A 70,654-nucleotide genomic window follows, 5' to 3' on the forward strand; every position below is an offset into this window, starting at 1 on the left:
ATTGTGGCAGGTAGGAGACATTTGCAGAGTTTCAGCTTTCCCAGGATTCCAGATAGTAACTCCAAAATTGTAGGTGCAAAATGGTCATTGTAGAGATAAAAAACAACTCCTCAAACATGGAAGTTTAAACTCCTATTGAAAATGCAACTTTTGCAGGTTTATTTATTGCACCGGTGATCCACGTGTCTTCTAGGCACAACATCCGAGTCTGATCTCCGTAACTCCTTATCCACGTGTCTTCTAGGTGCTACATCCGAGTCTGATCTCCGTAACTCCTTATCCACGTGTCTTCTAGGTGCAACATCCGAGTCTGATCTCCTCAGCCAGTATTCATTTTCCCACAATAAGAAACCTAAAGTAGAAAGTGAAGATAATGTCACGAAGCTGAAGTCCCCCCGTCTGAGCGCCCTACAACCTTTAGATGATGCCGCAGGTAACGCAGAATCTCGCCCCAAGGCCAGGAATAAGTTTGCTGCGCTTTCCCAAAGGAAAAACGAAGCGTGCGGATCAATCTCTGTCCCTGGCACCAGAAGCCGGTACGTGGATCAGATTGTTTCTTTTAAATAGGGCATTATGGGGGTTTTCAACCTCTAATGAAAATGTGGAGACCCCGTAGAAAATGTAATATTTGCTGCTATTTATTTTTAAAGGACAATAAGCTATTACCTGCCAAAATGTATGTATGATGGCTGCCTATCGCGACAGCATCTCCTCGGGTGTGCGGATCATAACCCTGAGCGGCTCCAGGTGTCGAATGTTTCCTTTTTAAGTTGCCATAAACGCAGACCTCCTTTATAACATGCAGAACTAAAGCTTAAAGCGTGACTGCACTTTCACAGTAACATTTGTTGTGTGAATAGAGACATGTAAGAATTTTTTTATTTATGTGGTTGTGGGGCGAAAACCCCTCGCTGATCGGTAAAGCGAAGTGGTCAATTGAGCACAGTAATCCTCCAAGACCAAAGACGGACGCCATGGTCTTTTTTTTTATTGAGCCCATCTAATGTCTCGGAGGAACGCGGCAGTCTGCCCGCCTTTCCAGCCGCTTTGCTTTATCAAGCGTCATGGAGGCACCGTTAGGGCTCATTCACATGCCAGTTTTTCACGTACAAGTGCTATCTGTGCTTTTCATGGATAGCACTTGCACCTATGATAGTCTATGGGGCTGTTCACATGCCGAGTGGCCGAAGAAAAGATGCCACATTAAAAAGTAAAAACAACCAGAAAAAAAAAGTTTTTGGTAAAAAAAACAACTTAGAAAAATACTCGTAAAAAGAGAGATGTGCCTGATGATTGGGATGACCAGGACCAAATGACTCCACATGGAGGGTAGGGCAAAAAAAGACTAATTGTCCCTAGCAAGCCCTAATGAATACCTTCCTAACCATGGAGATTGGTGCCCTAGATAGGCGCGATGGCGCCCCCGCTGCTCCTGCACGATGACCTGCAGATCAGACGCCATGTCCAGAGTGACCGGTTTCCACCTCTTGTCTATTTGACCATTTGTTTTTCTTCCACTTAGGTTTTTTTGCAAACCTTCTGACCTGATGTCTGAATCTGTGGACGGCGTCAAAAAAGATGATCGTCAGAGAATCTCCGATGATTATGGGGCGTCTGGGGAAGGAACCTCGGCCATGGAAACGACCGAAGACGGCAATAAAAAGACTCCATCTCCTGAGCCTAAAACCAGCGACGTGACGTCCCTGTCTCCCTCTCCGCTCCACAACACAAGGAACTGTTTTAGTTGGTCGGGAAGCCTGACCAAAGGCGGCAGCAAACCGCAGCCGCTCTCTCCATCCCTGCTGTCCCTCGCTCGCTTCCAGAGGACAAAAAATGGCACTGCCGAGAATCACGGGGGCAGCGGTGACCAGACCAGCCCCGTCCTAACCTCCTCAGAGAATAAAAGTAAATCGGCCACCATCGAAATGGAAGACTCCGGCTCAGAGGTGAGAACAAATCTCCACATTTATTCCTCTCTTATATGTCTGATACACTCGGCATCTTGCGCTCGTCTTGGAGATCGGGGGGGGTGAAAATTCTTACTTTGATTTAGTTTTTAGTGGTTCTTATTTAGTTCTGCCGTCATCTTCCACACCTCCTACTGACTGTGGTATAGGGGGCTCCAGCAACCGGCCCCGATCAGCTCAGCAGTGGACATTGGAGGCTGAATTCTCCCTGTAACCGGGACTAATGTGCCATCCACAGCTACAGGGGAACCCGGCCATATAAAAATGTATTTAAATGTTAAAATGACCCGTAAAAGTTGTTATTTGACAATGTGTGAAATAAATAAAAACTAAGCAAAAGAGTGAAATAAAGACGATAAAGAAAGCCTTTGTCGATCTGAATCACACTTGTCCGATACATAAAAATAATTGCTGCAGAAAGAACACAATTTACCATGTATTTTCGTGGTCTTTTGTGGATAGGACGTATAAAATGTGAAAAACAGACACGTGCAAAAAAAAAAAAGACGTCAAGATTAAGTCCCACGTATCTGAAAATGGAGGCAAAAAATTATTTCAAAATCCCAGTAGGGAAATATTTTAAAACTCTTACAAAAACAACAAAAAAAAAACCCCGAAAGTACACCGGGTCATAAACTGGGTAAATGGCGCGGGCATGTGACGTGCAACCAGTTACTGAAACAGTCGGATCAGGAGACGTCTGCTTTAATTAAGACCTTGTTAAATGTAACCCTCAGTCTTTAAGAACAAAGTCTTTCCGTTTTGTGTCGTTTCACATATCTGATCCACAAGAAATTATGTTGCGCCTATTAATCAGACATGATTAGAGTATGTGAAAGCTTCTCTGGGATTAGGCAGACATTGCTCCTGTCTCCCAATCAGCTGCAGTACCAGACACAACCCACGGAGGGGGGGGGGGGGGGGGGCTTTTCTAAAAAAAATTTGATTATCCCTTTAATGATTCAAGGACAGCTCCAATTAGCAATATGGGTACAGTATTCGTGTGATATTGTGTCTCCGGGACTGACCGCTTTTGATGAATCCCCAGGAGCTGGACAAGACGGAGGAATATCCCTGTGAATTTAGATTAAAGATGTGTCCGGCACGTCGCACGGGTTTTCCTGAGGCAAAGCCCATCACCAAGATTAAGGTAACGCCGCGCCGATTCCACAAGCGACGTCCCGGCTCTGAGAAAAGGACTCACTGATTCACCCTCTAAACTTTTGGAGATTGTGGTGATTTTTGCATTATTTTTTTTCTCCTACTTTCAAGAGCCATAACTTTTTTTTTTTTTTCCCCCTACAAACATACGAGGGCTTATTTGTATGTTGTAGTTTTGATGGACTCCATTAATTTTAGCTTACAGCGTACTGAGAAACGGGGGGACAATTGCAAGTCGGTGGAGATGAATAAAAATATTCTGTATGCAAATAAGAGGGCTTTCGGCGCCCCCTTACACCACCCGATCCGATGAGCTGCGCTCACATAGTGTCGTTGCCGGTGTCATCGCTGGCTGCGGTCTGGGGCAGTGACACTTTGTGAGTGTGGCAGTAGTGTCGGTGCGCAGGTGCCGAGCCGCTGATTTGATCTTATTTTGACACTTCCTTAAAAAATAAAACCCCAACAGACCTGATTCTGATCCTCCTCTTAAACCGAGAAATCCTCACCTATAGTATATGATTTCTTTTTGTTCCCCCCGCACATTATACTTATTATTTTCAGCCGTACGGCGATTTCCTCATCAGTAAATGTGTTTTATATTCACTTCCAGGTGTCCGGACTGCTGAAACCCAGGAGTTTGGATTCACGTTCTGGTTCCAAATTGAAACCGATGGCCCCTGCAAGAGCGAGCGGTCTGAGCAGCAGAGCGAGACCTTCCCAAAACAACGAGAACCGGCCCGGGCTGCAGACCACCATCAACGACCTATGGAAGAACTTCAGCTTTCAGAAGTAAGATGACACACATGTAACCCCGGCTCCTCGGCCCGCGCCTCCTCGGCCCGCGCCTCCTCTGGGGTAACACGGCTGTTCTTTATTATTTCTAGGCGTTGAAGACTCGTAAGGAGATGGCTGCTCGGCTCTACGGCCGCTGGTTCAGAATTCTGCTCTCATCTTTAAAGTGGCCGTCGGCTCCTGGACGAACCCTTCCTCCAATGCTGAAGTGCCGCAAATAGAAAACGCATCTCCTGGAGCAGCGGTGACGACGCGGTGTCCCCCGGGGGTCCTGCTGTTACAAAAACCACCATCACTCTACATGTCCTGTAGGCTCATAAGCATTTCATAGGCCCGGATCATTAGATTTTACACCGTCACAATGTATTTGTTGGTTTTTTGGTCGGGCACAGGAAAGAAATGCAACTTACTTATTTTCTTGTTGAAATAAAAGTAGTGCACGAAGAAGTCCTGTAATAGGGGTGTCCAATTTTTTTTTTTTTTTCCCCCTTAAATTATCAATGGGAAGCCATTTTGATAATAGAAGAAAAGACAGCATAGCCGCCACTGTAATCTGCCGCCTGCCCCAGCATGGTTTCTTTGACAGTATCACACTGGTAAAAAAAAAAAAAAAAAAAGACTGGATAATTCCTTTAATTTGTTGCTGCTGACTTACAGAACATGTGAATATCTTTTCCTTATTTCCCCAAGGAGTTTACTTTGCAACTTGCATCCATGACACAGGTGTAGTAGTGCTGTGACCTCCTCGCCCTATATTTCCTAGTGGTCGGCCCTCCGTGCAGCAGTGCAGGTGGGGGGGACGCTCCTAATCATTGCTTCACCTTTTATCACTGTCACTTTAAGTGCAGAATGATGTGTAAATATCTTAAAGGGGTTGTTGCAGTACATTGATATCAAAGATCCTTCCTCAGGATAGGTAATTTGTATCTGATTGTGGTCCCACAATTGCCCCCCCTGCAGCGAGCAGCAGTTATCAGCTCCGGCGGTGGCCAAATGTGCGCAGCGTGCAGAGCCGGACACCACAGCGCCGCACATTGTGTAGTGGCCGTTCTCAGGTACTGCAGTTCCCAGCAGCATTCACCAAACAGCGTACATGTGGCTACTGCTGGAGCTGATAAAGCTGAATCGTGCAGGTGCCAAGTGTCGGACCACCACCAATCGGATACGGATGACCTGTTTTAAGTATAGATCATCAACATCAGCCCTGCACAACCCCTTTAATTTATTTTTAGGTTTAAAGGGAAACGGTTTCTAGCTTTGTGGTTCCCTTTAAAAGATAACATGGAGGCTGAAAAAAAGTCCCCCAAAGTCCATCCTTGAGGCTTTATAGGGCTGTTCACCATTTATAGTAATAGTTTTATGAATTGTACATATTTGTGGATTGTAAAATACGCCGAACTGCTTTTGTAGAAACCGCACGGACAATAAATTACTTTTTACTAAGACCCAGCGTCCGCCCTCATTTACAGAGACTAAAAAAAAAGTTATTTTGTTTGCAGAAAGTTTTACTCCTCTCTGGTCCCAAAGCCCTACCCCCCCCTGGTTTTTATTACTTGACAGCTTCCTCCTCCCCCCTCATGTGTCTGCATGTGACCTATGGAAGATAAAGGGGCCAAGACCCTCAAAAAAAAAAAAAAAATATGCGTCCAGCCTAAATCTGCCTCACTTCTAATGGCAATGCTCGTAGCTCAGGAGAGTACGGACGACCTTGTAATGGAGAATCTGCGCGGATCCACAAGTTTGTTCCTTCTGTGGATTTCTGCCACACAGAATTCTCACAATCCAGGTCTGATCGCTCGGGCAGATTCTCGCTGTGTGAACAAGGGTCCGTCGTGTAGGAGACGATGACTGATGTTGCCGAGGGCCGCAGTGCTGAGAGTACCACCACTAGGGATGGTCTTGCGGTGACAAGATACAGGGTCTCGTATGTTGGGCAGAAAGTGCCCGCTAGTTCCCGTGGGGTGAGCGTCAGCCTGTTTTATAGAGGGCCGATAGAAACGCTCATTCCTGACTACGGTCGTGGCAGTCATGAAGTTGGCAAGGCTTATATACAGTAGTGTTCAAAAATATGAGTTAAGCACGAAATCTTTCTACTAGTTTTTATTTCCAGCATTGGGAACATTGCATGCTGTTTTCTAATTCCAAACATGAAGAGAAATGTCTGTAATTCTAACTTTACAGAAAATAACAAATGAACATTCGGCTGTTCAAAAAAAAAAAAGTGTCTGCATTTGGCTTTACAAACTCACAATATGTACTTTTTTTTTTTTGGGGGGGGGGGGGGTATTTAGCATCCCTGTGAATCATTAATCTAATATTTAGTTGTATACCCACAGTTTTTTAGAACTGCTTCACATCTATGTTGCATAGAGTCAACCAACTTCTGGCACCTGTCACCTGTTATTCCGGCCTAGGATGCTTTGACTACATCCCACACTTTTTTGGCATTTGTTGGCTTTGCCTCAGAAACGTTATTTTTGATGTCACCCTATAAATGTTCTATCGTATTAAGGTCCGGGGATTGGGCTGGCCACTCCATAACCTCAATTTTGTTGCACTGGATCCAAGACTTTTCTCGTTCACTGATGTGTTTAGGGTCGCTGTCTTGTTGAAACTCCCATTTCAAGGGCATATCCTCTTCAGCGTAAGGCAACATGACCTCTTCAAGTATTTTAACATATACAAACTGGTCCATGATCACTGGTATGTGGTAAATAGGTCCCATAGGAACCATACTAAAAGAAGCATGCCCATATCATGATGCTTCCACCATGCTTCACTGTCTTCAGGGTGTACTGTGGCTGAATGCAGAGTTTGGGGGTCGTCTGACGAACTGTCTGCAGCGCTTAGACCCAAAAAGAACAATTTTACTTTCATCAGTCCACAAAATGTTTCTCCATTTCCCTTTAGGCCAGTTGATGTGTTCTTTGGCAAATTGTATCCACTTCAGTAAATGTCTTTTTTTTTTTTTTTTTTTTTTTAACAGTGGGGCTTTGCGGGGACTTCTTAAGAGATTAGCTTCACACAGGAGTCTTCTAACTGTCACAGTCCTCACTGGTAACTGAAGACTGTCTGTGATCATCCTGGAGCTGATCATTGGCTGAGCCGTTGCCATTCTGGCTATTCTTCCATCCATTTGTAAGGTAGTCTTCTGTTTTCTTCCGCGTCTCTGGTTTTGCTTTCCATTATAAAGCATTGGAGATTATTGTAGCTTTATCCTCTCCAATCAACTTTCTAATCAAAGTACGCTGTTCTTCTGAACAATGTCTCGAATGACCCATATTTCTCAGGCTTTCAAGGAGAAGAATGATTGACCTCCACACTGCTATTATTTTGAACACACCCTCGTACAATTCATTATTCACATACACAGACTCAAAAACCTGCAGATCATGAATGCGGAGTCTGGTGGTTTTCTTACAATCTACTGCACCAACTGGTAAATTGTTTGACGTGGTTATATATTATATACCGAAAACAGTGATTCATCTGGTTAGTCATATTGGACTGCTATTATTTTGAACACTACTGTAGTAATGTGTAAAGTGAGCGGCTTTCTCTAAGGGTAAGGGCACACAGAGTTTTTGAGGAGTCTTTTGGAATAGATCCGCTTCAAAACGATGACTATAAGTTTCTCCAACTCCTTGAAAGACTCTTCCTATTAATTTCTATTGTAAAACCAATTTACCGTTCAATCTTTTTACCTTTTATCTTCAGAATCAGATTTTAAAAGACATCTCATGGGGAAAAAAGACGTAGTTACTTACCGGTAGCGGGATTTCTCAGAGCCCATGACTGCACCATGGAGAGAATTACAGAGAAGTGTCTCATTAGGGGGGGACCACAGCTTCCAGAACCCTTCTCTCGAAAGTAAGGTCTGAAGAAGAGGTTAAGTCTAGCCGGTAGTGACTGAAGAAGGTAGAGGGGGAAGACCAGGTTGCCGCTCTACATATCTGCTCTATCGTAGCCCTGGCCTTCTCCGCCCAGGAGGCTGCCACCGCTCTTGTTGAGTGGGCCTTCAGTTTCTCCGGGGCAGCTTCCCCGCGTGAGGAGTACGATAGTATGATGGCCTCCCTTATCCATCTGGCCAGCGTGCCCTTAGCTTTTTTCCCTTTACGAGGGCCCTGAAAGCAAAGAGAGAACTATCCTCCCTACAGTCTTGTGTTGCCTCTAGATACTGGATTAGGCACCTTCTGAAGACTCGTATATGCAGGACCCTCTCTTTCGTGTTCCTAGGGTTGGGGCAGAAAGAAGGGAGGGTGATTTCCTGGGACCTGTGGAATCTTGACGTCACTTTTTGCACGTAGGCAGGGTCAGTTCTCAGAGTAACCCTATCCTCCAAGATTTGTGTGAAGGGGGGGCCTGCAGATAGGGCCTGAATATCACTAACCCTATGTGCGGATGTGAGAGCTACTAAGAGCGCTGTTTTGAGGGATAGAATTTTTAGAGACTCTTCGGACCGAGGTTCAAAAGGGGCCTCCGTTAAAGCTGAAAGGACCAAGTTTAAATCCCAAGGTGTAGTATTTCGGGAGGGGATCTGGATGATGCTTTAATGAACCTAGATACCCATCTATCCCTAGCCAGATCGAAATTGTAGAGGGCTCCCAGGGCCGCAACTTGGACTTTTAAGGTACTTGTGGCCGGACCCTGTTCCAAAACCCTCTGCAAAAATTCCAGGATAGCTGTCAATGGAACCTCCCCGCCCAGCCTGGAACCTGAGACGGAAAGGAATTTCCCCCAGGTTTTCCCGTAAAGTTTGGTGGTCACGGGTTTCCTACTTTGAAGTAGTGTGGTGATAAGATTTGGGGGAAAAACCTTTGTCCTTCAGAAGAGCCCTCTCAAATTCCAGGCTGTGTCAAGTGTAAGTTTGATGCCTGAGGATGGAGAACCGGACCCTGAGAGAGAAGGTCCGGAGGAACCCATGGGGTCGGAGATTGACAACATCCTCAGCCAAGAAAATCACGCCCTCTTTGGCCAGAAGTGGGCTATCAAGATTACGCTCGCTTTCTCTTCCCTGATTTTCCTCAGAACAGCTGGAATCAGGGCGGTTGGAGGAAAAGCATGGGATCATGAAGGCATCTAAAGATATGGGGTTTCCTTTGGGGTCTAGAGAGCAGAAAGAGTGCGTTTTCTTGTTGGCGAACAGATCTATGGAAGGACGTCCCCACATTCGTACAATCTGACGAAAAACTGACTGATTTAACTCCCATTCGCTCTGCTTCAGCTGTGTCTGACTCAGGAAGTCTGCGGTGCTATTTTCTATCCCTTTTATGTGTAGGGCTGATAGGGATTGTAAGTTTTCCTCGGCTAAATGAAAGATGACCTCTGTCGCCTGCATCAGAGAATGGGACCGTGTACCCCCCCCTGGTGGATCAGGTACGCCACTACTACTCTGTTGTCTGAGAACACCCTCACGTGGTGCCCTTGTAGTGTGTGCATGAATTCCCAGAGTGCCCACTCTACTGCTAGAAGTTCCTTCATGTTTGAGGAAACTAGCTTTAGACGTTCTGTCCAGACCCCCTGGGCTACAAGGACCCCTGGGACTTGCGTCTGTGGTCCGGATTGGAGGTGTAGGGATTATCCAAGGAATACCCCGGGTTAGATTGTCTATGTTCCCCCACCACTCTAGGGAAAGTGTGGTTTCTGCAGATAGCGTTAGCTGCCCTTTTAGGGATTTTTCTGCCTCTAGGATTTCCCTCTGCAGGATCTTGGTGTGTATTTGGGCCCATTGGACGGCCGGAAAACATGCTGTCAGGGAGCCTAGAAGGGACATGGCTTTCCGTAGGGACATAGACGGGTGGGACTTTGCCCGCGATATTTGGTCTATGATTTTGAGAATTTTCCTTGTGGGGAGACGACACTCTTTGTCTTTTTGAATCCAGCACGATGCCTAGGTATTCCTGTATCTGGCATGGTTCTGTTTTGGATTTTTCCAGATTCAAAAGTTATCCTAAGCGAGTCAAGGAATCCATGACCTTTCCCAGATGGGTTTTGCAGTTTAGGAAGGAGCAGCCTATTACCAGAAAGTCATCCAGGTATGTGACGACTGGGTGTTCTGTTCCCTTAGATGAGCCATCACCTCCACAATAACTTTGGTGAAAACCCTTGGGGCTATGGTGATGCCGAATGGGAGGGCCGTATATTGATAGTGTTTGATCACTCCACATATGGGAACTGCTATTCTGAGGAACTTCTGGTAGTCTTTGTGTATTGGGACGTGATAATAGACGTCTTTTAAACCCAGGACGGCCATAAAACAATCGGGAAACAGCATTTTTACTGATGATTTTATTGTCTCCATTTTGAAGGCTTCCACCTTCAAAACTCTGTTCAGCTTTTTTAGGTTTATAATCGTCCTGTAAGTCCCATTGGGTTTTTTATATAGGAATAATTGAGAATAGAAGCCCTTGCCTTCCTCCCCCCTCGGGACCTCCTGAAGGACCACCTTCCCTACCAGTCCCCGGATTTCCTGCTCCAACGCCAGCTGCTCCTCGTTTGAGGACCTTTTGGGGGTTAAGACAAAGTTTGGCTGAGGATATGGAAGGAACTGGAGTTTCAGGCCTGATTGTATTAGGCTCAGAATCCAGGAGCTGTCGGATATTAATTCACAGGCCGGGAGAAAGTCTGATAGCCCCCCCCCCCCTACCCGGGGCAAATCCTCATTGGGAGGGCTTTCTATCGGGGGGGTTTGTTGAATAGGAACCCTTTGGTCTTCCTTCTCCTGTCCTCCCACCTATCCTGCTCTTTAGGGGGCTTTCTGCGGATAAACCTTTTGCTTCGAAAAGGTTTCCTGTAAGCAGTGTTAGACAGGATAGGGAACCGCTTCTTATTGTCCCCCGCTTTCTCTAAGATGTCATCAAGGGTGGGCCTAAATAGAAATTTGCCCTCACAGGGAATGGAGCACAATCTCGATTTTGTCTGTAGATCCCCGGGCCAACATTTGAGCCAGAGGGCTCGTCTGGCCGCGTTAGCGAGCCCTGTCGCCCTAGCTCCTAATCTGACAGAGTCTGCCGAGGAGTCAGCTAGGAAGGCCGCTGCTCCTTTCATTACCGGGATGGTTTCTAGTATTGTGTCTCTAGATGTTTTCTGCCGCAGTTGTGTTTCAAGCTGGTCTAACCCGACCATTAATGACCTGGCCATACATGTGGCATCTACCGCAGGTTTTAACCCCCCCAGCGGCTTCCCAGGAACCCTTTAGGAAGGTGTCTGCTTTTTTATTCATGGGGTCTTTTAAGACGCCCATGTCCTCAAATGGAAGGGAGAACTTCTTTGAGGCTTTGGCAATGGCGACGTCCAGTTTTGGCGCTTTCTCCCAAAAAGGAACATGCAGGGTCATCAAATGGGTACTTCCGCTTTGGGGAAAGGAGGCCCTTCCTCTCCGGTCTTTTCCACTCTTTTTTAATTAAAGAGTGAACTTGCTCATTTAGTGGAAAAGATCTTTTTTTTTTGTTCTAGACCGCTAAACATTACGTCCTGGATAGACTTCTTGGGCCGGGGATCTGCTAACCCCATGGTGGACCTGACGGCGTTAATGAGGTTATCAGTTTCCTCGATAGGGAAAAAGCTCTGTTCTCCTATCTGTAGACGAGGATCCGCCATCCTAAGAGCTGCTAGACCTGGACTCGGGGGATATGTTTTTAGTTTTTTTAAGCTTTTTACAGGTTTCCTGTCCTTGAAGGGCGGATCTCCTCTCTCCGTGGTGCCGTCATGGGGGAAGGAGAAGGTTTCTTTTATGAAGCGGCTTCTGATGGAAAAACGCGCTGACTATGCACCGTCCGAGCAAAAGTCTGCAAAAAAGTGTTCAGGAAAAAAATTGCTTCACTAGCTCTTCCTGACTGCAATTACTGGCGTCCTCACTTACTAGCCGCAAGTTTCTGGCATTTTCTACACAAATACTATAGTTTCAGACAGGAGATGGCAGAACAGCATTACGCTGTCACACTGCCTCCTACTGGCCAGAATCGCAAAAGGTTTACAAATATGTTGAACTTTCTGGCAATGGTCAAAGTCGCACAAGGTTCACTTGTCCAGCCCTAAAATACTACTGAATGCTACCGTAAATGGCAGAAAGGTTTTTGGTCCTTTTTATGTCGCACCAGCCTGAAAGGGTTGTCTAGTCGCAATATGTTGATATCCTGGTTGTAGCATAGGCCAACTCGGTGGGGGTCCGACACCAATCAGCAGTTACAAGCTCCGGCTGGATGTCCTTGTGTGGCTCTGTACAATATGTAGGGTCCGCAGAGGGCAGAGATCCGCATATTGCAACAGATGATCAGGGTGTCGGAGCCGCACCAGTCTGATATTACTTAACAATCCCTTTAAAAATGTGCCCAATAAAAGGGATTGTACATCAGACCTACAGGGGGAGCGGTGACTCCTGCACATCATAATTTAGGCCCCAGATTATGATGCGGATCCTACTCCATATAGTTTTCCTGAAAGTTCACGACTAATCCTTTTAACTATCTTTTCCCAAAAGGAACAGCTTGCTGCACGTGGGGGTCTACGAGCCTTTATAGGGGTATTTAACGTTTATCTACTGGATAGGTGACAATGGAGATCACCGTTTTGCCCCCTATAACACCCTTCTGACCCCTTACCCACTGACAACTCATCGACTTAACAGAACAAAAAAACACATTTATTTGTCGGTGACTGCACTGTGACGTCAGGGGAACGATCTAATCTTCTCTTTGATCTAGTCCTTCTTCCATCGGCTCCTCGGGTGGTGGAGAAAGTGTTGCGACGTCCAGTGCGGCCTCACCTTCTTTTTGAGGAGACGCTTTCCCTGGATTTTTCTGAGGACAAGAACAAATCCAATTTAATTTAAGCTCAGTCAGTGACTAAATGAACAGATGACGTTAAAAAAAAACCCACACAAACCACCTCCTCATCCTCATCTTCATCATCGAGCAGAAGGATGGGGAAATCCATCTCTGCTTCCTCCTCCAGGACTTGGACACTTTGTGCTTTCTGCTCCTCTAGAACGTGCCGCTTCAAGGATTTTTCTTGCGCTAAACGATGGGCAATGAGGTTGTGAGATGGAACCTCTGTCGCCTTAATTGAGCCAAGAGAAAAAAAAAAAAAGAAAGAATGAGTCGGGTCTGGCATCGAGCCCTCACCAACAACAGGGAGGCTCCAACTACCGACCTCTTCTGTTTGGGCGATCTCATCCGGTTCAGTGTCCGTTCTGGATTCAGCCTCCAGAATGGTCATGATGGTATGAGGGACGTGGGCCAGCTGAAAGGCAGGAGAATCAATACCTCCATCAGGCTTCACATCGGGCCGTGCGCTGGCTGATGGGTTTCTCATCACTCACCTGGTTTGCTGAAAAAGTCCGAACATGGCCCAGCAGAGGATCGCGGAGATCGGGGGACGTCTGGAGGACGGACTGCAGCTGTGGAGGGGGGAGCTGGAGGAGGACACTGAACGACTGCGGTTTGGTTCTTTGGCAGCATTTTATGAAACCCTCCCAAACCTTCGGATACTTCCAGACCTGGAACCAAGAGAACGAAGCACGAAGGTTAATGGCTTCACGACTGGTTATCTCTCAGATGCCACCTCCTTGGGCTGCCACCCAGCCAGGATTGTAGGGAGCTCGAAGGGCCAAATAGGACGCCAGCCAGGACCAGCGACCTATCCGTGCTGGAGAGTATCTACTTCGCAGGCACAATCCTAGTGCCCCTGCAGGGGGATTAAAAGGTGAAAGCCAAATGTGACCCTTAAAAGCCCAACAGTGAAAACACACATTGAGCTTACGGACTATTACACCTGCCAACCACGGCCATCAACCAAAACTCTACATGCACAGAACGATGGTTAATTCACATGCACATAGTATAGCATCGTTACCAGCAGCACATTCGTGTTGACACAGGACAATGTGCTGCCGAGAACTATTCAGTCACCCAATGAATGAATATTTCACTTGTTTGTCGGGGGGGGGGGGCTGCCACTAATCTGCTTGTGTAAACTTACCAGTAAATGCTCATTCCCGATTATTGGCTTCTCTAAAATGTCCAATCCAACCGTCCGGGCAGCTCTTACCTGCTTGTAGATGAGACGGGTGAGGATGTTCATAATGAAGCCCCCTAATCTGGGGTACATGCCCAGAGCCTGGATAACCGTCCTCATGAGAAGCATGGGCAGCGGGGTGGTGTCCATCAGCTGCTGCAGCACCACGGCCAGCACTTCAGACGTGTACACCGAGCGCGCAGAGAAACACAGGTTAATGGCTGCAGGAGAACAAGATGGAGACTTATACACAGAAGGAAAATGAAGAAATGCCGCAGAGTTCAGGGAAAATGAAGAAGCATTAACCTTTAATGACGGATTTCATGTCACATTTACTGGAATCGATGTTATGAAGAGCGACCAGCAGGTCTCCAGGAGTCAGAGGAGAAATGGAGCTGCTGCCATCTCCTAGAAAAGGCCCAAAGAAGCAGATTGTTTCACGTTCTCGTGCACAAGTGGATTTGGCTTAAAATACAGAAAAGTCAGAACGTGCACCATCCCTGCCCCTCCCCCCTTTGACCCCATCCCTGCCCCCCCCTCCATGTCGCACAGGACGTCTAACCTTTCTGACCCCATCCCTGCCCTCGCGCAGGACGTCTAACCTTTCTCACCCCATCCCTGCCCTCGCGCAAGACGTCTAACCTTTCTCACCCCATCCCTGCCCTCGCGCAGAACGTCTAACCTTTCTCACCCCATCCTTGCCCTCGCGCAGGACGTCTAACCTTTCTCACCCCATCCTTGCCCTCGCGCAGGACGTCTAACCTTTCTTACCCCATCCCTGCCCTCGCGCAGGACGTCTAACCTTTCTCACCCCATCCCTGCCCTCGCGCAGGACGTCTAACCTTTCTCACCCCATCCCTGCCCTCGCGCAGGACGTCTAACCTTTCTCACCCCATCCCTGTCCCAGTGTTACACAGGACGTCTAACCTTTCTGACACCATCCCTGCCCCCCTGCATGACGTCTAACCTTTCCCACCCCATCCCTGCCCTCGCGCAGGACGTCTAACCTTTCTGGCCCATCCCCCGCTTACCGTGCTGAGTTCCCAGCAGTCGATTGAACACCTCTTTCACAACAATTGGGTTGAGCTTGATGAGTTTAGGTAAAGCCTGAATGACCTCTTTCTGTAAGACAGAATATGCACAGTAAAGAGGTCTTCATCCCCCCACATACAGACCATGCACTCCACCAGTGGTCCACAGAGGGGCCACACCCCACCTTACCTTGTCCAGGCCGTTCAGCACCGGGATCAGGAATCGGACATCTGGGAGACGCTTCTGATACAGATCCCTGACGCGTTTCACAAGCTCGGGGGAAGGCGGAACTAAAACGAGGATGGACGAGATTACTGAAATTATCACTACAAAGTCAAGACGGATGAGACCCCGGTCTAAATGTTGCAACATAAGGGGGCGACGTGGCCGTGGATCCAAGAGCTGACAAAGGACTCTTTGGATGATGTGTTTCCTGTAATTTTAGGCAGTTTATGTAGGTGCAGGGTACATGCTATACACAGACATGTCCCCTCCAGCATCCAGCATCTCTCGGGACCTCTGGGACATACCTTTATCAGTCAGGATGTGCAGGCAACGAGTTACCAGGGTTTCTGCCCCCTTGGGGCAATTCTCCACCAGCAGGAGCAGTTCGGGGGAGTTCATGCCCATGCCACGGATCTGCAGGAAAGCACCAGAGTCAGGAGCAATGCTCGGTCGCCCGCCGCTCTCAGGTTCATGCATTTATGGTTTGTAATGTCTCACCGGGGTCTCGATGACGCGCAGCACAGTCCGCTTTATGTCTGCGGTGGCCTCGGTGTAGACTGATGCCAGCTCATGGATCAGCTTGTGGTTCTGCGGTAGTAAAGCCAGGTACAAGTACAGACAGTGCTTCACCGTGTCCTCTGTCCAGGGCGCAGCCACCTCTAAACACAACCGAAGTGCCAGGTTTACATTTCATGGTCCGTAGAATCTGGGGTCCCTGCAAATCCCCTCGACCCACCCAGATCAGCATGTGACTGTCACATTGACTCTTCCATACCTGTGTCCTTATCTGCCCCGAAGAGCACGGATGGGGGGTTCGGGTGGACGAGCAGCTGCAGGTAATTCAGCGCAAACTTCTCTATGTATTGGCGGAGACTCTCCTTTTCATACATGCGCTTGATGAGGAGCAGCGCCTGCTGCCGGACCTGGGAAACACAGCAATGAGGAAAACGTCAGGGCAGAGGAGCCCAGAGGAAGAGCGCAGCGGCCCAAAAGAGGGAGAGCGCAGCGGCCCAAAAGAGGAAGAGCGCAGCGGCCCAAAAGAGGAAGAGCGCAGCGGCCCAAAAGAGGAAGAGCGCAGCGGCCCAAAAGAGGAAGAGCGCAGCGGCCCAAAAGAGGAAGAGCGCAGCGGCCCAAAAGAGGAAGAGCGCAGCGGCCCAAAAGAGGAAGAGCGCAGCGGCCCAAAAGAGGAAGAGCGCAGCGGCCCAAAAGAGGAAGAGCGCAGCGGCCCAAAAGAGGAAGAGCGCAGCGGCCCAAAAGAGGAAGAGCGCAGCGGCCCAAAAGAGGAAGAGCGCAGCGGCCCAAAAGAGGAAGAGCGCAGCGGCCCAAAAGAGGAAGAGCGCAGCGGCCCAAAAGAGGAAGAGCGCAGCGGCCCAAAAGAGGAAGAGCGCAGCGGCCCAAAAGAGGAAGAGCGCAGCGGCCCAAAAGAGGAAGAGCGCAGCGGCCCAAAAGAGGAAGAGCGCAGCGGCCCAAAAGAGGAAGAGCGCAGCGGCCCAAAAGAGGAAGAGCGCAGCGGCCCAAAAGAGGAAGAGCGCAGCGGCCCAGAAGAGGAAGAGCGCAGCGGCCCAGAAGAGGAAGAGAGCAGCGGCCCAGAAGAGGAAGAGAGCAGCGGCCCAGAAGAGGAAGAGAGCAGCGGCCCAAAAGAGGAAGAGAGCAGCGGCCCAAAAGAGGAAGAGAGCAGCGGCCCAAAAGAGGAAGAGAGCAGCGGCCCAGAAGAGGAAGAGAGCAGCGGCCCAGAAGAGGAAGAGAGCAGCGGCCCAGAAGAGGAAGAGAGCAGCGGCCCAGAAGAGGAAGAGAGCAGCGGCCCAGAAGAGGAAGAGAGCAGCGGCCCAAAAGAGGAAGAGAGCAGCGGCCCAGAAGAGGAAGAGAGCAGCGGCCCAGAAGAGGAAGAGAGCAGCGGCCCAAAAGAGGAAGAGAGCAGCGGCCCAAAAGAGGAAGAGAGCAGCGGCCCAGAAGAGGAAGAGAGCAGCGGCCCAGAAGAGGAAGAGAGCAGCGGCCCAGAAGAGGAAGAGAGCAGCGGCCCATAAGAGGAAGAGCGCAGCAACAGAGAAAAGGAAATCACACCTTGTCCTTCTCGTTAGAGCTCAGGTCCAGAAGTAAATGCAAATACTGGAACTGCCGAGCCGGGCGAGTGAGGATGAGATCTCTCAGCGTGGACATCCCCAGGTAACTGCGGCCCTGAAAATGAAGCAAAGGATCAAGACCTGCCGAGGAAATCCTCCTACAGGACGATACCACTGAAGCCGATACTGGCTGCACAGGGATTATTTATTTCAGGGGCTGTATAATATGATCGGGTTATACAGAGAGATTATACTTCCTGATAATAATCCCACTCATTGTAGTATAAATACGCTTTATGACCCCATCATATTTCACACATCGCCCGACTCCATCAATCACATTCACTCCATAGATTAAATCAATGGTTAGGGGTTAATGTGGCCCCGGCTGGACAGTACCTCGTCCTCGCAGTATTTACGGATGACGTCCAGCGCAGAGTCTGTGAGCAGCGGAGCCTCAAGGACAACTTTTGTGAAAACCCTAAAAGCAAGGAAATCCACCACAATGTCAGAATGGCAACACGAGAACATTGTGTCCTGAGCCGGCACCACCCGGCACTGACCCGTCCCTCTGGTCCGGACGCTCCTGCAGTCCTGTCAGAATCCCAATCAGACACTCCTCATATCCGTCTTCTCCTGCCCCGGACTGATATTCACAATACTCCTGGAACAGCCAGGCCAGAGCCAGGTCCAGACGTCCACGAGGGTCAATGAGAAAGTGATTCAAGACCTCAGCCTTCAGTGAAGTGTCGAACAGCGTCACCAATCGCGCCAGAACCTTCACCCGCATCTGTAAAGAAGAGAGATTAAAGGCCATGGACACTCTGGCATGGAAACAATGGCAGCCTGATGTCAGAGGTAAACTAAGGTTCAATCTTCATTCCTCAATCATTCTCAAAACTGATATAGGGCATCCGGCAGTTTTACACTTATCTTCTGTGGAGCCGTCCATGTTCTCTCTAGTGTACCCATCCCTCCCAGAAATACATGCTGCATGTGTTCTCCAATTGATCTGTTCCTCCTAGTAATACATGCAGGACGTGATTTCCCATTAATCTGTCTCTCCCAATAATACATGCTGGACGTGAGCTCCCATTAATCTGTCCCTCCCAATAATACATGCTGCATGTGATCTCCAATTGATCTGTCCCTTCTAGTAATACATGCTGGACGTGATGTGCCATTGATCTGTCCCTCCCAGTAATACATGCTGGACGTGAGCTTCCATGGATCTCACCCTCTCAGTAATACATGCTGGACGTGATCTCCCATTCATCTGTCCCTCCCAATAATACATGCTGCATGTGATCTCCAATTGATCTGTCCCTTCTAGTAATACATGCTGGATGTGATCTCCAATTGATCGGTCCCTTCCAGTAATACATGCTAGATGTGATCTCCAACTGATCGGTCCCTTCCAGTAATACATGCTGGATGTGATCTTCAATTGATCTGTCCCTTCCAGTAATACATGCTAGATATGATCTCCTTTGGACTTTTCCCTCTCAGTAATACAGGCTGGATGTGAACAAGGCAGGCAGTCCTAAGCAGTGTGCTGCTAAATCAGTTTCAGAAGCAGCAGCTACTGTACCAACCCTACAGCATCAATTTTATGGACAAAATTGTTTTGTAAATGTAAAATTAAACTAAGGCACAATAACACCGCTTCAGTCTGAACATGTTTACAGCCAAAAAGACTTAGCAAAAAAATTAAAAAAAAGGACAGTGGAATAAGAAGAATAGGAAAAGTTGTGTACCTGAGCGGCCCCGCTGCCCCCCACACTGCGCTCCGCCTGTAATATCCTCTGCACAGCAGTTAGCTTTAGGTCTTTGACCTGAGACTCCGTCAATGGCTCCAAGACTTCCTTCAGTTTGAAGATCTTCTTACGTCCTATGGCTCCAGCCGCCCTGCAAGGAAATAAGCAGTTAATACTGCTCATACAATGCGGCAAGGTGCGCAATCTCCGACCAGTGTCTTCTCACTTGAGCTGCGCCCCCGGCAGGATGGGCTCAGGTCTTTTTTTGGCAAGTGGGGCTCCTAAGGCACCCTTCATATCCTTAGACTGGTAGCCCACCACAGAGATGGCCTGGCCCTGGATGAGCAGGGAGGAGACTCTTCTTTTGATAATTAACCCTTCTGGTTTCATACTTTCCTCCTCCACCAATTCCAGAGGAGATTCCTTTTCCACCTTTTCCACACCTGCAGAAAGACAAAGCAAGAATGAGGCCGGCAGATGGATCCGCTGCTAGTCGGGACGGGACGGGACGGGACGGGACGTCTACAAAATGTAACCTGTATACAAGTGATGAGAAGAAGCAACGGAGGCGCCGGGCGGTCACCAGACACTGATGGCGGAGGCGCCGGGCGGTCACCAGACACTGATGGCGGAGGCGCCGGGCGGTCACCAGACACTGATGGCGGAGGCGCCGGGCGGTCACCAGACACTGATGGCGGAGGCGCCGGGCGGTCACCAGACACTGATGGCGGAGGCGCCGGGCGGTCACCAGACACTGATGGCGGAGGCGCCGGGCGGTCACCAGACACTGATGGCGGAGGCGCCGGGCGGTCACCAGACACTGATGGCGGAGGCGCCGGGCGGTCACCAGACACTGATGGCGGAGGCGCCGGGCGGTCACCAGACACTGATGGCGGAGGCGCCGGGCGGTCACCAGACACTGATGGCGGAGGCGCCGGGCGGTCACCAGACACTGATGGCGGAGGCGCCGGGCGGTCACCAGACACTGATGATGGAGGCGACGGGCGGTCACCAGACACTGATGGCGGAGGCGACGGGCGGTCACCAGACACTGATGGCGGAGGCGCCGGGCGGTCACCAGACACTGATGGCGGAGGCGCCGGGCGGTCACCAGATACTGATTATGGAGGTGACGGGCGGTCACCAGATACTGATAGGATTTACATTTCTCTTTTCTTTATTCACTTTACATTTTGATAATTGATAATAATCGGTTATCGCTCCTATGTATGCAGCAGCTTACTGTGCAGCATTTATTACACACCTGCCTAACACTTTTGCACAGTACTGTGACACTCGATGTATAAGCGAGGAGTGTCGGGTTGTCCCTGTATGTTGGCATATTGTTAACTTCCCCCCATAACATCAGCCAGTTTCCCCCGCTATCAGTTCCCGCCAGTTTACCAGGCCCAATTCCAGCGGCTGTCATCTGTGTAGCCATGAGACGTGCAAGGTGCCGTATCTGAGAGTCCGTTCCGGCAGACTCCACCGGGGTGTAAGTGGACTGGAAGGAGGCGGGCATCGTATCTGGCAGGTAGACCATGCTGATGAGGACCTGAGGGCAAGATGGAGATTCCTGGATTAGCTCAGGACAGGGTAAGTGACAGACAGGGCAGGTGGTGGCCGGGACGTAATGAACAATAAAGACAACCGCAACGTCGGAGTATTCAGACAATAAAAGCTATCAGCAGGATATAAAAAAGCAAAACAAAGACAAAAAATGCTCACTCACCAGATTGGCCACACTCTCTGGAGTGAGTAACGGACGCAGGAAATCGGCAGTGATGTCAGTGGCCGACATTGTGCTGGGGGCAGCGGGGGGCAATGCAGTGAGCGGGATGGTGTCCTTCTCATCATCATCATCTGCCAAAGGGGCGTCTGCAAGAGACCGGCGCCATTATGTCACATTACATTCATCTGGTGGGAAAATAAAACTACACAAAGCACAGAAGTGAGAAAAGGGAAAGCGCAAGTCCTGTATGATAACAATATATCTACTCTAACATAGGGGCAGTATTATAGCAGTTATATTCTTGTACATAGGGTAGTATTATAGCAGTTATATTCTTGTACATAGGGAGCAGTATTATAGTAGTTATATTCTTGTACATAGGAGCAGTATTATAGTAGTTATATCCTTGTACATAGGGGCAGTATTATAGTAGTTATATTCTTGTACATAGGGGTAGTATTATAGTAGTTATATTCTTGTACATAGAGGCAGTATTATAGTAGTTATATTCTTGTACATAGGGAGCAGTATTATAGTAGTTATATTCTTGTACATAGGAGCAGTATTATAGTAGTTATATTCTTGTACATAGGGGTAGTATTATAGTAGTTATATTCTTGTACATAGAGGCAGTATTATAGTAGTTATATTCTTGTACATAGAGGGCAGTATTATAGTAGTTATATTCTTGTACATAGGGGGCAGTATTATAGCAGTTATATTCTTGTACATAGGGGGCAGTATTATAGTAGTTATATTCTTGTACATAGGGGGCAGTATTATAGTAGTTATATTCTTGTACATAGGGGGCAGTATTATAGTAGTTATATTCTTGTACATAGGGGGCAGTATTATAGTAGTTATATTCTTGTATATAGGGGGCAGTATTATAGCAGTTATATTCTTGTACATAGGGGCAGGATTAGGCTATGTGCCCACGATGCAGAAATGCTCAGGATTTTTCCTGAGCGTTTCTGCATGTCCCTGGCAGAAAAAAACGCATGCGGATTGTACATGCGGATTGCACATGCGTTTTTCCCGCCAGGTAGAAGCGTTTGTGAAGCGTTCTTCACTTGCATTTCCGCATGCGGGTTGACAAGCGCTTTCCAAGCGATTTTAGCATCACTTGGAAAGTGCTTGACAACTTGGTCACACTATATAAATCCATGCAACTGGCATGGATTTATATAGTGTGACCGTAAAAGAATGGTAAAAAATAAATATATACTTTCCTTCTGATGGCCCCCGGTGTCTTGTTTCCCTCCGTCCAGGCTGCCGGCAGCGTTACACTTAAGGACCTGCCGACGTCAGCGTCGCGTGACCCGTCACATGACTATGACGTCAGCGCAGGTCCTTGAGTCCACAGCGCGCTGCCGGCAAGCACAGACAAGGAGAGCGGGGGCCGCCAGAAGGTAAATATAATCTTTATTTTTTATTTTATTCTTTTTTTTTTTTTTTTTTTTTTTTTACAGTTTCTATGGTACCCGGGTCCGGAGGAGAGTCTCCTGTCCTCCACACCCGGGTACCATCCGCACATTGGAACGCATGGATTCCGCATGTACAGATGCAGTGATGCGTAATCCATGCGTTCTAATGCAAGTCAATGGTGTCGAAAACGCAGCGCTTCCGCTAGATAATTGGTAGTGCTGTGTTTTTTTCCGCAAGGATAATCCGCAGCGGAAATTTTCGCAGCATGTACACAGCATATGCGGATCATTGGGGAACATAGCAGACCTTCAACCAAGCGTTTTTTAAGCGTTTCTGCAGCGTTTTTGTCGCTGCGGAAACGCTTAAAAAACGCATCGTGGGCACACAGCCTTATAGCAGTTATATTCTTGTACATAGGGGTAGTATTATAGTAGTTAAATTCTTGTACATAGAGGCAGTATTATAGTAGTTATATTCTTGTACATAGGGGCAGTATTATAGTAGTTATATTCTTGTACATAGGGGTAGTATTATAGTAGTTATATTCTTGTACATAGAGGCAGTATTATAGTAGTTATATTCTTGTACATAGGGAGCAGTATTATAGTAGTTATATTCTTGTACATAGGAGCAGTATTATAGTAGTTATATTCTTGTACATAGGGGGCAGTATTATAGTAGTTATATTCTTGTATATAGGAGTATTATAGTAGTTATATTCTTGTACATAGGAGCAGTATTATAGTAGTTATATTCTTGTACATAGAGGGCAGTATTATAGTAGTTATATTCTTGTACATAGGGGGCAGTATTATAGTAGTTATATTCTTGTACATAGGGGCAGTATTATAGCAGTTATATTCTTGTATATAGGAGCAGTATTATAGTAGTTATATTCTTGTACATAGGGGCAGTATTATAGCAGTTATATTCTTGTACATAGGGGCAGTATTATAGTAGTTATATTCTTGTACATAGGAGCAGTATTATAGTAGTTATATTGTTGTATATAGGGGGCAGTATCAGTAGTTATATTCTTGTACATAGGAGCAGTATTATAGTAGTTATATTCTTGTACATAGGAGCAGTATTATAGTAGTTATATTCTTGTATATAGAGACAGTATTATAGTAGTTATATTCTTGTACATAGGAGCAGTATTATAGTAGTTATATCCTTGTACATAGGGGCAGTATTATAGTAGTTATATTCTTGTACATAGGGGCAGTATTATAGTAGTTATATCCTTGTACATAGGAGCAGTATTATAGTAGTTATATTCTTGTACATAGGAGCAGTATTATAGTAGTTATATTCTTGTATATAGAGACAGTATTATAGCGGTTATATTCTTGTACATAGGGACAGTATTATAGTAGTTATATTATTGTACATAGGGAGAAGTATTATACAACCACAGGTCAGTTTTGGAGATCTAGTTCTCATTTGGTCTTTGTCAGACGCTCATATTCCTTTACTTGCCCATTTATTCTGCTACCAACATACCAAACTCAAGAACGACCTGCTCGCTTACAACCTGCTGTATCTCGCCCTTCACAAGCACTGCTACCACCAGATAATCAGTCATTCACCTCACTTGTTGGTGTTTTTTATGTGACGGTTGATCATCACTGGAATCACATACTTATTGTTATCCTCCATCCAATCCCTTTTATTAGTCTTCCTAGAGAATAATATACCGTATTTTTCGGATTATAAGGCGCACCTTTTGTCCCCAAAAAATTGGGGGCAAAATGGTGGTGCGTTTTATAATCCGAATGTAGCTTACCGGGGGGTACGGCTGAGGTGGAGCGGGATCCCCAGGAGGCAGGGTCTCTGCTGCAGGAGTGGGACGATGCTGGGGGCACCGGGCGGAGAAGAGGTGGTGTTCGGAGGTGTGGGGCTGCAGTGGGCTCCGTGCTTTCAGAAAATGTCAAGAGTCCAGACACTTCCCATCCTTTTCACTGTGGTGGACTTTGGGAAAATGGTCACCAGAGGCGGCGCATCTCAATCTGTGTATGTGCCGCCTCTGGTGGCCATTTTCCCAAAGTCCATCGCAGTGAAAAGGATGGGGAAGTGCAGGGACTCCTGACATCTTCTGAAAACGCGGAGCCCACTGCGGCCTCGCACCGCCAAACACCACCTCCTCTCCACCCGGGGCCCGCAGCATCTCCCCAGTCCAGCCGCCGTCAGCTTCCTGCAGCAGCGACCCTGCCTCCTGGGACCCCGCTCCACCGCAGCCACCCTTTCCCTGCTAAGCTACCATGAAGGCAGATTATAAGACGCACCACCATTTTATTAAAAACATTTTTTCCTATTTCCCTTCCCAAAATTTAGGGTGCGTCTTATAATCCACAAAATATGGTAACTGAGCCACAAGTTTTCCGCCCCTAACATTTGCCTTCTCAGCTGTTGCCCAACAATCAGTGCTGCTACTGATCCCTCGAGTAACCACAATTCCCAGGTACTTCTGTTCCTCTTACGTTATACAACGGCACCAACCATAGGACTGGTACCAGTGGTTTCCAGCAGTATAATGTACTGTCACTGAGCTGGTAACCCATTACCTGCCATCACCTCACCTGTCCGGCTCTTCTTCTGGCCGCCTTCTCCGCCCTCTCTGGTCCTCTTGCGGCTAAGTTCCCTGGGTGGTGGGAGGTGGCGAGTGATCTCTGCCTGTCCGGTCCCCAGGTCCATTAGGAGGGTGCTTATTGGCCCCTGATATTCACAAGACGACGGGTGCCGGAGAACACTGAGCAGCTGCAACTTCAGGTTTTTCCTAACACTGCTCACTTGAGATTTGGCGAGAGTTGGAGGTAAGTTTGCTGCAAGAGGGAAAAAAGTCAGAGGAAAAAGAAACGACAAAAAGGCAAGAAAATGTCACATTTACTGGGCTGAGACAAGGTAAACTGCAGGGCGAGCCGCCACCGCCCGCCTGCGCTTACCTGACCCTCCAAACTGCCTTCATATACAGTTTACCCCCGCCAGCCTGTACTGGTACTGCACCAGCCTCTACCGGTACTGCATGTACTGCGCCAGCCTCTACCGGTACGTCACGCTCAGTATCTTACCATGTAGGGTTTCATAGGCCTGAATGACTTCTGCCATGAACATGGGTCTCTGACGAGCGATTGATGCCAAAGAGCCGAGTGCAGCAGTGAGGTTGATGCTGGAGATTGCGGGGTGAGCCATGAATTTCAGGAGTTCTTTGAGGGCTAGTTTCCCAACATCCCGTAAGAAATCTACAGAGAACAAAAGACTATCAGATATCGAGGAGCCAAACGTCCTTACATTACCCACCATGGCCAGAAGAGACGTCACCTTCTTCCATCCCACCCGGGAACAGTAAGCCCCCGATACCCAACAGTGAAGGGCCCCGCCAGTACTTACTGTACTTCAGGTAGTGGTGATCTGTAGGAATTTGCTCCAGGCTGATGTCGCCCTCCTGCCTCTTGGGGATTTCACTGTCTTGAGTACGAGGGGACAAAGTCACAATCAAACTCTCCACAAACTTCACGGCATGTGTGCGGATCCCATCATTGTCAGACTCCAGGAGTTGAAGGATGTCGGTGGCCATTTCAGTTACTAGATCCCAGCATGACTCTTGGCGATCCGATGTAGGGCGAGACCGGGCGACCCACTGTGCGGAACAACAGAAAATGGAAAAAACGAGAAGCGCTGCAGACAATTAATAGATGGAAGCGAAAAGTCGTTCCTGAAACAGCAGTCCTATGTACAATCATTGCATGAGGCAAAAACCCTGCAACGCTTCCAGCTCAGGTCAGGAACGGACGCATCATGTGTGAGACACCACCCAAGAGAAAAGGTGGTAGGAGACCGCTCAGCCACCAACATGAGTGACAAGTGCCGGCTGTGCTGTACAGGGAGTCCATCACCCCCCAAACTCAAATTCATCATTTATACATGCGTGTTTAGCCCCTATAACATCGGACTTGTGGTACTTATTTCGCCTTATATATGATATTGGATGAGTGTCCTCGGTGGTCGTGGGTACAGCTCGGGTTCCATTAAATCTGCACGGAGCCGTATTCATGTATCTAATACACGATCACTGGCTCAATTATGAGCCGGTTATGTGCCGTCACTAAGAGATAAGCGGACGAGTCTACAAAAGCAACGACGGCTCTAAACTAGAATGTCAGATCTAACCAACCAGAATTATACTGGAAGCTGATCCAAAAAATGGAGTCGATGCCCAAAATTAACAAGACAAGCCTGGAAATAGACGGGCGCCACCTCAGTATGTTATCTTATGGGAGGAGTAAGACTGGTTCCAGGGGCACTGAGTGGATGACTGATGCAGCAGGTTTGGAGAAGAGCAGGTCTCCAGGTAGTGTTATTCCCCACCAGGGTCCACTGCAAAACCCTGTGATGATGCCGGCACCGGGATATGATCATTGCGAGGAGGCTCCAACCTGCCCCATCCCCTCAGAAGGCGGCGATCACCGACCTGTAGGGCCACTTTGTAGAGATGGGTCATGGTTAGGATGGACTTCTTCACCACATTCACGTTCTCGTCCTTCAGCAGCATGTGCAGATTAGCGATCAGCTTCACAAGAAGCTCGTTATCCAGTTTACTGCCGGGCGAGAAGACAAGAGTCACCCAAACTGACAGAAACCCCCCCGAAGTGTGGACCCCCCAGGAGACCCCGCACAACTCCCATCAAAAGCCACACCTGTCCCCCCCACCACACAGAGCAGGGAATCCCACCACTTGTGTCCGACTCACCAGGCTTCTTCTATGAAATTCACCACAAACTTGCGAACGTCCACAGATCTGTCGGCCTGGAAAGCGATGATCTCCTGCAGGAGGGGAAGAGGCTGGGTCAGGACCTGCGCCGCATACACCCACGCCGCGCAGCGGGCAGACACACACACATACACCCGCACAGTCCCCGCTGCCCCAGACCACCACTTACATCCAGGAAGTTATCCAGCAGCGTCGGCTCCTTGTTTATGATCAGCTCTTGGACCTGGAAATAAATGAGACACATAAGCTCCGAGGACCAGCGCCAGCATCATGGCGCAGCCACTTCGGGTGGAGGGTGGACCCACCTGCTTCAGCATTGTGATCTTGGAGTCGTTCGTGGCCAGGGCGGCCATGTTTAGTAGTTCCACCACCTGAAAACAAGATCACATCAAAACACATGAAGCCTGAAAAGCTGAGCAGGAACAAGACGCTCATCTCCAAATAACCCCCCAGAAAGAGTAGAGGAATAGGAGAGGGGTCTACAACACTGCACCAGCTAGGGACCCATGCTCCATGTGGATGGCAAGATTGCTCCCCCCGCTGGCTGTGTCAGGAAGGGCTCCGCTTGGGTCTAATCTGAAGAAGCAGCAGCTCCGACAAATCATCACAAAGTACAGGATACAAGAACTGAACAAGTCTACAGCTGTGTCACCGATGCGGCACCCACACCCTGCGCCATGGGAAAGCAGACCACGAGATCCCATAATGCTCCTCTCCGCACACCATTACCTTCTCTGAGGTGCAGAGGCTGTCGTCTGCTTCATCCTGGGTGAAGAACTGGGAGGCCACGCTGAGCGCCATGATGGAGAGGAGGCCACACAGGTCTAGAATACAGATAATGTAGTAGATGTCACCAGCAGTCCTATGTAACACTACAGATAACACAGTGATAACTCTCTGAGTGCAGATAATGTAGATGTCACCAGCAGTCCTATGTAACACCACAGATAACAGTGATAACTGAGTACAGATAATGTAGTAGATGTCACCTGCAGTCCTATGTAACACCACAGATAACACAGTGATAAGTCTGAGTACAGATAATGTAGTAGGTGTCACCTGCAGTCCTATGTAACACCACAGATAATACAGTGATATCTCTCTAAGTACAGATAATGTAGATGTCGTCTGCAGTCCTATGTAACACCACAGATAACACAGTGATAACTCTCTGAGTACAGATAATGTAGATGTCACCTGCAGTCCTATGTAACACCACAGATAGCACAGTGATAACTCTCTGAGTACAGAAAATGTAGTAGATGTCACCTGCAGTCCTATGTAACACCACAGATAGCACAGTGATAACTCTCTGAGTACAGAAAATGTAGTAGATGTCACCTGCAGTCCTATGTAACACCACAGATAACACAGTGATCACTCTCTGAGTACAGATAATGTAGTAGATGTCACCTGCAGTCCTATGTAACACCACAGATAACACAGTGATAACTCTCTGAGTACAGATAATGTAGTAGATGTCACCTGCAGTCCTATGTAACACCACAGATAACAGTGATAACTCTCTGAGTACAGATAATGTAGTAGATGCCACCTGCAGTCCTATGTAACACCACAGATAACACAGTGATAACTCTCTGAGTACAGATAATGTAGTAGATGTCGCCTGCAGTCCTATGTAACACCACAGACAACAAAGTGATCACTCTCTGAGTACAGATAATGTAGTAGATGTCGCCTGCAGTCCTATGTAACACCACAGATAACACAGTGATAACTCTCTGAGTACAGATAATGTAGTAGATGTCACCTACAGTCCTATGTAACACCACAGATAGCACAGTGATATCTCTCTGAGTACAGATAATGTAGTAGATGTCACCTGCAGTCCTATGTAACACCACAGATAACACAGTGATAACTCTCTGAGTACAGATAATGTAGTAGATGTCACCTGCAGTCCTATGTAACACCACAGATAACAGTGATAACTCTCTGAGTACAGATAATGTAGTAGATGCCACCTGCAGTCCTATGTAACACCACAGATAACACAGTGATAACTCCCTGAGTACAGATAATGTAGTAGATGTCACCTGCAGTCCTATGTAACACCACAGATAACACAGTGATATCTCTCCGAGTACAGATAATGTAGTAGATGTCACCTGCAGTCCTATGTAACACCACAGATAACAGTGATAACTCTCTGAGTACAGATAATGTAGTAGATGTCGCCTGCAGTCCTATGTAACACCACAGATAACACAGTGATAACTCTCTGTGTACAGATAATGTAGTAGATGTCACCTGCAGTCCTATGTAACTCCACAGATAACACAGTGATAACTCTCTGAGTACAGATAATGTAGTAGATGTCGCCTGCAGTCCTATGTAACACCACAGATAACACAGTGATAACTCTCTGAGTACAGATAATGTAGTAGATGTCACCTGCAGTCCTATGTAACACCACAGATAACACAGTGATAACTCCCTGAGTACAGATAATGTAGTAGATGTCACCTGCAGTCCTATGTAACACCACAGATAACACAGTGATATCTCTCCGAGTACAGATAATGTAGTAGATGTCACCTGCAGTCCTATGTAACACCACAGATAACACAGTGATAACTCCCTGAGTACAGATAATGTAGTAGATGTCACCTGCAGTCCTATGTAACACCACAGATAACACAGTGATAACTCCCTGAGTACAGATAATGTAGTAGATGTCACCTGCAGTCCTATGTAACACCACAGATAACACAGTGATATCTCTCCGAGTACAGATAATGTAGTAGATGTCACCTGCAGTCCTATGTAACACCACAGATAACACAGTGATAACTCTGAGTACAGATAATGTAGTAGATGCCACCTGCAGTCCTATGTAACACCACAGATAACACAGTGATAACTCTCTGAGTACAGATAATGTAGTAGATGTCGCCTGCAGTCCTATGTAACACCACAGATAACACAGTGATATCTCTCCGAGTACAGATAATGTAGTAGATGTCACCTGCAGTCCTATGTAACACCACAGATAACACAGTGATAACTCTCTGTGTACAGATAATGTAGTAGATGTCACCTGCAGTCCTATGTAACACCACAGATAACAGTGATAACTCTCTGAGTACAGATAATGTAGTAGATGTCGCCTGCAGTCCTATGTAACACCACAGATATGCAGCAGTGTCGCCCCGGTATCTCCCGCTATCATATTATCGGACAGGCCCCTCCATTACTATTCCACAATGGTTTATTACCGGTTGTGCTCACGTTTCGTCTCCCCCTCGTCGGTCTCCGGCCCCGGTTATGTCCCGGTGCTTCTCACTTCTCCTCCACCCGACAATACCCTGCCGGCGCGGCCATGTTTCACTGCCCTGTGACGTATTTCCGCTTCCGGCGCGCACGGCCAGTCAGTGTGGTGCGCGGCGGTCGTTGCGCTGTTCGGATATCGGGCTCCAGGGGGCGATGTCAGAGGGGAAGGAAGATGGCAGCGGCCGAGGGGTTAATAGCAGAAAGAGGAGAGGAAATGGGTCACTAAAAAGAGAACATGAGGCATTGTGTCATCTACATCCCCGGTGACGTCATCAGTAGCGTCATCTACATCCCCGGTGACGTCATCAGTAGCGTCATCTACATCCCCGGTGACGTCATCAGTAGCGTCATCTACATCCCCAGTAATGTCATCAGTAGCATCATCTACATCCCCGGTGATGTCATCAGTAGTGTCATCTACATCCCCAGTGATGTCATCTGTAGCATCATCTACATCCCCGGTGATGTCATCAGTAGTGTCATCTACATCCCCAGTAATTTCATGAGTAGCATCACCTACATCCCCAGTGATGTCATCAGTAGTGTTATCTACATCCCCAGTGATGTCATCTGTAGCATCATCTACATCCCCAGTGATGTCATCTACATCCCCGGTGATGTCATCAGTAGTGTCATCTACATCCCCAGTGATGTCATCTGTAGCATCATCTACATCCCCAGTGATGTCATCTACTTCCTCAGTGATGTCATCAGTAGTGTCACCTACATCCCCAGTGATTTCATGAGTAGCATCACCTACATCCCCAGTGATGTCATCAGTAGTGTTATCTACATCCCCGGTGATGTCATCAGTAGTGTCAACTACATCCCCAGTAATTTCATCAGTAGTGTCACCTACATCCCCGGTGATGTCATCAGTCGTGTCACCTACATCCCCAGTGATTTCATGAGTAGCATCACCTACATCCCGTGATGTCATCAGTAGCGTTATCTACATCCCCAGTAATGTCATCTGTAGCATCATCTACATCCACAGTGATGTCATCAGTAGTGTCACATACATCCCCAGTGATGTCATCAGTAGTGTCATCTACATCCCCGGTGATGACATCAGTAGTGTCATCTACTTCCCCAGTGATGTCATCAGTAGTGTCACCTACATCCCCAGTGATGTCATCAGTAGTGTCATCTACATCCCCAGTGATGTCATCTACATCCCCAGTGATGTCATCTGTAGCATCATCTACATCCCCAGTGATGTCATCTACATCCCCAGTGATGTCATCAGTAGCGTCATCTACATCCCCAGTAATGTCATCTGTAGCATCATCTACATCCCCAGTGATGTCATCTACTTCCCCAGTGATGTCATCAGTAGTGTCATCTACATCCCCAGTAATGTCATCTGTAGCATCATCTACATCCCCAGTGGTCATGTACATCCCCAGTGATGTCATCAGTAGTGTCATCTACATCCCCGATGATGTCATCAGTAGTGTCACCTACATCCCCAGTGATGTCATCAGTAGCGTCATCTACATCTCCGGTGATGTCATCAGTAGTGTCATCTACATCCCCAGTGATGTCATCAGTAGTGTCACCTACATCCCCGGTGATGTCATCAGTAGCGTCACCTACATCTCCGGTGATGTCATCAGTAGTGTCACCTACATCCCCAGTGATTTCATGAGTAGCATCACCTACATCCCCAGTGATGTCATCAGTAGCGTCACCTACATCCCCAGTGATGTCATCAGTAGTGTCACCTACATCCCCGGTGATGTCATCAGTAGCAGTACCAGCGTCTGCGGTGACTTCTTATTAGCTGCAGCTTTGACCCATCTACACCTGGTGATATCCAGATCTAGGAGCGTTAATTCTCCTACTTGACTTTTTTCTCACTTCTAAACAGATTGTTATTACGGAGTACAGTGACTTTTTTTATACTCGCTTGTACCACTTTTTTTTGGTACTAACCACTGTATATCAGGAACACTGCACAAGACCCACCGTATACGGAACACCCCAGAGGACCTGCTGTATACCGGAAACACCCCACAAGACCTGCCGTATACCGTGAACATCCCACAAGACCTATCGTATACAGAGCACCCCACAAGACCCGCCGTATACCGGGAACATCCCACAAGACCTGCCGTATACCAGGAACACCCCACAAGACCTATCGTATACAGAGCACCCCACAAGACCCGCCGTATACCGGGAACATCCCACAAGACCTGCCGTATACCAGGAACACCCCACAAGACCTATCGTATACAGAGCACCCCACAAGACCCGCCGTATACCGGGAACACCCCACAAGACCCACCGTATACCACAATAAAGCCAAAAGACCCGACGTATACCGGGACCATCCCACAAGACCCGCCGTATACCGGGAACATCCCACAAGACCCGCCGTATACCGCAATAAAGCCAAAAGACCCGACGTATACCGGGAACATCCCACAAGATCCGCCGTATACCGGGAACATCCCACAAGACCCACCGTTTACCGCAATAAAGCCAAAAGACCTGACGTATACCGGGAACATCCCACAAGATCCGCCGTATACCGGGAACATCCCACAAGACCCACCGTTTACCGGGAACATCCCACAAGACCCGCCGTATACCGGCTACATCCCACAAGACCCGCCGTATACCGGGTACACCCAAGACCCGCCGTATACCAGGAACACCCCACAAGACCTGCCATATATCGGGATCAAGCCACAAGTCCTGCCGTATATCGGGAACACCCCACAAGACCTGCTGTATACCGGGAAAACCCCACAAGATCCGCTGTATACCGGGATGAAGCCACAAGACTTGACGCATACTGGGAACACACAAGACCTGCCGCATACCGGGAACACCCTACAAGACCTGCCGTATACCGGGGACACCCCACAAGACCTGCCGTATACCGGGAACATCCCACAAGACCTGCCGTATACCAGGAACACCCCACAAGACCTATCGTATACAGAGCACCCCACAAGACCCGCTGTATACCGGGAACATCCCACAAGACCCGCCGTATACCGGGAACACCCCACAAGACCCACCGTATACCACAATAAAGCCAAAAGACCCGACGTATACCGGGACCATCCCACAAGACCCGCCGTATACCGGGAACATCCCACAAGACGCACCGTATACCGCAATAAAGCCAAAAGACCCGACGTATACCGGGAACATCCTACAAGATCCGCCGTATACCGGGAACATCCCACAAGACCCACCGTTTACCGCAATAAAGCCAAAAACCCGACGTATACCGGGAACATCCCACAAGATCCGCCGTATACCGGGAAAATCCCACAAGACCCACCGTTTACCGCAATAAAGCCAAAAGACCCGACGTATACCGGGAACATCCCACAAGACCCGCCGTATACCGGGTACATCCCACAAGACCCGCCGTATACCGGGTACACCCAAGACCCGCCGTATACCAGGAACACCCCACAAGACCTGCCATATATCGGGATCAAGCCACAAGTCCTGCCGTATATCGGGAACACCCCACAAGACCTGCTGTATACCGGGAAAAACCCACAAGATCCGCTGTATACTGGGATCAAGCCACAAGACTTGACGCATACTGGGAACACACCACAAGACCTGCCGCATACCGGGAACACCCTACAAGACCTGCCGTATACCGGGGACACCCCACAAGACCTGCCGTATACCGGGGACACCCCACAAGACCCGCCGTATACCGGGTACACCCAAGACCCGCGTATACCAGGAACACCCCACAAGACCTGCCATATATCGGGATCAAGCCACAAGTCCTGCTGTATACCGGGAAAACCCCACAAGATCCGCTGTATACCGGGATCAAGCCACAAGACTTGACGCATACTGGGAACACCCCACAAGACCTGACGTATACCGGGGACACCCCACAAGACCTACCGTATACCGTGATCAAGCCACAAGACCTGACGCATACCGGGAACCCCCCACAAGACAAGACCTACCGTATACCGGGAACCCCCCACAAGACAAGACCTACCGTATACCGGGAACACCCTACAAGACCTGCGGTATACTGGGAACACCCTACAAGACCTGCCGTATACTGGGAACACCCCACAAGACCTGCCGTATAATTGGAACACCCCCAAGACCTGCTGTATACTGGGAACACTCCACAAGACCTGCCGTATACTGGGAACACTCCACAAGACCTGCCGTATACTGGGAACACTCCACAAGACCTGCCGTATACTGGGAACACCCCACAAGACCCGCTGTATACTGGGAACACCCCACAAGACCTGCCGTATACCCGGAACACTCCAGACTTGATGTTTTCAAGTGGCTTTGATCCAGCCATTTAAACATTACAATCTGTCCCTTATTTCTGCGTTTTTCTCCGTCCTTCCAACACAAATGTGAAGAACTTGTTGCCTATTATGTCTGTACCGCACCTGTGGGTATTTTACTTCTCATACACGCATACGAGGTGATTTGGATGCCCCCCATTGTAGTCCTGGTTATAAATGACCAGTGGTTTATATGTAAAGTCATTAGGACGCCCCCTAGGTATAGACTGGGGTATAACCATGACACACGTCCACTTATAGTACTTAGGTTCTGTTCTCCCCACTGTCACCTTCAGCTGGGGTATTCCCAATATGTCTTCAGCCTATGAAATGCCAAATTTTTTATTCACACGGCTCTACCGAAATATGGACGGTGGAGGAAATGTATTAGGCTTGAGTTTTCACGTGGCAGGGGCAGGGCGGCAGTGTGCTGCCACGTGAAAACTGCAAGCTTTGATGGATCTGCTGCCAGCCCAGTTGCAGATTCTCCGCACTTTTCCTGGTCTCGCTACACTACTGCTTGCACCATAAACCCCCGGCTTACCATGTTCTTTTCTGAAATCCATCAGAATTTAATAAACAAAATTATCGTTTTGTATCAGTTTCTGAAAAGCAAATTTAACATTGACAACCGATATGGTTCTTCCTCCTAGGACATGCCAAAATGTCTGCCAAGAAGGAACAAACAAAAACATGCCATCAGATGCCCTAATGAGTGACCAATGGGCACATGTGCACCCATATTAGGTAGGATAGACCGCAGGGCTAAATACCTACACTGCAAGAGCCGGTCCTGCCATCTCCTCTCTAGTACGCGTGTGAGGGAATTGTCCTCTGATATCAACCATTTCAGGCCGCAGGTAGTCAGTATGTTGGGAAAATGCAACCTACTGTCTTCTGATAGCAGCTATTTCTGGGGATAGGGGGCGGACTAGTGACTACATGTCACGATGCCGTCCGGCTCTTTCTTCCGCTCTCTCGTCCTCTCTTTGTCGGGCGCTGCACCGTATCCTCGGGTGCACTCACCTATCTCCCGGGTAGATTACTCACCGCGCAGTTTTCTGTCCTCTCTTTAAGGATGATGCCATGTTAAGAATCAGAAGCTTTTAATATGTTATTTACATACAGAATCAATGCGCCCATCCGTCTACTTAACGAGGCGGGGAAACCATCTAGTGAGGATGCGGATTTCTATACATATATATTGCTTTCTGGGCTAGCCACGTGGGTGTCGAGAGGAGGACAAGACCGGAGACGTCCGTCACAACACTGAACGTTTCCATATGAAAACCTGAGAGCAGCAGGAAACGAACACTGGACGGGCGGCCCCCGTACTCTACCCAGCGGCCCCCCATCAGTCGAGCAGTACAAGACCTGAAATCTACTGAAGCTTCGTCATGGCACGAGGATCTTTTCGTGCGCTCAGCCCCTGCTTCTAACCCTCAAACCTGTGTGCTCTATCGGGAGGCTTCCTCCGGGAGACATCTCGAATTAGAACGGAGGGACGAGGTGTATAAGGGAGGACATAAGGGTGCAAAGCCGCAAATACTTTCATCACCCATTGAGTAGGAGCAGAGGAGCATGAGATTCAGGCCGAGGTCCTTGTCAGCTGCGCTTGTACTACACTATTCCCAACAATTCCTACTACAAGAGGATTGTGGAAGTCGCATTTCAAACACAGAAACAAACGTAAGGAGCCGTCTGGAAGATTTCAGCGTTTTCTGTCTGAAGTTCTGCGGCTCCTCGTACAGTTCGCCAACACCTATAGGTTTTTCCATCTGCCTCTGCGTTTACGTGACGTCAAGTATGAAAATCTCTTCCTCTTGTTTGGGGGCGGCGGGGAGGACGGAGGCTGCGGCTGCACTTCTGTCGTCTCCTGCGCTCCGTCTTCATGTGCATCGTGACTCTCTAGCTCATAACTTACAGAACAAGGCTCAGAATCGGGCTCTGTCTTTGTGGGGAAGTAAACAGGTTCAATAATGGCCGAGGGGGCCGGAGACGCTGGCTGGGGGGGTATAAGAGGCAACAGGGTGGCCAGGACGTTGGTCAAACGGTCCATACTCTGCCGCAGCGTGTAGGTAAGGTGCCTTATAGCTTCTGCAGTTTCTTGCTGGGCTCTCAGCATGGCAACTGTCGGGTCGTAGTGCTGACTGACACCACCGGGGGCAAGTAACGGAGAACAGGGGGGCAGCTGTTCTGGAGAGTCCCCATCTGAGGGATCTGGCGAGGGGCTCAGCTGGGGCAACTGAACGATGTGAAGTTGAGGTGTTGGGGAAGCAGATTCCTTAGGATGAAGCAGCATTGGTGGCTCCGGGGGGAAGCAGGGACCACTCAGAGAGTTCTCAGCACTAGATGAGCCAGGGCCGGCTAAATGTAAATCTGCGGATGAGAAGAGACATTGTGTTAGCTGTGTGCAGTGTCCTCACACCACCATGCGAGGTCATAACTACAGGCGGAAACACTGACACCAAAATAACTAATACGGAGAGCTCCCAGAAAGGGGGAATAAATAAGGTGCAGGGTCCTCGTAATAATTCTTACAGTCTGTTCTATGGGCGATACCACACGCTGCCGCTGGCACTCTGCCCACCGTGATGCCCACTGGCTGCCGCTTAGCTTTCAAAATCTTGTGGCCATTGGGCGTCAGGGTGATGGAGGTTCAGACCCGTGCAGCAGATACTCTAGGTCCTATCGAGGCCGTGCTAATGAGGGAACATCTGCAAGTTTAAAACACAGTCATAGAGAAAAGTAAGTGCCCCCACAAAGTATTTTTTCCCTACAGACGAACACCTCAGAGTCCTCTCCAGAGAGTGAACGAAAACTGAAGATAAAGCATGGAAGTGACAGAAATGCACTCTTCTATTATTTACTACACGGCATCGTCTCCTGTGGGACGGGACATTCGGGAAACCTCAGTTTCTTTAGTGAATGATAAAGGTTATTGTCAAGTTACAAGATTCACTTTCGGTTGAGCTAAATGGTGAACAGCCTGAAGAAGAAATGAATGGTTCTCACATTCCTTCCAAGTCTGTGGCCACAGAACCATCTTCACCGCCATGCTTTACACTGTGTCTTGTGTCTTTGCTGACTCTGATCATAGCACATGATCCCAGAAGGCCTGCGGTGACGGAAGCTCTCGGTTTCTCAGATACGTCTTCTGGGACTGATCTTCCTAGACGGTGATGGTCTCCTCTTAGCACCTCCCAAGTAGATGTCCGGTGTGCCCCTTCTCTCCCCTCCAGTACTGGTGGCCGCTTCTTGTAGGTCCTGAAATAAAGTTTTGGACTTAAGAGAAGTCACCAGCTCTTTGCGTGCAGCGTGTGATCTTGCTGTTCGGGGCAGAAGGACTAATGCCGCTTGTTTTGCTTTATCTTTGGCATCTGGGACCTTCTTAGTCAAGTGTCCCAGAGCTGTGTGCCTCCAGACATGGAGATCTTGTCTCGCTGCAAAGGGTTTGGATGATACATAACGGCACAACAAAAAATAAGCCCAGAAGTTCCTGATGCCCGCCGTGCCCTATATCACTGGGCTTCAATCAAAACTACGACTCCCAGCATCCCCCGACAGTCCGCACAGGTTGGAGACCACGGTCCTATATGCTGCTTGTGCATTCCCAGCTGCCAAAACAAACTCATCACTTCTTTTACTATAATCACAGCAAAAAAACTGTCAAGTGTGAAGACGCCTTGGACACAGATGGTTCCTGCAAGATCCTCTCATTGCTACACCTGTGCCTGTTAACAGTCGCAAAATCAAGGTGGGGGGGTTCACTTACTTTCTCTATGAAGTTCGGTGAAACTTATATTAATTCACAAAATTGTGATTTGTTCTTTTCATTTAGTTCTGTCCCTTTATTTTCTGTAACTGAGGAGTAGACACCAATGTACACGCGGATGGGAAAATAAACACTTTCCATGGATGGGGGTACTTACTTTTTCCCCATCACTGTGTTTTATCTGTTGGGAGCATTTTCTGCAAAACTCTGTGGCTGAATATTGTGTCCTGACTGCAAAGTCTCTCCTGCAAACAGGCTCAGTAGACAACATCATTTTTCAGCATTTTTTCACATTACAACAACCAGAAGGGGATTGAAAATGGGGCCCCGTCTCTCGTGCACGATTTGGGTCATCGATATCATACCGGTGGAGGTTTGACACCCAGTCACCACCCCCCCTCCAGTGATCATCTGTTTGCAGCTCCCATGGCGCCGGATGTGCACAGTGTACGGAGCCAGAACAGCACATCTACTGGCCATTCTGGGTTCTGCAGCTAAATTTCGATTGCTGTAAATGGCATCTGGGTTGCAGTACCGAGAACTGCCACCTCACAACGCATGGCGCTGTGTTCTTCCAGCTCTGTACTGTGCAGCATTGGTGGTGGTCAGATGTGCAAACAGCTGATCGGAGGGGGCGCTGCAGATCCGATATGGAAGATAGGTCAGCAATAGAGAAGTGCTGGACAACCCCTTGAAGGTCCGTGAAGATGACGATCACTGGGGTAACCATTACACCTTTCCTTCAACATTGACTTGCTCTTTGTATCTGGAGTCGGTGAGGACAGGAGGACGTCAGCACGATGAGGAGGCTGAGGAGAAGATTAAGGTTATAAAGTACAGCAGACCATAATAACATCACTGACCTGAGTCTCTCTAACTACAGCGGTCCGGAGAGCGGGCACCTGAAATCCTCAGATCTGAAACACAGACTGGAGTCCTACAAAACACCGAGAACTGGAAGTATCTGCAGTTTATGCTCACCCATAGCTCCCAGCCGCGTCCCATGGAGATAGGAATCCCTCCCAGGCACCACCCCCGGCCCCAGGATGGCAAAGATGGTTTCCTCCTCCGCCGTGAGAACGTCCTCTGCTGTGCCATTCTGCGTGGAGTGAGGGATACGAGCCAACTTCTCCTTGGTCCGTCTCTTAAAGTCATTCCAGCGTTTCTGCACCTCCTGGGCGGTTCTCTTCCAGTTGGTGATGGCGTTGATCTTCGCGGCGATGCCCTCCCACACACGGCGTCGCTCCGCCACGCTGAGACGTCGGCTCTGTGCACCGTACAGCATAGAATAATGGGCTCGCACTTCCCGGATCAAGATCTGGTTCTCCTCATAAGAAAACCTGGGCTTACGGAGGCGAGTCACCTCCTCCGTGTCGCCAGACATGGCGAGGGCATTCACGATGGCCTCCAGTGTTTTGGCTAAATGAGAATGGAGAAAAAAGATTTAACTGATTATACCGGTCGGTCCAACAAAAAACAGCACTCAGCCAAGAGACCCGAAATCCCACCGGACCCCTGTGCGTGTCACACAGCTCAAAACTAAGCAGACCCAGGGCCACAAAAGCCTGTGGTATCAAGGATAACGTACTTGATGAGTAGGGACACTTGGGGGTGCACAGTAATACATGCCAGATGTGAGGTCTGAATGCATCTCCCGGTAATATAGGCTGGATGTGAGGTATGTGTGTCTCTCCCAGTAATATAGGCTGGATGTGAGGTCTGAATGCATCTCCCAGTAATATAGGCCGGATGTGAGGTCTGTGTGTCTCTCCCAGTAATATAGGCCGGATGTGAGGTCTGTGTGTCTCTTCCAGTAACATAGGCTGGATGTGAGGTCTGTGTGTCTCTCCCAGTAACATAGGCTGGATGTGAGGTCTGTGTGTCTCTCCCGGTAATATAGGCTGGATGTGAGGTCTGTGTGTCTCTCCCAGTAATACATGCCGGATGTGAGGTCTGTGTCTCTCTCCCAGTAATATAGGCCGGATGTGAGGTCTGTGTGTCTCTCCCAGTAATACATGCCGGATGTGAGGTCTGTGTGTCTCTCCCAGTAATACATGCCGGATGTGAGGTCTGAATGCATCTCCCGGTAATATAGGCAGGATGTGAGGTCTGTGTGTCTCTTACAGTAATATAGGCTGGATGTGAGGTCTGTGTGTCTCTTACAGTAATATAGGCTGGATGTGAGGTCTGTGTGTCTCTTACAGTAATATAGGCTGGATGTGAGGTCTGTGTGTCTCTTACAGTAATATAGGCTGGATGTGAGGTCTGTGTGTCTCTCCCAGTAATATAGGCTGGATGTGAGGTCTGTGTGTCTCTCCCAGTAATATAGGCTGGATGTGAGGTCTGTGTGTCTCTCCCAGTAATACAGGCTGGATGTGAGGTCTGTGTGTCTCTCCCAATAATAAAGGCCGGATGTGATATCTGTGTGCCTCTTCCAGTAATACAGGCTGGATGTGAGCTCTGTGTGTCTCTCCCAGTAATATAGGCCGGATGTGAGGTCTGTGTGTCTCTCCCAGTAATATAGGCTGGATGTGAGGTCTGTGTGTCTCTCCCAGTAATATAGGCTGGATGTGAGGTCTGTGTGTCTCTCCCAGTAATATAGGCTGGATGTGAGGTCTGTGTGTCTCTCCCAGTAATATAGGCTGGATGTCAGGTCTGTGTGTCTCTCCCAGCAATACAGGCTGGATGTGAGGTCTGTGTGTCTCTCCCAGTAATACATGCCGGATGTGAGGTCTGTGTGTCTCTTCCAGTAATACATGCCGGATGTGAGGTCTGTGTGTCTCTCCCAGTAATATAGGCCGGATGTGAGGTCTGTGTGTCTCTCCCGGTAATATAGGCCGGATGTGAGGTCTGTGTGTCTCTCCCGGGAATATAGGCCGGATGTGAGGTCTGTGTGTCTCCCAGTAATACAGGCTGGATGTGAGATCTGTGTGTCTCTCCCGGTAATATAGGCTGGATGTGAGATCTGTGTGTCTCTCCCGGTAATATAGGCTGAATATGATGTCTGTAAGTATACAGGGTGCTTTTGTCTTCACTAGCTATCCTGCATCAGCACAGCTGCATTATTACTGCAGTGATTTTACCTCCTCCTCTTGTGCCCCCCTCCCTATCTACAGGCTAAGTTTTGTACCTACTCCCTTCAGTCTGATATGAAGTATACACCTGCTCCATGCTGCTATCTCTAACACTGAGAGGAGTCAGACCCAGGAGCACTGATGGAGGTCTATCCGATTTTGTATAGGTGAAAGGCTTGCAGACTCTGCAGCAGTCAAAAATGTTTTTCGGTCCCCAATTTTGCATTGTCATAAGGGTAACAGGAGATATTGCACCAAGCAGTTTGTTGTGCAATTTCTCCTGAGTAAGCAGATATCCCATATGTGGGGGGAAAACACTGTTTGGGCGCACGCCAGAGTTCAGAAGGGAAGGAGCACTGTGTTTTGAACCCAAAATTGGCTGGAATCAAGAGCAGATGCCATGTCGCGTTTGGAGAGCCCCTGACGCGCCTAAACAGTGGAAACCACCCACAAGTGACCCCATTTTGGAAACTAGACCCCTCAAGGACCCATCAACGATTTTATCAAGGGGTATAGGGAACATTTTGAACCCAGAGGTACGACACAGAATTTGATAACATTAGGTCATTATATTGAATAAGTTGTCATTAGTCTTCAGCACAAGTGCTCGCTACTTGAGTCTGCATCGGGTACTTGGGTATGCACCATGTATCATGGGTGCTCGAGTGACATGCTCGAGTCCCCGACCGCATGTATCACTGTTGTTATACACCCCAAAAAAAAACATGCAGGAATTTCCCATGTATGGCAGGCAATCCCTGCGTGTTTTTTTTTTTTAGCTGTATAACAGCCGCAAAATATATGACTCGAGCACCCGCGATACTCAGTGCATAACCGAGCACCCGATGCAAACTCAAGTAGTGAGCACCTGCGCTCAACACTAGTCGCCATATTGTCATCATTTTTTTTTTAACCAACACCAACCCTAATACAACCCCAACCCTAACCCTAATACAACCCCAACTATAATACAACCTCAACCCTAATACAACCCCAACCCTAATACAACCCCCAACCCTAATACAACCCCCAACCCTAATACAGCCCTAAGCCTAATACAGCCCCAACCCTAATACAACCCCAACCCTAATACAACCCCAACCCTAATACAATCCCCAACCCTAATACAATCCCCAACCCTAATACAATCCCCAACCCTAATACAGCCCTAAGCCTAATACAGCCCTAACCCTAATACAACCCCAACCCTAATGCAACCCCAACCTCAACCCTAATACAACCCCAACCCTAATACAACCCCAACCCTAATACAACCCCCAACCCTAATACAACCCCCAACCCTAATACAACCCCCAACCCTAATACAACCCCAACCCTAATACAGCCCTAAGCCTAATACAGCCCTAACCCTAATACAACCCCAACCCTAATACAACCCCAACATTTTATTTTTTACGCCGTTCCTCGTGTGGTATAAGTGATTAGACGACTTTATTCTTCGGGTCGGTGTGATTACAGTGATACCAGATTTATATCAGGTTTTTATGATTGACAGCTGTCACACACTAAAAAAAAACTTTTTTTTTGCAAAACCACATTTTGAGCTTGTTTTTTGCGGGACAAGTTGACGTTTTTCTTGATGCCATTTTCGAACACGTAACATTTTTTGATCGCTTTCTATTCTGATTTTTGGGAGGCAGAATGAACAAAAAACAACAATTCAGGAATTGTTTTTTGTTTTTTATGCCGTTCCGCGTGTGGTAAAATTAATATGGTAGCTTTATTCTTCGGGTCAGTACGTTTACAGCGGTACCACATTTATATAGTTTTTTTAATCAACATAGAAAAAATAATTTTTTTTTGCATCGCTTTATTCTGTCAACTATAACTTTTTTATTTTTCGGCTGTTGGAGCCATATGGCGGCTTGTTTTTTGCGGGACAAGATGAGGATTTCAGCGGTACCATTTTTATTTACATTTGTCTTTTTGACTGCATTTTATTCCATTTTTTGTTTGGTGGTATGATGATAAAACATCGTTTTTTGCTTCGTTTTTTTATTTCTTTTTTTTACTGTGTTCACTAAAGGGGTTAACTAGTGGGAAAGTTTTATAGGTCAGGTCGTTACAGATGCTACGATACCAAATGTGTTTTTTTTTTTCATAATAATATTTATTTATGGGTACAGTATATTTATTTTTTTGGATTATTTTTTCATTTTTTTTAAATATTTTTTTTAAAAAAATGTCTTCACTGTCTGACACTTTTTTGCACTGTTACACTTTGTCCCACTATGGGACTTTCATTTTTTGCATGCTGATCGCTTGCACAGCATAAGGATGCAGCAGCAGCATCCCTGTGCTATACAGCCTGTCAGCGCTGCAGACACAAGTTACCGTATTTTTCGGACGATAAGAAGCACTTTTTTCCTCCAAAATTTTGGAGGAAAATGGGGGGTGCGTCTTATGGTCCGAATGTTGGGGGGTGTATATTTATGTGTGGTGTGGGGGGAGCGGTATCGGTGGAGGAGCGGGGCACAGGAGACAGCAGCCGCCTGCTGCAGCCTACACTGTCCCCGCTGCTAAAGAAAATGAATATTCACTGCTCCACACGCCCCATGGGGCGTGGGGAGCACTGAATATTCATGCTCCTTAATAGCGGTATACAGTGTAGCCGCGCTGCGGCTGCTGCTGCCGGCTATCTCGTGTGCCCGCTGTTAAAGGACATGAATATTCAACCTCTCTCCACGCCCCATGGGTGTGAGGAGGGGGTGAATATTCATGCCCTTTAATGAGCGGGCACAGGAGATAGCTGGCAGCAGCAGCCGCAGAAAGGCTACACTGTGTGCCGGCTATGAAGGAGAGTGAAGTCACTGCTCCCCGCGCACACAGTCTCGGCGTGGGGAGCAGTGACTTCCGGCAGCTGATCTCTCCTTGTGAGCCGCGCATGGCAGTGACGTCATGCGCGGCTCACATGGAGAGATCAGTGCAGGCAGACAGGATGCAGCGCTGGAGGAGAGAAGAAAGGTGAGTATGAGTGTTTATTTTTTTTTTTATGTGCAGCCTGATGGGGATTAGGGGGACCATGCATACTAGGACAGGGATTAGGGGTGCCATGCATACCAGGACAGGGATGAGGGGTGCCAAGCATACCAGGACAGGGATGAGGGGTGCCAAGCATACCAGGACAGGGATGAGGGGTGCCAAGCATACCAGGACAGGGATGAGGGGTGCCAAGCATACCAGGACAGGGATGAGGGGTGCCATGCATACCAGGACAGGGATGAGGGGTGCCATGCATACCAGGACAGGGATGATGGGTGCCATGCATACCAGGATAGGGATGAGGGGTGCCATGCATACCAGGATAGGGATGAGGGGTGCCATGCATACCAGGATAAGGATGACGGGTGCCTGCATACCAGGACAGGGATGAGGGGTGCCATGCATGCCAGGACAGGGATGAGGGGTGCCATGCATACCAGGATAGGGATGAGGGGTGCCATGCATACCAGGATAGGGATGAGGGGTGCCATGCATACCAGGATAGGGATGATGGGTGCCATGCATACCAGGACAGGGATGAGGGGTGCCATGCATACCAGGACAGGGATGAGGTGTGCCATGCATACCAGGACAGGGATGAGGTGTGCCATGCATACCAGGACAGGGATGAGGGGTGCCATGCATACCAGGACAGGGATGAGGGGTGCCATGCATACCAGTACAGGGATGAGGGGTGCCATGCATACCAGGACAGGGATGAGGGGTGCCATGCATACCAGGACAGGGATGAGGGGTGCCATGCATACCAGGACAGGGATGAGGGGTGCCATGCATACCAGGACAGGGATGAGGGGTGCCATGCATACCAGGACAGGGATGAGGGGTGCCATGCATACCAGGACAGGGATGAGGGGTGCCATGCATACCAGGACAGGGATGAGGGGTGCCATGCATACCAGGACAGGGATGAGGGGTGCCATGCATACCAGGACAGGGATGAGGGGTGCCATGCATACCAGGACAGGGATGAGGGGTGCCATGCATACCAGGACAGGGATGAGGGGTCCCATGCATACCAGGACAGGGATGATGGGTGCCATGCATATCAGGATGGGGATGGGGACCACATATAAAAGAAAGGGGGCAGCATATATACCAGGATGGGGGATATTGTCAGAATTGGGGGACATTACCCCTATACCAGTCTCAGCAGAAGACCCCCTCCCCCTTAAAAGTGCATCGTGACCACATTTTTTGCTTAAATTTTTATTTTTTTATTTTCCTCCTCTAAAACCTAGGTGCGTCTTGTGGTCCGGTGCGTCTTATAGTCCGAAAAATACGGTAGGTAGATTGTGCAATGAGCATAGTCTACCTAACTTCCTGATATCTGGTGACTCAGATGTCATCATGACACCATGGTAACGATCAGGACCCCGTGCTCACAAGATGGGGGCTCTTACCTCTGCTTGCCCCGGAAATGTTGAGATTGACTTTGATTGCAGCATTTCAGGGGGTTAACGTGCTGGGAGCAGCCTGTGGAAGGAAATCATCAAGATCCGCTGCTGGTAGCTCCTGTGTGATCACCGATGTGCTCGATGGAGACAAGTGTGGAGACGTTGCAGCCACAGGATTAAGTTTGAGGACGCAGCGCGGCTCATAGAAACACCAGCAACATGTGGCCTGGGGGTGTCATGTGGAAAAACGCCTGGGACATTTTGGAGAAAGTCCACCAACAAATCAATGCAACTCTGAGGTGTTAGTGCAGCTGGAATGAAGCCTAAAGGGGTACGGCCAAAGGACATTATGCCCCCCTCTCATCAGAGCCCCAAGAGTAGAACCGATGTGACGTTCCCTCATGGTCTCATCATCTTCAAAGAATGGCGCGTAGTGAGCCATCTGTGCTGCACCTGACATTACAGGTCACACACCGAGCCTGAGGCATCGGCGTCCACACCAACCATCAAGAGGCGTCTGCCCCACATTGGGCTACGGGCCAGGCGTCCGGCTACAGGTGTCCAACAACCTCACTGCACCATGATTGCCCTTGAGAATGGTGACAAATGAGACTGCAATGGAGGCTGGAGTGGAGGTCCGTCCTCTTCAATGCAGTAATAGCCGGAGGTCAATCTGGACACCACGTGGGTGACGCCATGAACAGGTCTCACGAGGGAACGTGACAGTGTCCGACATGCTGTTCTACCACATCCCCAGGCCACATGTTCCTCACACTACTGTGAGCCGCCAGCGTGGCCTCAACCGGCTCCCATGGCTGCAGCGTCTCCGGACTTGTCTCCATAGGAGACGTCATGGGTCGGTGATCACACAGTAGCTGCCGGCAGCGGATCCTGAGGATTTCCTTCATCAGACGACCATTCATGACCTCAGTGATGGCAGCTGAGGCCGGAGGTGTCGGGATTTCTGTCTCAGACTGATGAAATTGTGGTGGTCTCAGGGTATATATGATGGATACTGTGTACATACAGGGGTCTCCTATTACATTCAATGGTTACTGAGTATATATAGTGGTCTCAGAGTATATAAGGTGGTCTCCGGATATTTATGATGGTTACCAGGTATATGTGGTGGTCTTCAGGTATATATGGTGGCCTCGGAGTATGTACGGTGGTCTCACAGTACGTACGGTGGTCACAGAGTATGTAAGGTGGTCTCAGCGTATATACAGTGGTCTCCAGGTATATATGGTGGTCTTGGAGTATATACAGTGATCTCCAGGTATATATGGTGGTCTCAGAGTATATACAGTGGTCTCGGAGTATATACAGTGGTCTCGGAGTATATATAGTGGTCTCCAGGTATATATGGTGGTCTCGGAGTATATACAGTGGTCTCGGAGTATATACGGTGGTCTCCAGGTATATACGGTGGTCTCCAGGTATATACGGTGGTCTCGGAGTATATACAGTGGTCTCCAGGTATATACAGTGGTCTCGGAGTATATACAGTGGTCTCCAGGTATATACAGTGGTCTCCAGGTATATACAGTGGTCTCGGAGTATATATAGTGGTCTCGGAGTATATATGGTGGTCTCGGAGTATATACAGTGGTCTCGGAGTATATACAGTGGTCTCCAGGTATATACGGTGGTCTCCAGGTATATACAGTGGTCTCGGAGTATATACAGTGGTCTCGGAGTATATACAGTGGTCTCGGAGTATATACAGTGGTCTCGGAGTATATACGGTGGTCTCGGAGTATATACAGTGGTCTCGGAGTATATACAGTGGTCTCGGAGTATATACAGTGGTCTCGGAGTATATACAGTGGTCTCGGAGTATATATAGTGGTCTCCAGGTATATATGGTGGTCTCGGAGTATATACAGTGGTCTCGGAGTATATATAGTGGTCTCCAGGTATATACAGTGGTCTCGGAGTATATACAGTGGTCTCGGAGTATATACGGTGGTCTCGGAGTATATATGGTGGTCTCGGAGTATATACAGTGGTCTCGGAGTATATACAGTGGTCTCGGAGTATATACAGTGGTCTCGGAGTATATACAGTGGTCTCCAGGTATATATGGTGGTCTCGGAGTATATACAGTGGTCTCCAGGTATATACAGTGGTCTCGGAGTATATACAGTGGTCTCGGAGTATATATAGTGGTCTCCAGGTATATACAGTGGTCTCGGAGTATATACAGTGGTCTCGGAGTATATACGGTGGTCTCGGAGTATATACGGTGGTCTCGGAGTATATACGGTGGTCTCGGAGTATATACAGTGGTCTCGGAGTATATACAGTGGTCTCGGAGTATATACAGTGGTCTCGGAGTATATATAGTGGTCTCCAGGTATATATGGTGGTCTCGGAGTATATACAGTGGTCTCCAGGTATATATGGCCATGCATTGCTCTCCAGCACATCTCTGGAGCTCTCCCAGCTGTGTATGTGGGAGGACACGGCTCTCTGGCCTCATTCTGAGGGCGCTCAGGCTCCGGGGCCGCTCTGCGGGTGGGGGCGGGGCAGGGGCTCAGTATCCGGGGTGATTTCGGGGGATTTTACCTTTTTGTAGCCGCTCCGGCTCCTGCTCCACCTCTTCCACTTCCTCTCCTCCCGCCGCCCAAGGAGCATGCGCCGCACTGCGTCATCCTCACAGCCCGCAGCGCGGAGCATCATGGAAAGGATTTCTGCACACCCGACATTCCGCCACCAGATGGCGCAATGTAACCAAATGTAGATGTGCGGTTAGACAGCGGGACGTAGAGACCCACCTAACCACGCCCATAACTGCAAGCCACACCCACACTACAGGTAGAGAGCCTGACAAGTCTGCAGAGCTCAGAGGGCAGTGCGCATGTGTGAGGGAGAACGTGCGCCCTCTGCCGGCAGAATAAGGGGAAATTTGCGACCCTCACAAATCCCGATTCCCGACAGTTCCTTTACACATGAGAAGACAGCAGCCCCTCTCTGTGTCACTGTACACACATTACATACCGATCCTGAGTTACCGCCTGTATTATACTCCAGAGCTGCACTCACTATTTTGCTGGTGCAGTCACTGTGTACATACATTACATTACTGATCCTGAGTTACATCCTGTATTATACTCCAGAGCTGCACTCACTATTCTGCTGGTGCAGTCACTGTGTACATACATTACATTACTGATCCTGAGTTACATCCTGTATTATACTCCAGAGCTGCACTCACTATTCTGCTGGTGCAGTCACTGTGTACATACATTACATTACTGATCCTGAGTTACATCCTGTATTATACTCCAGAGCTGCACTCACTATTCTGCTGGTGCAGTCACTGTGTACATACATTACATTACTGATCCTGAGTTACATCCTGTATTATACTCCAGAGCTGCACTCACTATTCTGCTGGTGCAGTCACTGTGTACATACATTACATTACTGATCCTGAGTTACATCCTGTGTTATACTCCAGAGCTGCACTCACTATTCTGCTGGTGCAGTCACTGTGTACATACATTACATTACTGATCCTGAGTTACATCCTGTATTATACTCCAGAGCTGCACTCACTATTCTGCTGGTGCAGTCACTGTGTACATACATTACATTACTGATCCTGAGTTACATCCTGTATTATACTCCAGAGCTGCACTCACTATTCTGCTGGTGCAGTCACTGTGTACATACATTACATTACTGATCCTGAGTTACCTCCTGTATTATACTCCAGAGCTGCACTCACTATTCTGCTGGTGCAGTCACTGTGTACATACATTACATTACTGATCCTGAGTTACATCCTGTATTATACTCCAGAGCTGCACTCACTATACTGCTGGTGCAGTCACTGTGTACATACATTACATTACTGATCCTGAGTTACATCCTGTATTATACCCCAGAGCTGCACTCACTATTCTGCTGGTGCAGTCACTGTGTACATACATTACATACCGATCCTGAGTTACATCCTGTATTATACTCCAGAGCTGCACTCACTATTCTGCTGGTGCAGTCACTGTGTACATACATTACATTACTGATCCTGAGTTACATCCTGTATTATACTCCAGAGCTGCACTCACTATTCTGCTGGTGCAGTCACTGTGTACATACATTACATTACTGATCCTGAGTTACATCCTGTATTATACTCCAGAGCTGCACTCACTATTCTGCTGGTGCAGTCACTGTGTACATACATTACATTACTGATCCTGAGTTACATCCTGTATTATACTCCAGAGCTGCACTCACTATTCTGCAGGTGCAGTCACTGTGTACATACATTACATTACTGATCCTGTACTGATCCTGAGTTACATCCTGTATTATACTCCAGAGCTGCACTCACTATTCTGCTGGTGCAGTCACTGTGTACATACATTACATTACTGATCCTGAGTTACATCCTGTATTATACTCCAGAGCTGCACTCACTATTCTGCTGGTGCAGTCACTGTGTACATACATTACATTACTGATCCTGAGTTACATCCTGTATTATACTCCAGAGCTGCACTCACTATTCTGCTGGTGCAGTCACTGTGTACATACATTACATTACTGATCCTGAGTTACATCCTGTATTATACTCCAGAGCTGCACTCACTATTCTGCTGGTGCAGTCACTGTGTACATACATTACATTACTGATCCTGAGTTACATCCTGTATTATACTCCAGAGCTGCACTCACTATTCTGCTGGTGCAGTCACTGTGTACATACATTACATTACTGATCCTGAGTTACATCCTGTGTTATACTCCAGAGTTGCATTCACTATTCTGCTGGTGCAGTCACTGTGTACATACATTACATTACTGATCCTGAGTTACATCCTGTATTATACTCCAGAGCTGCACTCACTATTCTGCTGGTGCAGTCACTGTGTACATACATTACATTACTGATCCTGAGTTACATCCTGTATTATACTCCAGAGCTGCACTCACTATTCTGCTGGTGCAGTCACTGTGTACATACATTACATTACTGATCCTGAGTTACCTCCTGTATTATACTCCAGAGCTGCACTCACTATTCTGCTGGTGCAGTCACTGTGTATATACATTACATTACTGATCCTGAGTTACATCCTGTATTATACTCCAGAGCTGCACTCACTATACTGCTGGTGCAGTCACTGTGTACATACATTACATTACTGATCCTGAGTTACATCCTGTATTATACCCCAGAGCTGCACTCACTATTCTGCTGGTGCAGTCACTGTGTACATACATTACATACCGATCCTGAGTTACATCCTGTATTATACTCCAGAGCTGCACTCACTATTCTGCAGGTGCAGTCACTGTGTACATACATTACATTACTGATCCTGTACTGATCCTGAGTTACATCCTGTATTATACTCCAGAGCTGCACTCACTATTCTGCTGGTGCAGTCACTGTGTACATACATTACATTACTGATCCTGAGTTACATCCTGTATTATACTCCAGAGCTGCACTCACTATTCTGCTGGTGCAGTCACTATGTACATACATTACATTACTGATCCTGAGTTACATCCTGTATTATACTCCAGAGCTGCACTCACTATTCTGCTGGTGCAGTCACTATGTACATACATTACATTTCTGATCCTGAGTTACATCCTGTATTATACTCCAGAGCTGCACTCACTATTCTGCTGGTGCAGTCACTGTGTACATACATTACATTACTGATCCTGAATTACATCCTGTATTATACTCCAGAGCTGCACTCACTATTCTGCTGGTGCAGTCACTGTGTACATACATTACATTACTGATCCTGAGTTACATCCTGTATTATACTCCAGAGCTGCACTCACTATTCTGCTGGTGCAGCCCCTGTGTACATACATTACATTACTGATCCTGAGTTACATCCTGTATTATACTCCAGAGCTGCACTCACTATTCTGCTGGTGCAGTCACTGTGTACATACATTACATTACTGATCCTGAGTTACATCCTGTATTATACCCCAGAGCTGCACTCACTATTCTGCTGGTGCAGTCACTGTGTACATACATTACATTACTGATCCTGAGTTACATCCTGTATTATACTCCAGAGCTGCACTCACTATTCTGCTGGTGCAGTCACTGTGTACATACATTACATTACTGATCCTGAGTTACATCCTGTATTATACCCCAGAGCTGCACTCACTATTCTGCTGGTGCAGTCACTGTGTACATACATTACATTACTGATCCTGAGTTACCTCCTGTATTATACTCCAGAGCTGCACTCACTATTCTGCTGGTGCAGTCACTGTGTACATACATTACATTACTGATCCTGAGTTACATCCTGTATTATACTCCAGAGCTGCACTCACTATTCTGCTGGTGCAGTCACTGTGTACATACATTACATTACTGATCCTGAGTTACATCCTGTATTATACTCCAGAGCTGCACTCACTATTCTGCTGGTGCAGTCACTGTGTACATACATTACATTACTGATCCTGAGTTACCTCCTGTATTATACTCCAGAGCTGCACTCACTATTCTGCTGGTGCAGTCACTGTGTATATACATTACATTACTGATCCTGAGTTACATCCTGTATTATACTCCAGAGCTGCACTCACTATACTGCTGGTGCAGTCACTGTGTACATACATTACATTACTGATCCTGAGTTACATCCTGTATTATACCCCAGAGCTGCACTCACTATTCTGCTGGTGCAGTCACTGTGTACATACATTACATACCGATCCTGAGTTACATCCTGTATTATACTCCAGAGCTGCACTCACTATTCTGCAGGTGCAGTCACTGTGTACATACATTACATTACTGATCCTGAGTTACCTCCTGTATTATACTCCAGAGCTGCACTCACTATTCTGCTGGTGCAGTCACTGTGTACATACATTACATTACTGATCCTGTACTGATCCTGAGTTACATCCTGTATTATACTCCAGAGCTGCACTCACTATTCTGCTGGTGCAGTCACTATGTACATACATTGCATTACTGATCCTGAGTTACATCCTGTATTATACTCCAGAGCTGCACTCACTATTCTGCTGGTGCAGTCACTATGTACATACATTACATTTCTGATCCTGAGTTACATCCTGTATTATACTCCAGAGCTGCACTCACTATTCTGCTGGTGCAGTCACTGTGTAAATACATTACATTACTGATCCTGAATTACATCCTGTATTATACTCCAGAGCTGCACTCACTATTCTGCTGGTGCAGTCACTGTGTACACACATTACATTACTGATCCTGAGTTACATCCTGTATTATACCCCAGAGCTGCACTCACTATTCTGCTGGTGCAGTCACTGTGTACATACATTACATACCGATCCTGAGTTACATCCTGTATTATACTCCAGAGCTGCACTCACTATTCTGCAGGTGCAGTCACTGTGTACATACATTACATTACTGATCCTGAGTTACCTCCTGTATTATACTCCAGAGCTGCACTCACTATTCTGCTGGTGCAGTCACTGTGTACATACATTACATTACTGATCCTGTACTGATCCTGAGTTACATCCTGTATTATACTCCAGAGCTGCACTCACTATTCTGCTGGTGCAGTCACTATGTACATACATTGCATTACTGATCCTGAGTTACATCCTGTATTATACTCCAGAGCTGCACTCACTATTCTGCTGGTGCAGTCACTATGTACATACATTACATTTCTGATCCTGAGTTACATCCTGTATTATACTCCAGAGCTGCACTCACTATTCTGCTGGTGCAGTCACTGTGTAAATACATTACATTACTGATCCTGAATTACATCCTGTATTATACTCCAGAGCTGCACTCACTATTCTGCTGGTGCAGTCACTGTGTACATACATTACATTACTGATCCTGAGTTACATCCTGTATTATACTCCAGAGCTGCACTCACTATTCTGCTGGTGCAGCCCCTGTGTACATACATTACATTACTGATCCTGAGTTACATCCTGTATTATACTCCAGAGCTGCACTCACTATTCTGCTGGTGCAGTCACTGTGTACATACATTACATTACTGATCCTGAGTTACATCCTGTATTATACCCCAGAGCTGCACTCACTATTCTGCTGGTGCAGTCACTGTGTACATACATTACATTACTGATCCTGAGTTACATCCTGTATTATACTCCAGAGCTGCACTCACTATTCTGCTGGTGCAGTCACTGTGTACATACATTACATTACTGATCCTGAGTTACATCCTGTATTATACTCCAGAGCTGCACTCACTATTCTGCTGGTGCAGTCACTGTGTACATACATTACATTACTGATCCTGAGTTACATCCTGTATTATACCCCAGAGCTGCACTCACTATTCTGCTGGTGCAGTCACTGTGTACATACATTACATTACTGATCCTGAGTTACATCCTGTATTATACTCCAGAGCTGCACTCACTATTCTGCTGGTGCAGTCACTGTGTACATACATTACATTACTGATCCTGAGTTACATCCTGTATTATACCCCAGAGCTGCACTCACTATTCTGCTGGTGCAGTCACTGTGTACATACATTACATTACTGATCCTGAGTTACCTCCTGTATTATACTCCAGAGCTGCACTCACTATTCTGCTGGTGCAGTCACTGTGTACATACATTACATTACTGATCCTGAGTTACATCCTGTATTATACTCCAGAGCTGCACTCACTATTCTGCTGGTGCAGTCACTGTGTACATACATTACATTACTGATCCTGAGTTACATCCTGTATTATACCCCAGAGCTGCACTCACTATTCTGCTGGTGCAGTCACTGTGTACATACATTACATTACTGATCCTGAGTTACATCCTGTATTATACTCCAGAGCTGCACTCACTATTCTGCTGGTGCAGTCACTATGTACATACATTACATTACTCATCCTGAGTTACATCCTGTAGATCTTTTATTATAAAAATGAAAAACATAACAATAATAATAACCAGAAAATAAACAATGTAATGAACTGGTCCAGCCGCTCCCTCTCTCCTCACACAGATATTATACATATATACACAATAATAACTACCTACACCATGACATCTGGTCCGGTTACCAAACAAAAAAAATAACAATATAATAAACAATAACCGACAAATTATATACATTCTTTTTTTTTTTTTTTTTTTTTAAATAAAATAAATGCTAACTATACAAATATATACAAGACAAAACAAAACCCCCCACACTCGAGCCCACCAGTCCCTCCCCGGCACTGACCTGAGAGCTGGTCCTGCGCCTCATGCCTCAGTCCATGTCCAACGTCCATAGGCCAGATCAGGCAGTGCCAGTTTTTCACCCAAATAACCAGTGTCCCACAAGATGAACCCACCTCCCCCCTTTTCCCTCCACCCAACCTAACACCTACACCCAAACCCATATATACAATATATACAGAAACAAACAGTACAATAACCACAACTGACAAAGCCCAAGTTCGGCGCCTGCAGCCCTACATCACTGTCTACTGATCAATAAAACAAAAATCTATGGTGTCAGCAGCAGCCCACCACCAGGAGAGGTGACGACCCGACTAGGGCACACTAAAAGAAAAGCCCCTCCAGAGGAGAGCGGCCCTCCGTGTACCCAGTCTCTCATACTCCAGAGAACGCACCTTCACCAGGTCACCGAGTATGGTCCTAAACACATCGTCCACTGGGAGGATTTTCCGCTGCGTCGATACTAAGCACCGTGCGTTCCACGTGTGATACCTAACCACTGCGCTAACTAGAAATAAGGTGCAGCGGTCCCGACCACCCAGGTCCCCGAATGCTCCATAGGCCCATTCCGCATAAGAGAGACCGGCCAGCCGGGGCCAGCCAATGGAGGCGCCCACCCTGTTGTACACCTCTGTGTTAAAGGGACAACGAAGCAGGAAGTGGTCCATGCTTTCAAGCATGGTACCACAATGCTCCCGAGGACAGTTCCTGTCCTCAGAGCTCCTACACTTCAGATTGTCCCTCACACACAGTTTCCCATGGAAGCAGCGCCAAGCCAAGTCCCAAACCTTCGAGGGGATCCTGATAGAATTCAAAAGATGCAGACCCACCCCAAGATCCCGACTTGGGCAATCCCTGAGCGCCAGAGGCCTCTGAAAATGGGTCAACAGAACCCTTTTGTCAAGGAGCTTCCTTGGCAGAGTCCTGACCTCCCACATTCCCAGACCCCACCGGCGAATTACCTTCAGAACCACGGTAGCGTAAGCCGGGAGATGTCCATGCGGTGTGCGGAGATCCTTCACTTGCCCTCCTGTCTCCCATTCCTGGAAGAAAGGCTGAAACCATCCCTTACAGGAGAATACCCACGGAGGAGCCCTCTCTTTCCAGAGGTTTGCAATATTGATCTTAATGAATGTATTCACAAGGAATACCACAGGGTTGACCATACCCAACCCTCCTAGTCTCCTCGTACGGTAAGTAACCTCCCTCTTGACCAGGTTCAGTCTATTCCCCCATAACAGTTGAAAGAACAAACTGTAGACCCGAGTCCAGAGAGGCTCTGGCAAGATGCACACACTGCCCAGATAGATCAGCAAAGGGAGCAGGTAAGTTTTGATCAGGTTTACCCTTTCCCTTAGGGTCAAAGACCAACCCTTCCATTGGTTCACCTTCTGAGTGGCGATCTCTAGCCTGCTGTCCCAATTTTGTTTGGGGTAATCCCCCTGGCCAAATTCGATGCCAAGAACTTTTGCAGAGACTTTGGGTTCTGGAAGGGTGTCCGGGAGATCAAAACCAGGATCTCCTCCTCCCAGCCAGAGACTCTCACACTTATCCCAGTTGATCTTAGACCCGGATGCCTCCGAGTAGCGATTTACCTCTGACATCAGCCATTCTGCCTCCCCATCAGAGGAAACAAAAACGGTGACGTCATCGGCATACGCCACCACTCTCAGAGTGGCTTCCGGTGCTGCCCGGTCCATCCCGATCCCAGCTAACGGTCCACGCTCCACCCTTCTAAGAAGTGGGTCAATCGAAAACGCGTACAGTAGCGGGCTCAAGGGACAACCCTGGCGAACACCACACCCAACCTCAAAAGAGCTGCCAATCCAACCGTTCACAAGCGGGAAACTCTCTGCCCCAGCGTACAAGGTCTTAAGCCAATCAACGAACCCCCCGGCAGGCCATATCTCAGAAGGACAGACCAGAGGTACTCATGATTAACCCGATCAAACGCTTTTGCCTGGTCCAATGACAGCATGTACCCCTTCCAGTGGCCAGCCCTACCCTGCTCCACCGCCTCTCGGACACAGAGTAGAGCACTAATTGTACTGCGGCCCGGAACAGAGCAATGCTGGGCCCCCGAAAGGAGCTGGGGTGCAAATTTCGCCAGCCAATTAAACAGCACCTTTGCCAAAACCTTCCTGTCTGCATTGAGAAGCGCTATGGGACGCCAATTCTCAATGCAAGATGGGTCCTTACCCTTTGACAAGATGATCAGGGCAGACCTCCTCATTGACTTTGGCAGAGTGCCCGAGGAAAGACACTCATTGAATACCTCAGTCAAGAGGGGAACCAAGGCGTCCTTAAAGATCTTATAGAACTCAGATGTTAAGCCATCCGGACCGGGAGATTTCTTCAGGGCAAGCCCTTCAATCGCCAACTTAACTTCCTCTTCCCTGATCATCTCTGTCAAAATGCCAAGAGAGGGGTCTACCCCTGGTTCGGGGACGGCTTCAGCCAGAAAAGCCGACATCTCATCCCAATCCAGATCCCTCTTCCCCAAGAGGTGCGAGTAGAAGGATCTGACGACCTCCAGGATCCCCGATCTGGATCTTTTCAGGGACCCCGCAGTGTCAACCAGTCCTGTAACAACTTTACTATTCACTGACATCTTGCAGTTTCTGTAAGGGTCGGGCGAGCGGTACTTCCCGTAATCCCTCTCAAAAACCAAAGATGCGTGTCTATCATACTGACACCTCATTAGCAAAGATTTCACTCTGGAGATCTCCTCGCGGCTACCTCCAGTTGAGACAAGATGCTCGAGTTTCCTCCTCAGGCCCTGATACAGGCGATACCTGTCCAGGCTCCTGAGGCTCGAGAGCTGGCGGAAGAATCTCGCCACCCTTTTCTTGAACATCTCCCACCACTCTGACTTACTACTACAAAGATCCAGTAAGGGTACCTGGCTCTGAAGAAAATCCTCAAAGGACTGTCTTATCTCCGCTTCTTCCAAGAGAGACGAATTGAGCCTCCAAAAGCCTCTTCCCATCCGGGGGGTCTCTGTAACATTCAGGGAAAACAAAATCATACAGTGATCGGAGAACTCCACCTCAACAACAGATACTGCTGAAGAGACGGCTTCCTCCTTTAAATAAAACCTGTCTATCCTGGACCTACAGTTACCTCTATGATAGGTGAACCCCTCGTGGCCTGGGGTGTGCCGGATGTGGACATCCACCAGGCGAGCCTCACTAGCTATACTATTAAGGGCGACGCTATCATAAGTCAGCTTGTCTCTGGAACCTCCTCTATCCCGGGGCCTCGTGACAGTGTTGAAGTCCCCTCCAAAGACGACCTGCCGACTCGTAAAAAGGTAGGGCTTGATCCTCGTAAAGAGACACTTCCGGTCCCACTTAGATTGGGGACCATAAATGTTAATGAGCCGAAGCTCCTGTCCCTTCATGAGGACATCTAATATCAGGCACCTCCCCATTTCTAACTCAATAACCCGTCGGCATTCTACTGGTGCGGTAAAAAGGACCGCCACTCCGCTATACGGCTCGGCCGCAAGAGACCAATAGGAGGGCCCGAGTCTCCACTCCCTCTTAGCTATAAACACCTCTGCCATATTTGGCAGCCTGGTCTCTTGCAAAAAGAAAATGTCAGCTTCAACCCGGCTGAGAAAATCAAAGGCCGCAAATCTAGCCATATTTGACTTAATGCTGGCGACATTAATGGAAGCCAGCGTCAACAGAGTGGGTACCGCCATCGTTGGTGATTGAGTTAGATGGCTTTCTTCTTCCCACTCCCCTTACCCTCTGCCTCAGAGGAGGAATCCTTCCCCCCTCTTTAATGACACAGAGGTGTCCATTCCCACATTTTTCCTTCTTTTCTCGTCCTTGTCTCCGGACTCTGGGCCAGTCCCTCCCCCCAAGGACCTTGCATCCCCAGGAGAAGGAGACTCGGCACCCCCTGTAAGCTCCGCTGAAGCCGGAACCTCACCCTCGGCCTCCTCCTCAGAGGAAGAGATGTTATCAAGGGCTTGGAACCGGTTAGAAAGACCAACCAGAGGGGAGTCAGTTTTACCTTCCTTAGGTACCTTGGTCAGAGCGGGAGAAGATGTTTTATCTCCCTTCTTTTTCTTCTTTTTGGTGCCGAGCTTACGCTTGTTCTCTAGCCACCGCTTATTATCCTCATCCATACTTTCATAATGGGAGGATTCTGAGGCAGAGGCGGTTTCCTCCCTGTGGATCCTCCTGACCTCCTCATCCAACTCATCATCCCTCGGGGCCTCAGCAGCAAGACTGGCATCCAGGACAGGGGCTGCCCCGGTAGTCTGGGGCTCGCCCCGCTCCCTCTCCTGTCTGCGCTTGTCTAGATGCCTCAGCTGGGCAGGCGTCTTTTTATTGCTTTTCTTCCCTGGCCCCTCGGCTCCCCCACCCCTGCTAGTCCCCTCCCCAGCAGAATCGGCCTCACGGCTTACTCCCACCGGGGTCTCGACTGCATTAGCGAAGGAGCGAGGACAACGGCTGAATGGGTGGCCTAACTCACCACACAGGTGGCACCTAATCTCCACACAAGAGGCGGCAAGATGGCCGACACCCCCACACAACGCGCATTTCTGCACGGTGCAGTTTGCACTGAAGTGTGTGGGGTCGCCGCACCTGTGACAGAGCTTCGGTTGCCCCTGGTAGAAGACCAGGATACGATCCCTACCCAGGAAGGCAGACGATGGAATGTGGGCAACCGTACCACCTGAACGCTTAAGTTTTACCATAAACGTCCAGGCCCCTGACCAGATACCAAACTCGTCGCGGTTTTTCTTTGGCATCTCCACCACCTCTCCATACCGACCAAGCCACGTCATGATGTCATAGCAAGAAAGCGACTCGTTACGAGTCATCACGGTCACTTTCTTGATCTGGTTTTGGGAAGACACTGCCTGAACGGCAAAGTCTCGCCAGCCGGGCTCATTTTTTGCCAGCTCATAATTCGCCCAGAAGAGCTCAAGCCCCTCCGGCCGAACAAAGCTGATATCAAACTCAGGCGTGGAATAGGGATGTATCAAGGCGTAGATGTCAATCGCCTTGAAGCCCATCCTCAGCAGGAGCTCCACAACTTTAGACCTTGGAGGACATGCATCACTGCCCCTCCACCGAAGACGGACCACATTCCTACGCACACTGCCTGGCCCGGCTGTTGGGAGGGACCACACTGTATCCCCCCCTTTTTGCTCTCGGAAGGCCCCGAGGCCATGCCTCTCTATCCAGAAGGATAGATCAACCTCTCGACCCTCTACCATTAGTGATCTCTCCCCCTTCTTTAGAGCCTCCAGAAGGCGCCGTTGCAACATGCCGTCCCCAAAGCCCGGAGACAAGGAGGATGCCCTATTTGCCCCGGAGGTGACACTGGCATAACTCTGGACAGGTGTTGCCACCCCCGGGGGGGCAACCGGACCAGTGACCACATCAACCCGAACAGCAACACCATTACCCACCTCCATCTCACCCTCCACCAAACCAGCAACCAGACCACTAGACAATGAATTAGCCTCATTCACCCCCACCACCACATTCATTCCTGCTGGACCAGTAACAATGGCGGATGACATTTTGACCTCCGCATCAGGCACAAGGGGCTCAGTCACCTCCATAGAACTGGAGGCGACCTCACCCCCGGTCTTATGTGTGCCCTCCACATCATTGGTCGGTAATTTCCGCTGTTTGGCATTCGGAAAAAATGTGCCGCTGATCTTTAGATGCTGTTAGGCGCCGCTGATCTTTAGCATCAGGATCTTCCGGACCAGCGACGCCAACACAAAATAGCACTTTCGTGGGAGGACCGGAACGCTCAGCCCCGACAGCCCCCTCACACTGCCGTCGCTTCTCAACTAAGTGATCAGCGGCAACAGCATTCAGAGGTGCCGAGGCTACCGGAGCTGCCCCCGACACCGGGCTGCTCCCCCCTCCCACTGAGGAGCGCACCACAGCATCGTGGCCTGATGGAACGCCCGCCGCCGGGCCGCCCTCACTGTCCACCCTCTCGGCTGATGCACCTCCTGCTGCGTCCCCGCTACTACAAGCAGAGACGGAGCTCTGCGCCTCACTACCGCGCTCTGTAATCTCCCCGCGCCTTTGCACCGGATCCACAGCAGAACCCGGGCTGGGCTGGGCAACGGGGCTTATACAGTGAGCTGAGCCTGCCGCCGACTCAGGGGGTACAGGGAGAGGGGCATATACGTATCTTACCGCTTCCTGCAGCTTTGGCTTGGTCTTCTTTGCCTTTTTGTGGCCCCCAGGTGCCTCTTCTGGTAGATCGTCACCAAGATGGAAGTTTTGGAGGCACACTGGGGACTCCAGGAGCTTAATCTCCGCCATTAGCGCCCCTCCCTGGCCGCTGCTGTCACTGTCCTCCCCAGAGCCGGCAGAACTGCGACCGGATGTCACTGTCGCCTGTCCTGCAGGGAGCTCGCTGCACGTGGCCTGCGGGTGACTTTGCAGGCTGCCAGGTGGGGCTTCCTGCTGGTCATCATCACTCTCATCATCCACCTGGCTCTCAGGCTGCAGCCCCATCTGCCTTTGCTCTCTGGTATCAGCCATTTCTCTAAAGCGGTCTTCATTTATTAGTTTTTCTTTGAAATGACCACTCTGCTCCCTGATGTCAGCTTTCCTCAGTTCCAGCAGGTGAATCTCGCTGGTCAGTCGCTTTACCTCGGCCTGGAGTTCAGCCTTGCTCTGTTTGGAGGCCCCCGCAGCTTTGGCGCTTGTGCAGCGCAGCTCCTCCCGGAGCCTCCTGATGAGCTTACTGGCATCTTCATACTCACGGAGGTGGATCATGACCCGGGAGGCATAGGTGGACACAGACTCCCGGGGTCCCTGCAGCGCCCAACCCCCCTCAGGGAGGTCGGCCTCACCTCCGTGAGCACTCCGCTTTCCTCCGGAAGGAGCACCATCATGCACGCTGCTGTCAGGCTTTACCTCCATGCTGGAAGCCTTGCGGCTTCTAGGGGTCTCCACAATCCTGGGAGGAGTAGGAGCCACATTGCTGCGACTCCTGGTGCAGCGTCTCACCCCCGAGTCCTCTGATGTGCAGGCCGGTTGCTGGTTTCTTCTGCCCCCCGCCGGCCTGGTTCGGGAAGCAGAAGCCTGGGGCTTGGCTCCTTCACTCATCCCAGAAACCAGCTCTCCCTCCGGGAAAGAGAGAGAGCAGGTCCCCAGGTGGAGAGGTGTTGGTTTCTCAGAGATCAGGAGCTCACAGCAGGATCTGCAGTCACCACACCCGTAATCAGCACACTGACCAGCAGCTGATCAGAGCTGCACCCAGTATGCTGCTGGTGCAGTCACTGTGTACATACATTACATTACTGATCCTGTACTGATCCTGAGTTACATCCTGTATTATACTCCAGAGCTGCACTCACTATTCTGCTGGTGCAGTCACTGTGTACATACATTACATTACTGATCCTGTACTGATCCTGAGTTACATCCTGTATTATACCCCAGAGCTGTATTCACTATTCTGCTGGTGCAGTCACTGTGTACATACATTACATTACTGATCCTGAGTTACCTTCTGTATTATACTCCAGAGCCGCACTCACTATTCTGCTGGTGCAGTCACTGTGTACATACATTACATTACTGATCCTGTACTGATCCTGAGTTACATCCTGTATTATACTCCAGAGCTGCACTCACTATTCTGCAGGTGCAGTCACTGTGTACATACATTACATTACTGATCCTGTACTGATCCTGAGTTACATCCTGTATTATACTCCAGAGCTGCACTCACTATTCTGCTGGTGCAGTCACTGTGTACATACATTACATTACTGATCCTGAGTTACATCCTGTATTATACTCCAGAGCTGCACTCACTATTCTGCTGGTGCAGTCACTGTGTACATACATTACATTACTGATCCTGTACTGATCCTGAGTTACATCCTGTATTATAGTCCAGAGCTGCACTCACTATTCTGCTGGTGCAGTCACTGTGTACATACATTACATTACTGATCCTGAGTTGCATCCTGTATTATACTCCAGAGCTGCACTCACTATTCTGCTGGTGCAGTCACTGTGTACATACATTACATTACTGATCCTGAGTTGCATCCTGTATTATACTCCAGAGCTGCACTCACTATTCTGCTGGTGCAGTCACTGTGTACATACATTACATTACTGATCCTGAGTTACATCCTGTATTATACCCCAGAGCTGCACTCACTATTCTGCTGGTGCAGTCACTGTGTACATACATTACATTACTGATCCTGAGTTACCTTCTGTATTATACTCCAGAGCTGCACTCACTATTCTGCTGGTGCAGTCACTGTGTACATACATTACATTACTGATCCTGAGTTACATCCTGTATTATACTCCAGAGCTGCACTCACTATTCTGCTGGTGCAGTCACTGTGTACATACATTACATTACTGATCCTGAGTTACATCCTGTATTATACCCCAGAGCTGCACTCACTATTCTGCTGGTGCAGTCACTGTGTACATACATTACATTACAGATCCTGAGTTACATCCTGTATTATACTCAAGAGCTGCACTCACTATTCTGCTGGTGCAGTCACTGTGTACATCCAGTACATTATTGATCCTGAGTTACATCCTGTATTATACTCCAGAGCTGCACTCACTATTCTGCTGGTGCAGTCACTGTGTACATCCAGTACATTACTGATCCTGAGTTACATCCTGTATTATACTCCAGAGCTGCACTCACTATTATGCTGGTGCAGTCACTGTGTACATACATTACATTACTGATCCTGAGTTACATCCTGTATTTTACTCCAGAGCTGCACTCACTATTCTGCTGGTGCAGTCACTGTGTACATACATTACATTACTGATCCTGAGTTACATCCTGTATTACACTCCAGAGCTGCACTCACTATTCTGCTGGTGGAGTCACTGTGTACATACATTACATTACTGATCCTCTACTGATCCTGAGTTACATCCTGTATTATACTCCAGAGCTGCACTCACTATTCTGTTGGTGCAGTCACTGTGGTGGTATTATTTGAGGACTGTATGGTGGTATTATTTGGGCACTGTATGGTGGTATTATTTGAGCACTGTATGGTGGTATTATTTGGGCACTGTATGGTGGTATTATTTGAGCACTGTATGGTGGTATTATTTGGGCAGTATATGGTGGTATTATTTGGGCAGTGTATGGGGGTATTATTTGGGACTGTATAGTATTATTTTGGGACTGTATAGTGATATTATTTGAGCACTATAAAGAGGTGTTATTTGGGTAGTGCATGGGAGTATTATTTGGGCACTATATGGTGGTATTTTCTGAGCACTGTATGGTGGTATTATTTGAGCACTAAATGGTGGTATTATTTGGACACTGTATGGTGGTATTATTTGGGGACTGTATGGTCGTATTTTCTGAGCACTGTATGGTGGTATTATTTGAGCACTAAATGGTGGTATTATTTGGACACTGTATGGTGGTATTATTTGGGCACTGTATGATGGTATTATTTGGGCACTGTATGGTGGTATTATTTGGGCACGTATGATGGTGTTATCTGAGCACTGTGTGAGGGTATGATTTGGGCAGTGCATGGGGGTATTATTTTTGCAGTGTATGGTGGTATTATTTGAGCATTGTAAGGTGGTATTATTTGGGCAGTGTATGGGGGTATTATTTGGGCACTGTATAGTGGTATTATTTGGGCACTGTATGGTGGTATTATTTGAGCACTGTATGATGGTATTATTTGGGCACTGCATGGTGGTATTATTTGAGCACTGTATGGTGGCATTATTTGGGCAGTATATGGTGGTATTATTTGAGCACTGTATGATGGTATTATTTGGGCACTGTATAGTGGTATTATTTTGGCACTGTATGGTGGTATTATTTGGGCACTGTATGGTGGTATTATTTGGGCAGTGTATGGTGGTATTATTTGAGCACTGTATGGTGGCATTATTTGGGCAGTATATGGTGGTATTATTTGAGCACTGTATAGTGGTATTATTTGAGCACTGTATAGTGGTATTATTTGAGCACTGTATGGTGGTATTATTTGGGCAGTATATTCTGGTATTATTTGAGCAGTGTATGATGGTATTATTTGAGCACTGCACAGTGGTATTATTTGGGCAGTGTATGGTGGTATTATTTGAGCACTGTATGGTGGTATTATTTGGGCAGTATATGGTGGTATTATTTGAGCAGTGTATGATGGTATTATTTGGGCACTGCACAGTGGTATTATTTGGGCAGTGTATGGTGGTATTATTTGAGCACTGTATGGTGGTATTATTTGAGCACTGTATGATGGTATTATTTGGGCACTGTATGGTGGTATTATTTGAGCACTGTATGGTGGCATTATTTGGGCAGTATATGGTGGTATTATTTGAGCACTGTATGATGGTATTATTTGGGCACTGTATGGTGGTATTATTTGAGCACTGTATGATGGTATTATTTGGGCAGTATATTGTGGTATTATTTGAGCACTGTATGATGGTATTATTTGGGCACTGTATGGTGGTATTATTTGAGTACTGTATGGTGGTAATATTTGGGCAGTATATGGTGGTATTATTTGAGCACTGTATGATGGTATTATTTGGGCAGTGTATGGTGGTATTATTTGAGCACTGTATGGTGGTATTATTTGAGCACTGTATGATGGTATTATTTGGGCACTGTATGGTGGTATTATTTGAGCACTGTATGGTGGCATTATTTGGGCAGTATATGGTGGTATTATTTGAGCACTGTATGATGGTATTATTTGGGCACTGTATGGTGGTATTATTTGAGCACTGTATGGTGGTATTATTTGAGCACTGTATGATGGTATTATTTGAGTAGTGTATAGTGGTATTATTGCATGGTGGTATTATTTGGGCATTGTATGGTGTTATTATTTCAGCAGTGTATGGTGGTGTCATTGTATGGTGGTATTATTTTGGCACTGTTGTGTTTTCATGCATCGCACACAAGTCCAGCAGACATCTTCCTGCCTCCTCCAGTGCAGTTTATCTCTTGCAAGACCCCCAGCTTTGCCCTAGAAGTACCCTGCTGCCAGGATCTGTCATGGCGCTGATTTTTTTGCCATCCAGAGGTCCCTCCGGTTTTCCTGACAGTCGCGGCTCCTCCGTTCCTCCTGTTTACTCTGCCCAGAATGGATCTTGATCTCAGCGTCAATCAGAGCCCCCAGCCTCTTCTATTAAGTGCTGAGGACCCCCGTACTAACCGGTGACACCCCCCCATTTCAGAGTAAGGATAAGGGGATGCTCTTGGACCTTTGCTCGCTGTGCATTCTTGTCCTTTAGTTTTGGCTGATGTTTTCTACCTTGTATTTATATAGGTTTGTGTCTGGCCGTACGGCCCACGTCTACGCATCTCCTGACCGATCCTTGCCCGGTGGACTGAGGGTAAACCACCGCCTGTCGCCCGCTCAGAAGCATTCATTGCCGGCTCCCAGACTGCAGCTATCATTTGTGTCATGGCCGCTTCCCCGGCTGTACAGGCCATGACTTATTTATGTCATGGTTCCTGGGTTAACCCTTCTTACTCACAGATCCCGACAGATGCGGAGGAGACGTCCAGGAGAAACAACTAACATTGGAGCAGTCCGGTCCGCTCACGGCAGCAGAAGGATTGGTCACAGCCCTGTGGCAGGACGCCTCCGCCGGATGTGGATCCCTGGGCACCGGCGAGGGATGCAGCGAGAGCGCAAGGAACCGACGCTGGACCGGGAGGTGAGTATCGTTTTCCCACCCCCATTAATAAGGGTTCGTCCAGTAGTGTCCACATCTGTGGGGGCCACAGGTCTCATGCCCATATTACATAACCACGGGTCTTCTGCCTTCTTCATGCCAGAGACTCGCTGCTGCATGAACTCTGACTGTGCCATCAGCTTTGCATTAAGGGCACGCTCGGACAAACATATATTGGCTCCGTGTGCTGCTCGTGCAACTGAGCACGGACCCAGAATAACTTGTCCGGTCCGATTTACAGACCAAACCAGTGCATGTAAACAGCAGGCGGCCCCTGCGGACGAGCGCACGAAGCGGCGGAAACACTCAACACAATCTGCAGACCTGACCGGCCCGAGTGCTACTACGTCCGTCAAAGCATAGTCTAAGGCCTCATTCAGACGTCCGTTTTTAACAGTTGGAACTTGTACCCGTTATGGTCTATGTGGCTATTCAGACTGGTGGACACAGACTGGAGAGGGCAAGATCAATATGTGGCCCCTTCCAGTCCAGTAGCTCCTCATAATGCACAATTCCAACTGTTTTGGAGGTCGAAATGGGCCCCCTGACCTTCTTGGGCCCCTGTGTGACTGCTGCACAGGTTGCACCAATGATATGTCCGCCCCTGTTCACACCTGTATGTTTTTTTGAGTGTCCCTTTTTGATCCAAGTCACGATCAATCAAACCCCCCACATAAGTCTATAGGTCCATGAAAAACTTGGACGTCCTAGCTGCATCCATGTCATGTCTGACTTTTTTGGACTCATGCAGACGGGTGTATAAATCAGACATGTGCTGTATGATTTTGGGTAGGACAGCGCACGGAGAGCACATGGAGAGCACACGGGCAGCACACGGAGAGCACACGGGCAGCGCACGGAGAGCACATGGAGAGCACACGGGCAGCGCACGGAGAGCACACGGGCAGCACACGGAGAGCACATGGAGAGCACACGGACAGTGCACGGAGAGCACACGGGCAGCACACTGACAGCACATGGGCAGCACACGGAGAGCACATGGAGAGCAAACGGGCAGCACACGGACAGGACATGGAGAGCACACGGACAGGACACGGGCAGCACATGGAGAGCACAAGGACAGCACACGGGCTGCACACGGAGAGCACACGGGCAGCACACGGAGAGGACATGGAGAGCACACGGACAGGACATGGAGAGCACACGGACAGGACACGGAGAGCACATGGACAGCACACGGACAGGACATGGAGAGCACACGGACAGGACACTGAGAGCACACGGACAGGACACGGAGAGCACACGGACAGGACATGGAGAGCACACGGGCAGCACACGGAGAGCACATGGACAGCACACGGACAGGACATGGAGAGCACACGGACAGGACATGGAGAGCACACGGACAGGACATGGAGAGCACACGGACAGCACACGGGCAGCACACGGAGAGCACACGGACAGGACATGGAGAGCACATGGACAGCACACGGGCAGTACATGGAGAGCACGCGGACAGCACACGGAGAGCACACTGACAGCACACGGACAGGACATGGAGAGGACGCGAACAGCACACGGAGAGCACATGGAGAGCACACGGGCAGCACACGGAGAGCACACTGACAGCACACGGACAGGACATGGAGAGCACGCGGACAGCACACGGACAGGACATGGAGAGCACACGGGCAGCACATGGAGAGCACATGGGCAGCACATGGAGAGCACACTGACAGGACACGGGTAGCACACGGAGAGCACATGGAGAGCACACGTGCAGCACACAGACAGCACACGGGCAGCACATGGAGATTACACGGGCAGCACACTGACAGCACACGGACAGGACATGGAGAGCACACGGGCAGCACATGGAGAGCACACAGAGAGCACACGGACAGGACACGGGCAGCACATGGAGATTACACTTGCAGCACACTGACAGCACATGGACAGCACACGGACAGCACATGGACAGCACACGGGCAGCACATGGACAGCACATGGACAGCACATGGAGAGCACAAGGGCAGCACATGGAGATCACACTGACAGCACATGGAGAGCACATGGGCAGCACACGGGCCGCACATGGAGAGCACATGAGCAGCACATGGACAGCACACGGGCAGCACATGGGCAGCACATGGAGAGCACACGGAGAGCACAAGGGCAGCACACGGAGATCACACTGACAGCACATGGAGAGCACATGGGCAGCACACGGGCCGCACATGGAGAGCACATGGGCAGCACATGGAGAGCACACGGACAGGACACGGGCAGCACATGGAGATTACACGGGCAGCACACGGAGAGCACAAGGGCAGCACACGGAGAGAACACGGGCAGTACATGGAGAGCACATGAGCAGCACATGGAGAGCACACGGGCAGCACATGGAGAGTACACGGACAGCACATGGAGAGCACACGGGCAGCACATGGAGAGCACACGGGCAGCATACGGACAGCACACGGGCAGCACACGGAGAGCACACGGGCAGCACACGGACAGCACACGGGCAGCACACGGACATCACATGGACAGCACACGGGCAGCACATGGGTAGCACATGGATAGCACAAGGGCAGCACACGGAGAGCACACGGACAGGACATGGAGAGCACACGGACAGCACACGGGCAGCACACGGAGAGCACACGGACAGGACATGGAGAGCACACGGACAGCACACGGGCAGTACATGGAGAGCACGCGGACAGGACATGGAGAGCACACGGGCAGCACACGGAGAGCACACTGACAGCACACGGACAGGACATGGAGAGCACGCGGACAACACACGGAGAGCACACGGACAGGACATGGAGAGCACACGGGCAGCACATGGAGAGCACATGGGCAGCACATGGAGAGCACACTGACAGGACACGGGCAGCACACGGAGAGCACATGGAGAGCACACGTGCAGCACACAGACAGCACACGGGCAGCACATGGAGATTACACGGGCAGCACACTGACAGCACACGGACAGGACATGGAGAGCACACGGGCAGCACATGGAGAGCACACGGACAGGACACGGGCAGCACACGGGCAGCACATGGAGATTACACTTGCAGCACACTGACAGCACATGGACAGCACATGGACAGCACACGGACAGCACACGGACAGCACATGGACAGCACACGGGCAGCACATGGAGAGCACAAGGGCAGCACACGGAGATCACACTGACAGCACATGGAGAGCACATGGGCAGCACACGGGCCGCACACGGAGAGCACATGGGCAGCACATGGAGAGCACACGGGCAGCACATGGAGAGCGCATGGGCAGCACATGGACAGCACACGGGCAGCACATGGGTAGCACACGGACAGCACATGGACAGCACACGGGCAGCACACGGAGAGCACATGGGCAGCACACGGAGAGCACACGGGCAGCACATGGAGAGCACACGGGCAGCACATGGACAGCACACAGGCAGCACATGGAGAGCACACGGGCAGCACATGGACAGCACACAGGCAGCACATGGAGAGCACACGGGCAGCACATGGACAGCACATCGAGAGTACACAGGCAGCACATGGAGAGCACATGGACCCACATTATTCAATAACGCTGTTCACATGAACAATTTTTCTCTTGGCCTGACTGTCTGTGAGAAAGAAATCCCAGCATGCACTACTTTCTTAGAAGTCTTTGGATGCGTAAAAAAAAATCTGATCCTACACGGAACATCTGAGCGGCATCTGACTTTTACGGATACATTTCTATACATAGGAAACTGTATTCCATCATGTACATTTTTTTATGTAGATGTATGAAAACAGATCGCACACGGATGTGAAAAAACAGACACTGATCAAAATCAGTTGACAATCGTCCAAGTGTTCTGGACGAAACTCGTGCGATTTTCCTTCCGCTCGTCTGC

At 48.7% G+C, this 70,654-nt stretch overlaps 3 protein-coding genes across 5 annotated transcripts in view; 1 reads left to right on the forward strand and 2 right to left on the reverse strand.

The window, feature by feature from the left end:
• The window catches only part of EXO1 (exonuclease 1), a 22,836-nt gene extending 17,502 nt beyond the window's left edge, over positions 1-5,334 (forward strand). The window contains exons 10-14 of the mRNA XM_073638045.1: positions 296-536; positions 1,523-1,946; positions 3,016-3,117; positions 3,739-3,917; positions 4,013-5,334. Coding sequence (XP_073494146.1) covers positions 296-536; positions 1,523-1,946; positions 3,016-3,117; positions 3,739-3,917; positions 4,013-4,019 — 953 coding nt within the window. The 3' untranslated portion in view covers positions 4,020-5,334. The remainder of the gene's footprint in view (positions 1-295; positions 537-1,522; positions 1,947-3,015; positions 3,118-3,738; positions 3,918-4,012) is intronic.
• A 7,205-nt stretch (positions 5,335-12,539) lies between these two features.
• Positions 12,540-30,335, reverse strand: SYMPK (symplekin scaffold protein). Of its 3 annotated transcripts, none has more exons than XM_073642074.1 (27): positions 30,179-30,335; positions 27,669-27,763; positions 27,245-27,310; positions 27,109-27,162; positions 26,919-26,992; positions 26,640-26,766; positions 25,559-25,808; positions 25,240-25,410; positions 24,751-24,993; positions 20,741-20,886; positions 20,413-20,563; positions 19,235-19,451; positions 19,009-19,159; positions 17,815-18,041; positions 17,651-17,732; positions 17,253-17,366; positions 15,967-16,114; positions 15,690-15,850; positions 15,497-15,605; positions 15,156-15,256; positions 14,966-15,056; positions 14,241-14,342; positions 13,968-14,155; positions 13,240-13,416; positions 13,071-13,160; positions 12,807-12,977; positions 12,540-12,718 (listed from the first exon to the last, which is right to left on the reverse strand). In XM_073642074.1, the coding sequence occupies exons 2-27, from the start codon at positions 27,738-27,740 to the stop codon at positions 12,602-12,604; spliced, it is 3,600 nt and encodes a 1,199-aa protein (XP_073498175.1). In that variant the 5' UTR covers positions 27,741-27,763; positions 30,179-30,335; the 3' UTR covers positions 12,540-12,601. The 3 variants fall into 3 exon arrangements, with proteins under 3 accessions (XP_073498175.1, XP_073498173.1, XP_073498174.1); XM_073642072.1 differs by having other exon boundaries at positions 12,798-12,977; XM_073642073.1 differs by having other exon boundaries at positions 12,798-12,977; positions 30,192-30,326.
• A 5,297-nt stretch (positions 30,336-35,632) lies between these two features.
• Positions 35,633-48,538, reverse strand: MYPOP (Myb related transcription factor, partner of profilin). The gene is made up of 3 exons (XM_073642075.1): positions 48,382-48,538; positions 39,300-39,737; positions 35,633-36,922 (listed from the first exon to the last, which is right to left on the reverse strand). The coding sequence occupies exons 2-3, from the start codon at positions 39,700-39,702 to the stop codon at positions 36,306-36,308; spliced, it is 1,020 nt and encodes a 339-aa protein (XP_073498176.1). The 5' UTR covers positions 39,703-39,737; positions 48,382-48,538; the 3' UTR covers positions 35,633-36,305.
• Between the last annotated feature and the right edge of the window lie 22,116 nt (positions 48,539-70,654).

Source organism: Phyllobates terribilis, unplaced genomic scaffold, assembly GCF_046119375.1.
Source record: "Phyllobates terribilis strain yellow unplaced genomic scaffold, ASM4611937v1 Scaffold_7__3_contigs__length_470593459, whole genome shotgun sequence".
Classification (NCBI taxonomy): Eukaryota; Metazoa; Chordata; class Amphibia; order Anura; family Dendrobatidae; genus Phyllobates; species Phyllobates terribilis.

Excerpts from the sequence above, each read along its gene's own strand:
- MYPOP (XM_073642075.1), bottom strand. The coding sequence starts at position 39,702 with ATGTCTGGCGACACGGAGGAGGTGACTCGCCTCCGTAAGCCCAGGTTT. Across the intron at positions 36,923-39,299 it reads GACGCGGCTGGGAGCTATGG|ATTTACATTTAGCCGGCCCT; the intron begins GTGAGCATAAAC and ends TCTCATCCGCAG.
- SYMPK (XM_073642072.1), bottom strand. The coding sequence starts at position 27,740 with ATGGCGCTCAGCGTGGCCTCCCAGTTCTTCACCCAGGATGAAGCAGAC. Across the intron at positions 27,311-27,668 it reads GCCTCTGCACCTCAGAGAAG|GTGGTGGAACTACTAAACAT; the intron begins GTAATGGTGTGC and ends TCTTGTTTTCAG. Across the intron at positions 18,042-19,008 it reads GGGGCAGCGGGGCCGCTCAG|ATGCGGGTGAAGGTTCTGGC; the intron begins GTACACAACTTT and ends TCTTCTTTACAG.